The following is a 72,089-nucleotide window of genomic DNA, read 5'->3' on the forward strand; positions in this document are numbered from 1 at the left end:
AAACAATGAGAAGTGGTCTATGGAAAAGCTTGCAAAGGCTTACGTGAAAGAGATACTGAAAGCTCATGGTGTTCCCCTAACGATTGTGTCGGATCGTGATAGTCATTTCACGTCAAGGTTTTGGAGAAGTCTACAAGAGGAATTGGGTACAAAGTTGTGTTTAAGTACAACTTACGATCCGCAAACCGATGGTCAGAGCGAACAAACAATTCAAACATTGGAGGATATGCTGAGACCATGTACCCTGGAATTCCAAGGTAATTGGGATGAACATTTACCTTTGGTATAATTTTCCTACAATAATAGTTTTCACTCGAGCATCAAGATGGCACCTTATCAAGCTTTGTATGGAAAAAAGTGTCGAACGCCATAATGTTGGCTTGAAGCTGGGGAAAAATAGTTTATGGGAACCAAGATAGTTCATCAGACTTCTAAAAAGCTGAAAGTGATTAGGGAAAGGATGTTAGCAGCTCAGGATCATCAAAAGAGCTATGCTGAGTAGAAAAGACAACCGATAACATTCGAAGTTGGAGATTTGGTTTTACTTAAAGTCTCGACGTGGAAGGGACTTATAAGATTTGGTAAAAGGGGAAGGTTGAGTCCAAGGTGTATTGGACCGTTTAAAGTTCTTCAGAAGATTGGGAACCAAGCTTACAAGCTAGAACTACCAGAAGAACTTGATGGTATTCATAACACTTTCCATGTGTGTTATTTGAGGAAGTTCACAAGAGAAGTTCTTGACATAATTCCAATTTCTGAATTAAGGTTGGATGAAAGCAAGAGGTTAATCGAAGAACCAGAGGCAATCATTGACCGTAAGACTAAGAAGTTGCGACGCAAGATGGTCGAATTAGTTCATGTGCGATGGAAACATGAGAATGGGTCAAATCTCACCTTAGAAACAGAGAGTGACATGATGAGTCGCTACATGCATTTGTTTGCTGATGTATGATTCCGGTGACGGAATCATCCTAATGGGGAGAGAATTGTAATGCCCGTGTTTCTAGGCGAGACATTAATGATGATGTAATAGTCTAGGTGAACCTTTGTAACTTATTTTGAAATAATAAAGGTATTATTTGATTATAATGTGTTTATTGCTTAATTATTATGATTTAATGAGTTAAGGATAAAAAAAAGTGTCGAAAATCATGGTTATATAAACCTGATATCTATGAAGAAAGTTGTAGTGGTTGAAACAAGGATTCTAGAGATATAAAGAATACCAAAATCCGAGTTATAATGGAGAAGTAATGACTTGTCGAAGTTTTGTGACAGAACCAGCACGACGTTGTATGACGTAAAAAGTGAATTTACGATAAAGTGCTTTTTAGCCTTAGCAATCCAAATGAAAATCATAGTATTCGTTAAACCGAGAGCGTGCATAAAAAGAATATCAAAATCTGACTTCGTATGAGGAAGTTATGAATTTTCTAAGATTTGACATAGTAGTATGCAGCCCGAAACTCGAATTTTAGATTGAGTGATTTTTAGCCGAAACAAACTAACCGAGAATCAAATATCTTGTTGATTGTAGTTTAACGATAAAAAGACAGACGAAAACGGATATCGGATGAAGAAGTTATGAATTTTTAACGAACTTTTCATGTCCCGACCTGTTAAAAATATAAATTTAAAAATAAAGTCAAAACTAGCTGATAGAATCTAAACAAAATTTGTAGATCATAATCTCACCTACGTGTGAATATAAAGAACGTCCCAAACAGAGCTCGTATGCAAAAGTTACGAATATTTGAAGTTTGAAAATTCGGAGTACGCCCAGTGTACTCGTGTAAGTGTTCCGGAGTCCGTCACCCTCGCTACTCCTTCGCATGTGAGCCACGTGTCGTAACCTTGACGCGTCCGAGCTGATCCACTTCGTACGCCCAACGAAGAAGTGTGAGAGGTAGTACGCCATGCATACCTGAGTTGTATGCACCGCATACTAAGGTGCTTCGGTCTCCTATAAATAGGAACCGAAGCCAGCCTTATTATGTTACAAAAAATTTCTTCTTTCACCCTCTACTTTTCTTTTTGTTTCAAAAAGTAACCCTAAGCCTATTATATCGTCCTAGCATCGTAAGCAAGCCCCAGAGAGCCCGAAGATCCCGAGAAAAATAGTTTTCGAGTCGAAACTCTGTCCGCGTGAAGCCCGGTTTTTGAGAAATCACCCCAGTTTCATCAGAAAAGGATTATTTTAAGAAATGAGGTGCTACCCAATTTTCATTAAAACAAGTGATTGTGTAGTTACAGGTTTTAAAATGATTTAAATTGTATATGTATTTTTATCTACAGATATGTTGGGTGTAACATGGGTAGATGAAATAGTTGTTGTGTTTTAAAATGATGAGAGGCATCGATGTTGTTGTTGTTGTTGTTATGGTTGTTGTTGTTGTTGTAGTCATCTAGCGAAGTATAGATGACGACCACAGACCTTTCTAGACAGTCCAGTGGAACGCTAGTAGGCTCGCAACTGTTAGGTGTTGGTGAACTATATGTTCGCTGGTGTACTCCATCATCTTCATGGTTGCCTTACGGACATTTATGGCTGAGGAATCCCCTTATCAGTATTTTCCACCCCGATGATAATCCTTAGACTAGGTCCCTTGTGATAGGTGTTTAGGGACGTAAAGTGATGATAACAGGAATGAGTAATCAGGGTTATTATTGGTTGATGAAATTAATAAATTTGTTATTGGTCAATGAAATTAATAAATTTATTATTATTTGTGGGTTGAAAATCCTATATGCTCACCAGGCTCTCAAGCCTAATCCACTCAGCTTTTTATATTACAGGTAGTGGACTCAGAGCATAGTTTGAATGATAAAGAGAGATTTTTAGATTATAGGCCGGTAGTTGTAAATAACAATTGTAAGACTTATGATGTATTGTTTATGCTTTTGGTTTGTATCGGAGCATGACATCACGAGGTTCTTATATATAATGAAAATACATACTTCTTTAAGAAATCTTTTGATAAATTTTTATCATGTTTTGTTTTGGGGACAAATTCCGCAACATCTTTTAAAAGATTACTCTAATTTTATTTTAAAAGCATAAAATAAATCGGTCTTTTCTGGTCGAGAAATTTGGGGATGTCACAGGAATAGATAGAATGGTCGAAAATTATAGCATATGCAATCGATCTTATTCCCGAAGCGTATGTGATACGATACATAATGTCTTACATAAAGACATGATACTTTACCAGTCTCTTGTTATAATATTGATATATATATATATATATATATATATATATATATATATATATATAGAGAGAGAGAGAGAGAGAGAGAGAATTTCCTTATGTTGAACTTTTTCAACATAACATTCATGTATGTCCTTTGACTAAATTTGATTAAAATTTCTCGATCTAAGATTTTTTTATTTGAAATGAAGTATAAGTTTCTCTCCCTTAATTATAGCAAAACAACTTTTCAACCTCTGCAACTTTGCAAATTGAAACTTTTATTTTCTATAATTAATATTGATAACTTGCAACACTTAACATAATAATCATGCTCCCAGTAACATGATAATTATATCCTTACTAGCATAACACTTATACTCCTACTAGCTTTGACATGTATTCAGAAATCAGCTGGACTTTCTAGCAATCAATACTTACTGACTTCTTTACCAAAGTTAAGAGATATGAGATGCTTTGATAAGCTTTATCTAAGCTCATACACCTTTCATTAGAAAGCTCATATGTGTGTCTAACAATTTTATAACTTACAACAATAAGTCTTAAATGTTAAACTAATTGCCAAATCTCACAAATCGAACTATGAAGAGGGATGTTATAATCATAATCAAATTTGAGAATGCAATTTACACAATCGCTGTCTCCTTAAAGTCTTCCTAGTGAAAGCGTTTCCTCATAATCATTTTTATGAAACGAAGAGAAAGCTTACCACTTAGATTTTATGGTGTATACATTCCTATCCATGTGAATTTGTCATAACCAGTATCACAAGACAATGTTTGTGACAAATCCAAACTCCTATGGACTGAACTTGTTCAATCTTTATTTCTTGCTATTTGGCAGCACAAGGGTCTACCATGTCTTCCAAGTAGTTAAGCAGCTCACCCATACAGATCAATAAACTTTCATTGATTAAGTTGCTTTGCCTTTATGCAGTCAAATGAGAATTCATAAAACTTACATGCATAGTTAAGTGGAATGAGCAACGAAATAAGAATGTGTCAACACGATAGGTTACAAACCTCAAATCGTGTGCTAGTGTAAAACAATAAGTTTATTTTGGATTAATTCTTGAACCTTTTCAAAATCATTTAGACTCCCACTGACCTCTTGACATATAAGATTCTCTTGTCAAGAAACATTCCTTGACAAACAAATATTCAAGAGTTAGTGTGGATTCTCATCAAGAAAAACACTTCACATAATTGGTCTTAGTTGGTCTTTGTCATATCCAAGACATCATAAATTACCAATTTCAAACATGCAATAGTAAGAAACTTTTCTACTCCACATTTGATGAGTGTTATAAACCTTCTTAAGATGATGTCACTCAATTCACAATCTTGGAGTACGACTCTAAGACTCGATTTTAAAACAAAGTATGATTCACCTTTTGATTCAACCATTTCAACAATTGTCGATTCCTCTTCTTAGATATACTAATGCACTAAGGTGTCCTTAGAGGATCAATTGCAATAAAGTTTCATAATCACTAAATTAATCATAAAACACGATACTTAAGTACTCTCCCTTCTTTTCAGATTGGAGAAACTTTTATATTTCTGCCTAATTGATTCTTTCTATTCGTTCTGCTTTTACATTGAATCATTTTCAATGTTTCAGAATTACACTTAATCTTGTAAGCATAACCATATTTACTAAACCTTTAGCAAATCATGACGAATATTCTTATTGTTCTTTGTGGTGGACTTGACCAATGCACAACATTGTGTACTAGATCTCCTAGTCCTTCATTTGACTCACATACTTATGTGGATCAAGGAATTAGTCTTAATTTCTCAAACACAAAGGTTCTCATTCATCATACAATACCAGTTGCATGATTCCAAGTTTCTATCCAATTGGAACTTAGGTGATGAGAATCATTCCTTATTCGGTAAATTTTGACACTACCACAAATAACATAACTAAGAATCACATCCTTTTCAATATTGCTAATAATAGAAACATACAAACCTCAATTTTCATAAATTCCATTGCAAAGATATATAAATAAGAAAAAAAATAAAATTTATTTTATTTATAAAAACGTGGAAAAACTTGTCCTTACAACGCAATTACAAATGAAAACTATGTTACTAAATATTTCTAAGTAATCTATATTAACTCTTAAACAGAAACTTAAAAATCCGATCTTCGAACCATGCGATCGAAATCCATTTCTTCGTGAAAAGACTCAACTCACTCTTCCTTTAAGCTTCCTTTCATTTCTTCGATCCTACAAAGCATCAAGATGCAATCTTATCACATCATGTATTAAAAATCTAAAAATAGGAACTTAATAGAGTTAGATAGTGGATTTTACCTGAAGCAGAGTCATAAATCTTGACTCACGCATCCTTGCGATCATTCGGGTAAATATGACAGCTTCGCATCCAATGCCCATTCTCTTGGGAGTAGAAACAGATGGACTCTTTTGGAACAATACATGAGATAATCTTAGATTCCACCTTTCTCTTTATCATCTGGTCAAACAACTTGACCATGGCCAATCCTTTTCCATTGGGAATAGAAGACTTTCTGGACTTCCAATGTTGTCATCCTCAATGTCCATGGAAGTTTGGGAGGTTGATCCACAAGTCAAATTTTCTTTACCAGTACGCCAAATCATTGTTGATTCAACAACAATAAGCAAATATGTAAGATCGATAAGGATCACGCCATGGTCCATTATATAGTAATCTTTAATGAACTCACAATATGAGTCAGGAAGTGATTGAAGAACCAAGTCAACAACCAACTTCCTTGAGACATCGACACCCAACATTCCCAACTTGTCAATATGTGACTTCATCTCCAAGACGTACGCACATATAGACTTTCCATCTTCGGGTTTGCTTGCCAACACGGCTTGAGTGACTTTGAACTTTTCAAGTCTTCGAACATGTCGCTCAGGGAGAACTATTGGAGGAGGTAGAATAAATGAAGCATGATTTCCATTTCCATGATCCAATCGTGGAACATCATCTTCACGTGGAAAGCTTTTTCCAACAAATTCGGGAAGACCATAGTTGTTAGATTTTGACATCTACAAAAGGGAGAAGTTCAAGTTAGTTGATTTAAGTTCTTGATATAACACCCAAATGAAATATCAAGGCTAACACCCAACACAATATTCTACAATTCGGAAGAGGGATGCCTTCATCCAATTGCAGAATATTTGAAGGTAGGTAAATGACGATTTACCAATTTCCACCATGAAAAACAAAAAAGAAAATTAGGTTTTAAATGAATTGAAACTCCTAGATATTTTGCGATTCATTGAACTTTTCAATGGCATGTATAACTTTGATAATGCCCTTCAAGTTGTGACTAGGATACCAAGGATCACAACCAAGGTGTGAATAACCATGAAAATTAGCTTGGTACACTTGAAATCATTTATCACCTAATCAATGTGTCAGTTAACCATACATGCTCCATTGATCTATGAAAAACTACGAGCTACCCATTTCCATCCTTCATTGGTCCCATATTAGTGTGCCAGTTAACCATACACGCTCCATTAACGACCAACAAGGTGCAATGTGCAACTTCATAGGTTAGCATCAAATTCATATTTTTCCTAAAGTAACTAAGATTTGGGAATTTATAAAAGTGTTCAGTTACTTCGTACGTCATTATACATATAATGGAAGGTTGTGTCCTATCCTACCCGTTCGGCTAACGACCCTCCACTAGTCAAGGGTGCGGTGGGTAAGAGTGGATACCTAATGGCGGTCATTTTACAGGCCGCTTCCTTAAACACTTGTTATAGATCAGCTTCGTGAATGAGGCCTACTAACGGTAAGACTGGCCTTTTACTTATACATATATAATATATTACACTTTTAATTTTATATAGTATAAGGGTGTATTTTTTACATTTAAAATACTAAGTAGTTTAATCTATTAATAAATTAGACTTTTAATTTGATTAACCTTAAACCATTTACTTATGGATTTATTAATATCTCTTTTAATTAAACACTTAATTAATTTAATAAAACCATAAGGGTGTAATTTGAACTATTCAAAATACTAGGGTTTTAGAATTCAATATTTCAAAATTAAAAACTTTTTTTAAAAAAAATTTAAATTCAAAAACTTGAGGACAAATTTGAAACATTTTCAAAATATTAGGGTTTAACTATTTAAATTTCAAAAACTAAAACTTTTAAGTTCAAATTTAAACTATGAAACCTAAAGGATGTAATTTGAAACTTTTCAAAATTACTAGGTCAAATATTTGAATCATAATAATCCTATATTATCCATATTTAGCCAAATCCACCAATTTTGATAAGGATATCCATACCAATCTCAAAAAATCGAATTTTGGCAAGAAAAACGAGTTTTGGTAGTTATCCTAATCAAAATCTGACCAGGAAATTGAAAATCTCAACACCAGAACACTCAACTCGTCGAGTCCACTACGGAACTTGTCGAGTTCATGCAGTCAGACAACAAGTTTTTCAATTTGCCGATCTTTGGCAGTTCACTTTTACATCTATTCAATAAAAAACGACATAGGCTCTGATACCACTATTGGGTTTTAAGCATAACATCATTCCTATGGTGTACATGCAACCCTAATTGCTTTGATCTAGGTTTTTCTAACTTGAACATACAACATTGAATAGCAAAGCAAATAACCCTATGATTAGCATACATATTTCGAAATTGACATATGATTAGGGTTAAATACTTTACATCTCTTGTTATGTAGCAATAACAAGTTTAATCCTTCTTGATCTTGACTTCTGAAAGCCTAGTGACACAAGTGTTGCACCTCTAATGGAGTCACAAACACTCAATGCATGAAGATGACTTAGGAGAGAAGAAGAATTCAGCTAGGGCAACAAGCAACCCATGAACTCCTTCCTTAGAGCCCATGGACGAAATCTTACGGGTTTCCTCATAAATTCCATCCACTCCACTCTATGGAGTCCATCAGCCCAATTATGCAACTATCAATGATTTGCATAACAGCCCCCAATTATTTAATCAGTCTCTTTTGATCACCAAATTAGTTCCAAATTAATTTCCGATCAATACTAATTAAATAATATGATTTCCAAATAATATATTATTCTTGTAATATATTAATAAAACCATTTTGAGTATGAATTTATTATTCAAATAATAAATTCTACTTTCTCTCCTCATGTCATCCTATCAAGTTGCATGAGTGAAGGCAACCCAAAAGGACCATGCTCATAATAAAATCAAGTACATACCAAAAAATAGTTATGGGCTTAGAACCCAATCCAACAATTGTCTGGATACCACCATTTGTAGTGCAAAGTAGTGTACTGTAGTTTTATTTAAATAAAAATAAAGCCATTGAAGTAGTGTTAATCCCGTAAACATATGTTTTAGTTATACCGTTGTGAGTTTCATATAACCATGCTTGATATGACCTAGTGACCTCTACGTGTTCTTAGGCGTCTGAAATTTATGACATTTGTCACCCCAGGCTTGTCGGCCTAACTTTAGCTAGCAGTTCAGGTGTGGGATTGTCAGTCCCGTGTAGATCTATACATAAATCTCACGCTCTCCCTCCAAGAGACTCTAGTTATACTATATAGGATTTAGTTATGTACCCTGGTGGATACAATTGAAGTAGTGCCTCACAACCCTGTATTAACTAGTTTACGTGTAGTGTTGTAGTGTTTCCTTGTACTTGAATCTGTATGTATAACCTTGTAGTAATGTACTTGTAATGTAAAATAATTATACTTAAATAATTATTTAGTATTGTTACTTTGTATTAGTGAAGTAGTGTAGTGTTCCATAAACTATATCTACCATAGTTTATATGCTTGTTCCAGAATAATGTTCTTGAACTTAGTAAAATAGTGTAATGTATCCTAAACTATAGCTATTATAGTTTGTACGTATGTTCTTGTTCCGTGTATTGTACTTAGTAAAAGTAATGTAATGCTCTCAACTATACCAATTATAGTTAAACACTATGTTTTACTCTGTACTGAAAACTTTTGCAATTTAGTTGTATGAAGGGAAAACCACCCTTATGCTCGACATGGTACAAAAGGGTTAAAAATATATAGATATTTTTATGAAATGCAGTGCATTCTTTGTTTGAATCAATTGCAAAGGTTTTGAAACTGTTTGAAATCATTTGTATAAAAACACATAAATCTTCATGTTTTACTTGTATTCCCCCTTTAAAAATTTGAAAACAATAACATGTAGGGGTATGAACTCACCTCTAGTATGTGTTTGTGTAAGGATAGTGGTGCTGTAGAGATGATCCTCGGGCTGATGTATGCAGAATTAACAGTATCCTAATAATATTTAAACACATACTTGTATTTAAATTAGCAAAATCATTATTTAAAGTGTTAAAAAACACTTGTTTTGTGTTGAGAGTAGTTATCGAGAATTGTACAAGCGTTGAAGAGAGTTTTCGGTCCTAAAGGGGTTCTCGGTCCTGGGTGTTTTCAATCACTTGAAGATTTCAATGATGTTCTTGGTGAAAATATGAAGATTTGAAGGTTGTCACTTGAATGTATGAATGTTCTTGGATGATTCTTGGTAGCAAAATGAGAGCGTTTTCGAGTGAAATGGGTAAGAAATGATCAAGTTTTCGGATGAAAAACTTACACACGGTTGGGTTTTCGGCCGAAAAAGAGTCTTCGGCCGAAAAAGGGTTTTCTTGTGCAAGGGTTTTCGGTTCTGAGGGAAAATCTTGGTTTTTGTGTGTATTTCATTCCGAAAACTTATATAAACATATTTATATATTCTAACTTATTTTCTTACCTTTACGAACTTAACGACATGAATAAAATTCGAAATTTTATATTACGGATTTGACTTTTGTTGACTTGGAAAGTATCGGGTTGTCACAATTCCGGGACGTACTCATCCTAAGGGGGAGATAATTGTGACGCCCGCAGATTCGGGCTAGTCAAATTAGGGACAATAAGCGTCAAAAATAAATTTTTAATAGAAGATTATTTAGAATAAATAATCTTAACCAAGTTATAGAATATGTCACAAGGGTTCCATACATATAAAGAACATTGAAATCCGAGTTATAATAAAGAAGTTATGACTCGTCGAAGTTTTACGGCAAAACCAACACGACACCAGGAATCGTAAAAAGTGAGTTTGCGATAAAATATTTTTTAGCCTTAGCGATCTAAAAGAAAGTCGTAGTATACATTAAACCAAGAGTGTACATAAAAAGAACACCCAAATCTGACTTCGTATGAAGAAGTTATGATTTTTCCAAGTTTCGGCTCAACACTACACAGCCCGGAGTTTGAATAGTAGATCGAACGACTTTTAGCTGACACAAACTAAACAAGAATCGAAGGTCTCATTAATATTAGCTCAACGGTAAAAAGATAGACAAAAACAGAGGTCGGATGAAGAAGTTATGGATTTTTAACGGATTTTTCATGTCATGGTCTTTTAAAAATATAACTTTAAAAATAACATCAAAATTAGCAGACAGAGTCCATACGAAAGTCATAGATTACGATCTCACCTACACGTGGATATAAAGACGTTGAAAACGAAGATCGTATGTGAAAGTTACGGATTTTAGAAGATAATTAGTTTTTAGGTAATCTATGAGTGACACGTGACACAATCTGGGCCACACCTTCTTCCCCACGACTTGGAACAAGATGGCGTCATGTGGTAATGAATGCCCTGTGTTCAACTAGGGAACGTGTTGCATTCACGAACGCACTGCGTTCGACCCTCCGTCAAGCCTATAAATATAGCTCGTTTCTTCTCATTTTTCCACGCCAATTCACTGCAACTCTATCCCAAACACCCCCAAACCCTCAAGGTTTTTCCTAGCACCTATAAGGTGTTAGAAGCAAGCCCCGGAGCGCCAGAAGGCTCCGAGAAGAAGAGCTTTCGGCTCGGAAGTTCTGCCCCTGTAGAGCTCGGTTCCTAACCAAACCCCCTAGTAAGTGAGTTATGCTTACCCTACTTTAAGTATAACTTATGTTTAAGTTCACTATCGTTATTGTGAACCTATAAACAAGATTTATCAGTGATTCCAAGTCATTATATAGATTGGTCTACTTATGGGGATGATGTCTAGGCTGTGATTTAGAGAGGTGTTTAAAGTGAGATTTCCAAACAGTATACTTTGTATACCAAACAGACCCTACCTCCGATATGATCATACCTAGTTGTTCCTTACTTGATAGATCATGAAAGTAGACTTTGAGTTAATGATGAATCTAGACTAATAATTAGTCGCAATAAAGGTTAGAGTAAAACTTAGGGATAATAATGCTAGGTTTCGTCGAAGGAAAATAGAATAGTTAGAAGTGAAGCGTTGCCCGAGTTTGGAATCATCACTTTAACAAGTGAATATATAGTCCCTTTCATGAACATGATTTTAATACAAGTATTGATGGAAGTATTAAATATATGTTTACGTGTGAATTATTTGACGTTGCCTGAAACATGTGTTAAAGAACATACCTAATAATATATGATAATTTAGGATAAAGAGTAAACCTAAATTAATTATGAGGCGTATTGGGTAGTCTCTTCTTATGAGTACAAATGAGATATACACGAAGAATAGAACTTTAAAATATGTCATTGATCCGGGAGCATAGATTAGGCATGGTCATTTGTCCTTAGTCCGAGAGTATGGATAGGACATAGTTATTTGTCATTAATCCGCGAGTATGAATTTAGACATAGACAATTGTTCTTAGTCCAAGAGTATGGTTAGGACATAGTTATTTCTCATTAATTCGGGAGTATGGATTGAGTTATAGTCAATTGTCTCTAGTTCGAGATTATGAAATGGGCACACTTATTGATCCGAGAGCATGAATTAGACATGCTTGATCCGGGAGTATAGATTAAGTAAAAGGTAAATTTTAGATCCGACTATATGGAGAGTGTCGTTGAGAGGATTGATGGGGTAGGGTAAGAGTTGTTTATACATGGTGAAATTGTATACTTGTGAGTTCTAAAAAATATATATGATATAACATTGTAGGACTGAAATCTCTATGTACTCACCAGGTTTCCCAACCTAACCCACTCAGTTTATTTGTATCATAGGTGTCGATATGAAACTACATTACACTGAGAGATTGATCACTCGTATCAATGAATGTAATGTCTATTTATGTTTATGTTTCTGTATTAATGATGATATTCCAACGTTTTAAAAGGAATAAAATACATTTATTCGGAAATGCTTTGATAACGTACTTATCATACTTTTCTGGGAATAAATTCCGCAACATATTTCTTTAAAAGATACTCTGATTTTCAAAATAAAGCATAAACAAATTGGTCTTTTCTGACCGTAAAAATAGGGATGTCACATTATATGTGAACACTTCCAAAAAGTGCATTAGCTAGATGTTTACAGAAAAATAATTACCCAAATATGAACAAACCAAAAAGTTAATTACGTTGATAAGTCAATTTCTTTTCTTTTTTATTTTACCTTCTAGTTTTGATTTGGTATAAAATTTAAGCTAAATAGTAAATATTTTTAAAACCGCACCATTTTTGTAAATATCTTTTAAAATACACTACTTTGGTAAAAAAAACTTTGTATTTGACATGGAAAAAAACTCATTGTCGTTTTATAAAATTTTATTTTTTAAGATATTAAATATAAAAATTAAAATTTGCTAGGGACTAAAAGTATCATAAATGAAGACCAATAATATAAAAAACACACACTGTTTGATGAGTTAAAGCTTAGAATGTTGTTAATAGAGTTTCAGGTTTTGATTTGCATTTCAAGTTATGGTTTTTAATTAATCTTGTTCTCTATTTTTTTTCTGGTATCAATTTTCTTTTTCCTGCAAGCATTGTGTTGTGGTGGTGGAAAATTCGATGAAGAGACGGTGTGTTGTGGTGTTGGTTCGACGAAGTTGAATGACCGAAAAAAGGATGGTGAAGTCGTCAGTGTCACTAAAGATGGAAAAGACAAAAAAGTTGAGAATGATGTGAGATGGAATGGTGACTGATGGGATCCATATTAAATTTCTCAAATGTGGTTTCAGGTTTAGGATGAGTAGGTATAAATATGTGAGGTCTATTAACTATTTTAAATATATATAAAATAAATACATAAATAAGAAAATTAATTAAAAAATACATTAATAAGGACCCAATAGTGTTTTCAGGTAAGACATGACCAAACACGCAACAAAAATAAACAATAGGGACCGTCTGAGTTAAAAAAATAAGTTAATGACCAAACACGCAAATTACCCCAAACCATAGGGACTATTCGTGTAATTCACTCTTACTTTTTCATTTTGTTCATATTTTAGTAATTCTTTTTTTGTATATATATAAGTAACCAACTTGTTGATTCACATATAACCATTATGGTTTGATGTAACTTGCTACAGGCAATCATAATAATCATATTTGTACACTTTACAAAAAAAAATAATTATCTAAATAAATAAATATGAACAAACCAAAAATTAATCAACTTGATAACTTATTTTTTTTTTAAAGTTTTTTCAAAACCTATGTAGTGTGACTTCCATACATTTTAAAACACCAAATACAACACAAGTTATTTCATATAAAAAAGTAATTTTTTGAATGTCATTAAAAATGTCAAATAGTCAACTTTGTCATTGTAATTCTATTTTGTGTAAGGGATTGAACTTTCCCTTATTTACAAATTTTCTATAACATTTTTTTTATCTAATCAATCTAATGGTAATGAATGGAAACTTAAGATCGAATAACACGTTTGCCATTTCAAATCATATAGAAATAAAGAATCTCAAACCAATACATCACTTCATATAAAACCAAACTCCATTAAATTGCTCAATTAATTTGTTTTTGTCGAACTATGCATCTAGCTTTTATAACGAAAACTTAGGATCTAAATTTTTTCCTTTTATGAATAGTAGGTCCTAGACAAAATAGAGTCTTTATTTGTTTTCTTTAATTAAAAACAGAAAAAATTACTTTAAACAATGGATAAAGAAATAGAAGAAAAAAAGGGTAGTATGGTCAAATTCAAAAAGAAAAAAAAAATGAGTTTGAAATGGGTGAGTGGCATCATCGTAAATATCAGTGAAAACGACAAACAAAACCATTGGGTGGCCGTTCATGGAAATTCATCCCCACCCATTTTCTCTATCGTACCCTCTTCACTGCTTCACACACAGACACACTTCTTTCTTTTTCAGCATTCTCCTTCACCCCTCGTGTTTATAAATCCAAAATACACTGAAAATCAATCTAGAGAGAGAATCTTGAAAGAAAGAGAGAGAAAGAGATAAACACACTTCAAGCTTAGGAGGTGCGTAGGATAAGCAGAGTGACTGTGTGTGTTGCTTAATCATGGTGGATGTGAGTATCAGTGGGAGCTCGTAGTTGGGAAGACAAAAAGCTTTTTCTCTCTCGCTTCTGGGTTTGGTTTCTTTTCACAGCTTTTGAAAATGGCAGTCGCGTATTTTAGCAGAAGCCGGAAGAGAATAGGGCTTATTAATGGAGTTTTCCTGTTCATCTTCATCGTTTTGAGTCTGACCTCGCTATCTTGCGCTGCTCGACAACCACCAGCTTCCAGGCAGAAGCTTCAAGTTCATAAACACCTGAAACGCCTCAACAAACCCCCGGTTAAAACCATTGAGGTTAATTAACTTCAAATTATTCGTTTATTTTCTTCTAATTTCTTCTTCAAGCGTTTAGAAACACCTCATGTGTTCAATGTTCATACATTTTGCTTCTTTCACTTTACAAAAACCCCCGATTTGTATCGATTTTATAGCAATTATTGCGAATTAACAGTTGATTTGATTAATGATTATTGTTTGTATGATTTCTCAGAGTCCAGATGGCGATAAGATTGACTGTATACACATCTCTCATCAACCAGCTTTCGATCATCCATTCCTCAAAGACCACAAAATCCAGGTTCCTCTTTCACTCTAATGATTTCGATTTCATTACATCATTCACAAAACTTCTCATTATTAACTTCTCCTTTTCGATTTCGTTCAGACGAGGCCAAATTATCATCCAGAAGGGCTTTACGATTCAGAAAAGGTCAAAACAGAGTCGAAAGAAAGAGAAAACTCAATCCATCAACTATGGCATGTTAATGGCATGTGCCCTGAAGATACAATACCCATACGAAGAACAAAAGAAGACGATGTTCTTCGAGCTAGCTCTGTGAAAAGATATGGGAAGAAGAAGCAATCAAGCATTCCTTTACCTCGGAGCATCCCCAAATCTGCAGATCCTGATCTTGTTAATGAAAGTGGACATCAGGTAATTAAGTGCGAAATTATTGAACTTAAAAAAAAATTAAAAAAATATACACAATTTTCAATCTTTCTGACAAGAATTAAAAAACCCATGTTCGTTTTGTACCAAATTTCAATGGGTATGTTTTCTTTTTCAATTTGAATGTAACATAACCTTTTATGACTCAAGTTTAAATGCATTTTATTGACTTTTGAGTGTGTATCTTTTTGGATTTTAACTGATTTAAAATGTCGTTTTTTATTGTGTTCTTTATGACATGTGTAGCATGCAATAGCTTATGTTGAAGGAGACAAATTTTATGGAGCAAAAGCTACCATGAATGTTTGGGAACCAAAAATACAACAATCAAATGAATTTAGCTTATCGCAAATCTGGATTTTAGGTGGTTCTTTTGGTGAAGATCTCAATAGTATTGAAGCTGGTTGGCAGGTATAAATAAATAAATAAACAAAAAACAAATAAAAACGTTACAATCTTGTTGAATATGATGTTAAAAATGTTCGATTAATTTTCAGGTGAGTCCGGATCTTTATGGTGATAATAACACACGACTTTTCACTTATTGGACTGTAAGTAACGAATTTTTAAATCTAAAAAATATATTTTGATGAACTTAAATCGGAATTTATTTATTTATTATTTATTAATTTATTTTGGAATATTTAATTTTGTAGAGTGATGCGTATCAAGCGACTGGATGTTATAATCTACTATGTTCTGGATTTATTCAAATCAACAACAACATAGCAATGGGTGCAAGTATTTCTCCTGTTTCTGCGTATAGGAATTCACAATATGATATAAGTATCCTTGTCTGGAAGGTAAATTACAAAATTAACCCACTTACCTAAAAGCCCACTAATTAATTTTTAATTACTTTAAAGATAGCACTTACTCGATTTTACTTATTATTTAATTGGTAAAAATGGTCTTTATTCCTTACAAAGAAAAGGTGTCACTTTTTTTTATATATTTTTTCATTTTCTTGAACTGAAAAAACAAAGGTCTTTCAGAAGAATATAATCTTGGAACAAATGCTGTGTGAGCGAATCTTTTTGATTATCATCAAAATGACCCAAATTGGTGGTCCTATTTAACATTTTTTTTAATATGTCAATTGTGAAATTACTTTTTAGTCGCAACAAAAACAATTATTTTTTTAAACATCATTTCGTAACATATAAACAATGTCATGATGTAATTGCGAATATGATTTTTTTATTTATAAAATTTCTCTTTAACTTCTTTCTTGTGGTTAGGGACCATTTATAAAACAATTTTGTTAGTTGTAAAATTTATTAAATGTCACATCCATATCATATTTCATCATTTATAGAACAATTTTTTAATTTCTAAATTATTAAAATTGGTAAATTATCTTCTTAATAAATGGTTTATCTTCTTAAAAAAATGATTACGACCATTTATAAAACAATTTTGTAATTTATAACTAATAAAATAATGTTCAATTTATTAAATGTCACATCCATATCATATTCTGGTCAATCTTTTGATTATCTCCTTAATAAATGGGTATTAAATTAGTGTTCAATTTCAATTTATATGTAATTTGTACATTATTGAATTCGTAAATTATCATCTTAAAAAATGGTTACACGACCATTTATAAAACAATTTTGTAATTTGTAAACTATTAAATTGGTGGTCAATCTATTAAATGTGACATCATATCATATCATATTCTCACATTAATCGAAATTGTTTAAATTAATTAATCTACTAAAATAATCGATTTATGATAAAAATTTCAGGATCAAAAAGAGGGAAATTGGTGGATGCAATTTGGGAATGGATACGTATTGGGATACTGGCCATCGTTCTTGTTTTCATATCTCGCCGACAGTGCTTCCATGATTGAATGGGGAGGAGAGGTGGTGAATTCAGAGCCTGACGGGCAGCACACATCGACTCAAATGGGCAGCGGGCAGTTCCCCGAAGAAGGATTCGGGAAAGCAAGCTATTTCAGGAACATTCAAGTTGTTGATAAAGAAAATAATCTAAAAGCTCCTAAAGATATCGGCACTTTCACAGAGCAATCCAACTGTTATGATGTTCAAACTGGAAGCAATAGTGATTGGGGTCATTACTTTTACTATGGAGGCCCTGGTAAAAACCCAAATTGCCCTTAACCCTAAAAAAAGAAACCCTAATTCTGAAATCTACCTATGTTATATAATTTTCTTTTTTTGTTTTTCTTTTGGTTTTTTAGTTGGGTCAATTTGTAGGGTTTAGTTTGGTACATGTGATGACCTTTTTATGTGGTAGGTAGTTTTGGGTCTTTTTTGAAAAAAAATTATTTTGTGGGTTGAATTTGAAAAGTTCTCTTAATTCAAAGTGAATGAAGGGATGTGATGTGGCAATGGCAAAGTCTCTGAAAAGTATGAGTCTCTTGCTATAGTTTCTTTTTGGATTTTTGCTATTCTTGGAGGAGTTTGTTAATGATAAAGTTGTTTGGGCTTTTGGATTGAGTTGTATGAAAGTTGAGGGGTTGAAATTGGGAACTTTTGAAAAACTGGGGGGTATTTCGTTTCGTTCTGTGAACTTCAGGGATGACTGTTTACAAAATATGTGATGGATGTAAGCTGCACGTGAGTGCATGACACAAAACCTTTATTGTATGTGTGGCCTTTGTTGCATCAGCCTAAGTCAGAAATTGTTCAAAACCTACCCTAAAGTTTCAACTAGTGACACATCTCGCCCTATCTTTTGTCCTTCTCGTATGTATCTTTTTCAATCTATATGATTCCTCTCATGTGTTCATATGTTGTTTTTGACGATATTTCTTCACTTGTGGGTCCACGTGTATCATGTGTAATGATATGAATATACGGAAGGAGTTTCATGCTACCAAATATTGCCAATTATTAGACAAAATATTTAGCTAACAAACGGATGTGAATTAGTACTAAGAACCTAGTTTGGAAAATGAATCGAACAAATTCATCAAGCACAAATACCCAAATTATCTAGCGATGATGTATTGTAATAGAAGATGAGGATGTTTCATATTTAGACGAGAGAAGGTAAGGGCAGATACATATTCAAAAGAGAACTTGAATGAGACAATTACAAATGTGTATTAAACACTAAGAATCAAAGTTATATAAAATATGACAAATAACCTCCAAATCACACCTAATGGCACTCAAAATCACCCAAAATCGCTCCTCTTGAATGAACCCCGTCAATTTTATATGTATATGAAGACTCTAGGAGTAAAAACCAACCCGGTACACGGTCATGTCCCAAAATGAAAGGGAACTGGCATGGCTGTATAAGGTTCTGGATTGGATTGGACTGGACTCGACGTACTGGATCAATGAGATGACTGTTTCTACATTGCCAAGAACACTGGCTAGCCGTATAAGTTTTAGTGGAATCAAGCCCCTCAAGGAAGCAATTGTGTGGAACAAAGGCAATGGAACATTGGAACCTTACACAGAGGTGGACATAGGATTTCACAGTAGGGATTGCATGGCCATAAAAAAAAAATTTCGAAAATTTTTCCACTACGGCTGGAAAATTCAGGGATCTTACAGTTGTGTTGCCACTCTTGATCGATGTCCGATTTGAGACCACCATAATATTCGAACGAGCTCTAACTTGGGTCCAAACTGACTTGCATGATTTTAAGTTTTTCTTATAATCACTTAATTCATTACAAAGATGTCCTTACACATATATTTGTTTGCACAATATTTTAAACTTCTAGAAGGATTTTGAATGACTATATTTTTAAGAAATATATCCCTTTCGTTATTGCATTTATGTTTTTTCGGGAGACAGTAAGCATAAACAAAGCTTTCCCTTTTTATTTGTATTCATCTTGTAATCATGTTTTAGTTCTCTAATGCAATAAGAGATTATAAACAAAATATAACATGTTATGAGATATTAGTTTGTGAATCACCATTGGATTCTCCATTTCTCCCATAACTCTCCATCATTATTTAGCATTAGTAACAACCATTTCAATGTGTTTTATGAATGTAATAATACACCATCATAATGTGCATTCATATTATAGCTCATATTTCTTCTTATTTGGATAGTATAAATAGTGAGTCATATGTATTAGAAACTTGATGATTTCATCACAAGTATTGGAATAAAAGTTCTCTCTACTCTCATGTCTTTCTTTACTCTATAATTTATCTTGTTATTTGATCATATTTTATAACACGTTATCAGCATGACTCTACCATATAACTCTAAATCCTTATTGGTTTTGTCATTTTAAGGTATGTATTTTTTATAATTTTACATGTACAATGCTTACAACTTATTTTATGGAATTTCTTAACTAACAATTCCTTACATTACAAGTCTTTATTTTGATTTCTATTTTCATTATGGAAAACAATGCTAGAGAAAACTTTCTCTAGTTTTCATACTATTAACATGCTCCTGCAGTAGCAATATCATGAGAAATGTTTATAATAAATATGAATTAATCTCATGTCTTCTTGTGGCTAAACAAAACAATGAGTTATTGATGAAAAATTATCAATCAATCCCGACCGATTCTAGTACATTCCCTGAAGTGAATGCAACTCATATAATCATAATAGTCAAGAGTCTAACCGAGGTCGTGGAGGTTATCATAATTATCATAAAAATAACAAGATTACAAGTAACCACCAGAAGTGGAATGACCGATCATTAGTCTTGTACATGCCGCTTACCAAAGCATTTTGTTGATCGTTATCAAGATTCTCTAAAATATAAAGAAAAATATCGAAACAAATTTTATTCAAAGTGATATCCATGAAAATCAACCATAAATGACACATTTAGATGTTGTCGATTTTCTTGTCTACCCTGAAGGGACAAGTGGTGATATGGATGGTGATTGATCAGAATAAATGTGTAGTTTTGTTTCATGACATTTATTATGTTTTTATGTCATATTCGTTTCATGAGAAATGATGTCGTCACAATTTTTATGTCATATTCGTTTCATGAGAAATGACGCCGTCACAATCTTCCCAAATTAATAAAATATGAATTTATTTCTCTAAGCCGAATGTTTCTTATGTTTTATTTATTTATTGAAAAGAAATATGGATATTCGCAAAAGAAATAATGAAGATATATTTCTTACAGACAAAATGAAAAGTATTTTGCTTACTTATCAATTAGAGAAGCAAATGTTAATATAATAACAGGTAATGCAAAAATGATTGAAGGCTCCAGAAGAGCGAATATAATATTACAACAAGGGACACCAATTACAAATTAGCGATGCATTATTTTCGTCTAAATTAGCAAGAATGAAGGCTCCGAAAGAGCGAATATCATATTACCACAAGGGACAATAATTACAATTGGAGATGCATTATTTTCTTCAAAATCACCAAGAAATTTATTAAGTTTTAAGGATATTCGGTCCAACGGATATCATGTTGAAACAACCAATGATGGTGATAAAGAGTATCTCAATATTACAAAAATGATATCGGGTAAGAAAAGTCTTTTGGAAAAATTACCCGTATTGTCCTCCGGATTGTATTATACAAATATTAGAGTGATTGAATCTCATGCTATTGAAAATAAAAGGTATGATAACATCTACAAAGTTTGGCATGACCGGTTGGGCCATCCTGGATCAGTTATGATGCGCAAAATAATTGAAAGTTCAAGTGGACATTCCTTGAAAAACCAGAAGATTTTTCAAGCTAATGAATTGTCATGTGTTGCATGTTCTCAAGGAAAATTAATTTCCCGTCCATCATTGAATAAAGTTGGGTATGAAAGTCCTAGTTTTTTAGAAAGAATTCAAGGGGATATATGTGGACCAATTCATCCACCATGTGGACCATTTAGATATTGTATGGTCTTAATTGACGCGTCAACTAGATGGTCACACGTGTGCTTGTTATCTAGCCGTAATCTCGCTTTCGCAAGATTACTAGCACAAATAATCCGTCTAAGGGCACATTTTCCGATTACCCAATTAAGAAAATTTGACTTGACAATGCTGTAGAATTTACATCACAAGCTTTTAATGACTATTGCATGTTGATTAGGATAATTATTGAACATCCTGTTACATATGTTCATACACAAAATGGTTTAGTTGAGTCGTTAATCAAATGCCTTCAATTAATTGCAAGACCATTACTAATGCATTCTAAACTTCCTACATCGACATGGGGACATGCAATTTTACACGAGGCATCACTTATACGCATCAGGCCAACTAGTTATCATAAGTTCTCCCCTATTCAACTGGTTTGCGGCCATGTACCAAATATTTCCCATCTAAGGACGTTCGGATGTGCAATTTATGTACCTATTTTTCCACCTCACTGCACAAAAATGGGTCCTCAAAGAAGAATGGGAATTTATGTTGGATACGAATCTCCATCTATAGTAAAATATTTAGAACCATCAACTGGAGATTTATTTACAGCTAGATTTGACGATTGTCATTTTGATGAATCAGTTTTTCCAACATTAGGGGGAGAAATAAAGAAGCTGGAGAATAAAATCTCTTGGAATGAATTATCACTTTCAGTGTTAGATCCTCGTTCAAGTCAATGTGAACTTGAAGTGAAAAAGATAATTCATTTACAAAATGTAGCAAATCAATTGCCAGAAGCATTTACTGACCCTAAGTGGGTAACAAAGTCTCATGTACTAGCTATACTTACTCTAGTTAGAATTGATATCCCAGAAGGAAAAAATACAACTATAAATGAATCAAAGACACGCCTGAAGCGTGGAAGACCAACCGGTTCCAAAGATAAAAATCCTCGAAAACGAAAGGGAGCAAATATAATTGATGGTCCAAAAGAGAAAACATAATCTTTTGAAAAGATTAATGAAGCTCCAGAAGAGCCCAATGACATAACAAAAGAAACCGGGGTACCTGAAAATTACGAAAATGAAGAGATCTCAATAAATTATGTCATGACAGGAATAAGATGGAACCGAAATAAGATAGACATCGACGATAATTTTTCATATCATGTTGCGTGCGAGATTATGGAATAAAATGAGGATCTTGAACCTAAATCTATAGATGAATGTAGAAATAGAAAAGATTGGCCAAAATGGAAAGATGCAATCAACAAAGAGTTTAATTCTCTTACTCAACGAAAAGTTTTTGGACCTGTAGTCCGTACACCAAACGGAGTAAGACCAGTGGGACACAAATGGGTATTTGTGCGCAAAAGAAACGAGAAGAATGAAGTTGTGAGATATAAAGCAAGACTTGTGGCCCCAAAGGTCCGGAATTGATTATGAAAAAACATACTCTCCTATGATTGATGCAATTACATTCAGTTATCTAATAAGTCTGGCAACACATGAAAAATTGAAGATGCGTCTGATGGATGTAGTTACCGCCTATTTATATGGTTAACTTGAGAATGATATTTATATGAAAATCCCAGAAGGGTTTAAGGTGCCAGAAGCACAAACTCCTAATTCTCGTGAAGTATATTCGGTAAAATTAAATAAATCTTTGTATGGATTGAAACAATCTGGCCGTATGTGGTTCAATTATTTAAGTACATTTCTTTTAAAAGAGGGCTATAAAAATGATCCATTAAGCCCATGTGTATTCATAAAAAAATCCGGATCAGACTTTGTGATAATTGTTGTTTACGTAGATGATTTGAACATAATTGGAACTCCTGGAGAATTGGAAAATGCCACTTCTTGTTTGAAAGAAAATTTTGAAATGAAAGATCTTGGTAAAACGAAATTTTGTTTGGGTCTTCAAATTGAGCACACCAAAAATGGAGTTTTTGTACATCAATCTAGTTATCTAGAAAAAGTGCTTAAAAGGTTTTATTTTATATGGATAACTCACATCCATTGAGTACCCCGATGGTAGTAAGGCATTTAGATGCCAAAAAGGACCAGTTTCGGCCTTGTGAAAAACATGAAAAACTTCTTGGTCTCGAAGTACCATATCTTAGTGCTATTGGTGCACTAATGTATCTTGCTAATAATACGAGACCTAATATATCTTTTGCTGTAAACTTATTAGCAAGATATAGTTCTTGCCCAACAAGAAGACATTGGAATGGAGTCAAACACATTCTTCGATATCTTTGAGGTACAATGGATATGGGCTTATATTATTCAAATTCATCAAATGCGGAGTTAATTGGTTATGCAGATGCTGGATATTTGTCTGATCCATACAAAGCTCGATCCCAAACAGGTTATTTATTCACTTGTGGAGGTACCGCAATCTCTTGGCGTTCTATTAAACAAACTTTAGTTGCTTCTTCTTCTAACCATGCAGAGATTATATCAATTCATGAGGCAAGCCGTGAATGTATTTGGTTAAGAAATTTAACTCATCACATTCGTGAGAGTTGTGGTCTAACTTCTAACAGGGACGCTCCAACCATACTATATGAAGATAATGCGACTTGTATAGCCCAATTCAAGGAAGGGTTTATCAAAGGAGACAGAACCAAACATATATCACCAAAGTTTTTTTTACTCAGGATCTTCAAAAAGAGCGTGGCATCAACATCCAGAAAATTCAATCAAGTAACAACTTGGCAGATTTGTTCACTAAAGCGCTCCGTACATCCAAATTTAAAAACATGGTACAAAATATTGGAATGCGACACTTTAAGGAAATCAAGTGATGTGATGATCAGGGGGAGTTGGAAACACATTGTACTCTTTTCCTTAGCTATGTTTTTCCCACTGAATTTTCTTAGCAAGGTTTTTAACGAGGCAATTGTTCCAAATATCTATTATTAATCATGTACTCTTTTTCCTTAACAAATGGTTTTTCCCATGAGGTTTTACCTATTAAGGTTTTAACGAGGCATGATACAATCGTCATTCAAGGGGGAGTGTTATGAGATATTAGTTTGTGAATGACCATTGGATTCTCCATTTCTCCCATAACTCTCCATCATTATTTAGCATTAGTAACAACCATTTCAATGTGTTTTATGAATGTAATAATACGCCATCATAATGTGCATTCATATTATAGCTCATATTTCTTCTTATTTGGATAGTATAAATAGTGAGCCATATGTATTAGAAACTTGATGATTTCATTACAAGTATTGGAATAAAAGTTCTCTCTACTCTCATGTCTTTCTTTACTCTATAATTTATCTTGTTATTTAATCATATTTTATAACATAACATGTTTTCTCTATTGATTGTGATTTTAACTTACAAATTACAATCCAAAGATAACTCCTATATATAAGTATGATGTGATAACCCTAAGATAAAGATAAATATAGAAAGTACAAGATAAGGAAATATAATCACAATCCTTTATGAAGTCTAAGATCACCCAAACGTTAAGATGGGACACTAGAGGCCAACTTAAGTTTGAAAATGGGAGGGTGAATTAGTGCTAGAATTTTGGAACGAAGGTTTTGGCTTTGTATGGTGATCTTAAAAGATGTGGATAAATGGTAGACAGAGATGGTAGATGTCTATACGATATGTGGGCAATGACAGGCATTGCTAAACGGTAGATTATGGGTAATTGGCATAAATGTAGACCATATACACAAAGAGTAAACATAAATAATAAACATATCAATATGAGGTAGGCTGTAGACATTGACAAATAGTAGATGGTTGTGGAAGTTACGATATTTTTTCCTTCCGTTGTCCGGTGCACAAAAATATTTTTGGTGGTCTAAAAAGCTAATTTTGGAACAACTTCAATGTGAAGTATGGAGTGACCCATAAATCAAAAAATAATGTATTATATGTTTCTGGTAACTATGGATATGTAAATTCCAATGAAAAAATGAAAAGTTTTTTTAAGTTTTATGGAGGAGGTTATGATGTTTTTGTCACATGTTGTCCATTATACAAAAAAGTGCGTTTTTCTGAAAAAAATACTTTTTAACCTAATTCAACAGGAAGTATGGAACGATATAGGAATTAAAAAAAAAATCATGTATTATATATGTTTGGAAATCTCTAGATATGTAGTTTCTAATGAAAAAAACGGTAAGTCTTTCGGAATTTTATGGAGGAATTTATGACGTTTTTACCACAAGTTGTTCAGCCAATAAAAAAAATATTTGATGGTCTAAAAAAATATTTGTATGTATATAGGATGCGAGTTGTATGTGTGACTCTTGTATGTGTTTGTATGTACATCGGGCGGGGTCTAATGAATGTGTTAGGCGGGGCCCACCACATGTTACTGACATATCTGTATCGAGTGGGGTCCGATGCCAGACAAGACTCGATGTAGACGGGGCCCATTGTATGTATGGTATGTTGTATTTAGGGAACTCACTAAGCTTTGTGTTTATGATTTATATTTAAATGTTTTTCAGGTACTTTCGGTTCAAAAGCGAAATGTCCCACATGATCGCATCGCATCCATCTGTGTTCAACATTTTATGATTTTGGGATTGTACTTTGATAACTATTTTTCCACATTGTCACACTTTGATGGTTTAAAATGAATGATTGATGGTTTTGATTAACTTAAAAATAATTTTTTTTACTTAATATTATTGGGATGTTACAAATTTGGTTGGTACAACTAAAATTGTCATTAAAAAAGAATAGTAGAAATCATGGAAATGTACCAGAAATTAGGGAAATCTTCATTTAGAGGCCTAAAGTGTGGAATTTGATGGTTAACCGACTTTTTAGGAGCTGTGACTCTTAAGAGATTTTCGATGATGTATCGTAGGACTCAAAATTCCTTATGGATCAAAAGTTACATCCATCTTATGTTGGGCTTCTTTTTGCCACATTTGTCATTCTCTCACATCTTCATAAACACCTCTACCCACTCGATACACATCAACTTCTTACAATGTATGGCATGTATGTTGTTTCCGATAAGTATTATGTCATAAATTCAAGACCAAAATGGCATTGTCGTCCAACTAACATGCTTTCAAACGCAATGCTTATTTGGTGATTGATAATAAGACCAAACTCTTATTTTTCATCAAGATGCAGATTCTAGCTCTGAGATGCTTTTTATACCGTATATCAATTTGTTATGCTTGCAAACCTTATGAAGGTGCTTTAGATTAATAAAACCATCAGTCTATGGCATAATTCAAATCTAGGACAATTAAGAGTCAACTCCCACCCCTCCTTTTTCCAAATTAATTCTCGAAGTAAATCGACCCAAAAAGAATTCTCCAACTAAAGATGTTAGCTTTACGAAAAAAAAATCATTCCATTAAATTGCTTGAGTTCCAACTCCTAAAGTCTCGTATCAATATATCTCCTTGACGAAGCTACCATGAAATCTATCACATATTCTAAATCCCGATCTACATTTCCAGTTGATATATATGATAAGATAAATAATATCCCATAGGGCTTCATAATGAGTGATTTCCAACCCTCTTGGATCTTGATGAAGAAATCCATCCTTCACGAAAGAATTTCTATTATCTTCTAGATAATGTAATAACACGAAACGTATTTGAAGTGGAAGGTCACCAAACCAAATCTCCTTCCAAAAGCTAGTAGTAAATTCGTTACCCATTTTCTAAGGGAAAAAGAAGTAATATCAATTTATTTGTCATGTAAATGATGAAGGGAATTAATAATATTTCTGAAAACTTACACGTTTGCATGTAAGCCACCATCCAATACATGCTTCCATTTGACCCATCAAATTATATTTTCTGGCAACTCACCTCCCTAAAAATTCATTATCATAAATTCTATAAAACTTTGAAAATACTTTATGGGGTTTTAAAATTGATAGGAAATAAATACCAAAGATTTCCAAGAACTGATAGATAGTTATTTTTAAGAACAGCTAGTCGGGTGCTAATACTCTTCCATTCTTACACTTGATACGTTTTGCCTCCTATAGAAGAACCAAGATATATGAAAGGAAGTTTAGTTGGACAACACTCCATAATGGAAGCCAAATTTTTATACCTCGTAAATGAAACACCAACTCCAATCAAATTACTTTTTTGCAAGTTAGTTTTAAAAGCAGAAACGAGGTAAAACAATTTAAATGATAAATCTATCATTATTTTAAGATAATTCTATAATAAATATAACATCATCTACAAAAATTAGATGAGATATAACAAACCCATTGTTACCCAATAGCTCTTCATATAATTTCCAATGACTTCTTCGAGCACAATGTGCCTCTTCGAGCAAAATATGAAGTCTTTTCATAGCAATGATGAATAAAAGAAGGTGGGTTTCCTTGACGAAGACCTATATCAATTTTAAATTCCGAAGTGGGACTCCCATTATCCAAGGCCAAATCTGTAGATGAATTAAAAAAATGAGATCCATCCCCACAATTTTAATCCAAGTCCTATTGATCGTCGAATGTCATCCAAATAGCTTCGACCTACATAATCATTACATGTGTTTGTTTGGAGTGATTGGTTCGATCGATAGGATCAAATAAATCCAAACTGCTTTTGATTTTCAAAACATGGATATGAATAGTCTAAACTAAATTCAAATCCAATATGAACCAATCAAACTAAAATTCGGTAGGATCAGGCTTTTACAATTCAATATTCAACATCGTAGATATTGTAAAAATTAAAAAATTTGTTGGTATTCAAAAGCCGCCACTCAATGAACCAGATGCCGACCTTAATGAGGGGTTGGTGTTGGATACTTAGTTCCTTGAACTTGTGTTTAAGCTACCTATCACACAGTCAAAAGCATCCCTTATAGCTGTCATATGACTTTCTCTCAGACTTTGAAAGCAGCCGTTTCCAATGTGGCTGCTCATCCTAGATCCGTTGAAGCATGGGTTACACTGTTTAGGTGTTCAGGCCCAAGAATAGGCAAGAAAGTAGGTCTAGGAACAGGAAGTCCTTGCAACATCATAACATCCTAAGCGCATTAGCTACTTGGGGTATAGAAGACGGTATAGCCAAACTTGTTAAAAAATTGGTTGACATCGCAAGGCTAGAGCAACAAGACAAAAAAAAAAAAAACAAGAGTACATTCAGGAGGATAGAACATGGGGCAACACCAACATCAGACAATGTCTTTGTAAGGTTGCAGATGGGCATTTCAGAGCAACGATGAAAGTGTTATGTTCCCCAGGGGTTGCTCCATACGGAGATCCTACCACGAAGGCATTGGAGGATAAGCATCCACACAAGTCACCACCTTCTGTGCCGAGTACAATATGTTCAGTACCTTCATCTGACGTCCGTTTTCGTCTATCTTTCTTCCGTTGCACTACTATGGACGAGATCTTCAATTCTTATTTAGATTGTTTCGGTTAGAAATCACTCGATCTCAAATCCAAACTTCGGGCTGCATACTGCTAAGCTGAAACTTAGAAAAAATCATAACTTCCTCATACGAAGTCAGATTTGGACGTTCTTTTTAGGCACACTCTCGGTTTAACGAACTCTACGACTTTCGTTTAGATCAATAAGGCTCAATATCGCTCTATCGTAAATTCACTATTTAGGTACACTCTCGGTTTAACGAACTCTACAACTTTCGTTTAGATCACTAAGGCTAAATATCGCTCTATCGTAAATTCACTATTTACATCACGCAGTGTCGTACCGGTTCTGTAGCGAAACTTCGACAGGTCATAACTTCTTCGTTATAACCTGGATTTCGGCATTCTTTATACATTCAGAAACCTTGTCACGACCACTACGTCTTCATGCATCGATATTGGTTTTATCTAACATTTTATTTTTACACTTATTTTTACTCTTAATTCAATTAAGCCACACAATTAAGCATAAAACATATAATACTCAAATAATACATTCTTATTGTTTCAAAATGCGTTACAAAAATTTAACCTAGACTATTACATCATCATTAATGCCTAGCCTAGAGACACAGGCGTTACACTAGAGCAATAGAGTTGTAACCTAGAGTGGGTTTTACGTGTTTATTCAATGCCCGAATGCTGCTTGCTTCGTGCTTTGTGGAACTCCCGATGATGGGAGTCGGCTACCAAGTAAATGTGAGGATATTTAGGAGGCAGATGACTGGCATCATAGGATTTTCTTAGCAGCTGATGGCGGAGAAGTGTGAGAACCTAGGAAGAGCCTAGGGAGTAACCTTAGTCATATAAGTATGCAGACACAGGAGAGCATTTCGTTGAGGAGCGAGCATGTGTGACCGGATTGGTGGTCGAGAAGGTTGTGCAGCTACTTAGAAACTCTGGGATGGTCCATGTAGAAAGTATGGGTAGATGTGGCAAGTAGTATGGGTTTGTACTACCGAAAGTAGAGGACCCATACTCGAAATAGGGGTATTCTGGAGGTTCTAAGTAGCAGATTAAGAAGTGATGTCATGGTTCGAGTACCATGCTAAGTAGCAGATTGAGAAGGGATGTCATGGTTCGAGTACCATGCTAAGTAGCAGATTGAAAGGTGATGTCATGGTTCGAGTACTATGGTTGGTAGCAGATTGAGAGGTGATATAGTGGTTTGAGTACCATGATTCGTAGTAGATAATGCTTGTGTTTTTCCAATTATTTTGTCGCAATTGATTAGGTGGAGATCGGATGCGATAAAGTATGAGGTCAAAGGGCCATGTTGAACGAGTTTCCACGAAGCATCCCTTCTGAGCTTGGGCGTAAACCCTAAGGGTTAGCATCGATGGTGATCTTCCACCAGAGTATTTGGGTAGTATGTCTGCCGTGAGGTAACGATATAGCATGAGCATGTTGTCAGTGGGGACTGAGATAGTCAAGGACAAGGATGCACTCTATTTGAGTATAGTAGGGCATGTATTAGCTGCAGTGTCAGATGATCAAGAGGAGTATATCGGGGAAGTGGCTCTTATTATCTATGATGGGTATCGAGTGTGGTAATGAGGTCTCCGCTCTTATGATAACTCACGTAATGGAACGTTGGTTGAGGAGTCGAGGAGGAGGGTATGATAGTTCATTAGTTCCAGACTGAGAGTCAGGGTTACTATTGGACAGTCGAGATGTTAGGTAATGGGATGGTATGAGATTCTGAATGACTAGAGGCAGTCATGATGAGAAGTTTCTGAGGTTTCATCTAAGATTCGAGGTAATTGGAGTTGCTTGATCTCCAGCGTGGAGATCATCGAGCGTTGCACACCACCTTCCAAGGGTAGGTGCGATGTTACTGGTAGAAACAGTATGTGGGATAGACTGTTAATGCGCCAATCAGTGTTGGGTCGAAGCCTAAGTGAGGGAGAACCATGTATTTTATTGAAGGGATGAAAGATATGTTCAAGAGCGATTGGAGAACTGGATATAGAGACCTACGGAATGGATTCATGAGACCAGGGTTATTGGTGGTCGAGACGAGGTGCAGTGCAAGGTAATGCATGTTGTGTGTGTTTAGGAAAGGATAAGTGTGTCCACGGCAGGCGGCTATTGGTCAAAGACCTTGTGCTGGTTAGGAATTATTCAAGGATATATTGGTGAATTCGAGGGGGTTGACCCGTAAGGTTAGTTCGGTGATTAAGAATTTCTGGTACAATGTATGGGCTGGTATTTTTAGTTGGGAAGGGCAGAAGTTGATTAGGCAACCAACTTCCAGGTCGTTATGGGTATGCTTGCATGAGTTCTGAGCATTATAGGAAGGAGTTTCGGATTATCATCAACATTTTCTGAGCCGTTGACGATTTCTCCGTGTTACAAATTGAGAATTGTAATACTTCGAAATTTCGGGTTGTGTGACAGGAAGATTGGTGGTGAAAGGAATCCTGTAGGGATGTGTTGTGTATCAAAGTATGATGTCGTAAATAGGAGATCAGTGGCTGAGGCAAGACATCGTGAGGATCTGTGATGGTGTACTGAGGCATCCGAGTTTAATGCCTTGAATTTCGGATTATTTTGGGTCTTGAGTTTGAGACATCAAGTGGTGTATCAAGTATCTATGGTTCCAGTGGGAGGCCTTTGGCTAATGGCAGCAAGTGAGATTAAACTAATTCAAATACAAAATGGATTGTCAGCGAGAGGTTGGTGTGATGCTACGGGGAGCCATAGTACTCACTAGTCAGCGAGAGGTTGTTGTGATGCTACGGGGAACCGTAGTACTTACTAGTCAGTGAGAGGTTGATGTGATGCTGTGGGGAGCTGTAGTACTCACTAGTCAACGAGAGGTTGTTGTGATGCTACGGGGGGGGGGGGGGGGCGTAGTACTCACTAGTCAACGAGAGATTGTTGTGATGAAGTACTCTTTGATTAGAGCATGAAGTAGAAGAGTTTTAGGCTTGGGTAGCCCTAATATTTGAGTTGTTGGGAGCCTGTTGGTCGAACCAGTGGAGAGACTGGGGTCTCCATAATTGTGGGGAGTCGTTATAGTCTGAATTGTGTTGTGGTTGTTGCAACCAAAGGGAAGTGGAGAAGTGGTATACGCGCGAGTTGCGGTTCATGAGTCATGAGTTGAGTGATTCATTGGGACGAGCGGTTCCAACTCTGGGTCATACTAAACTCTCGAGTTTCTGGTGGTGCGATGGGTAGGTAAGATGAGATTCTGGATTCTGAGGTAGGTTCCATATTGAGGGGTATTGTTTGTCATCTGATGTCCTAGACCTGTGTAGGTCGGTACTCGGGTACGGGAGGTACCGCAAGATGCATGGAACTATGTGCAGTAGACTATAGAGGTCGGGTTTGAGTCAATATTCAATTGGGATTGTCGTATTCGTTTGGAGCGAAAATAACTTTGTTACTTGTGTGTCACATTGGACCGAGATAGTGTTGTGGGAAGGAAGGCGGCGAGACGTGTTGGGCATGTAGTGGGTAACCTTTTGAGGTCCAACTATGAGGCCGAGAGTAGACCAGGTACTAAATGTTAAAAATAGATATCTGGGGGAAAGTGAAGGATTACAATTTTTAGATGTTTAAGGACTTCTGAGCGAGCATGGTCATTTTTGTTCTTGTGTCGGAGAACAGGGTGTTGAAAGTTTATTGTTTAGATGAGTTCGGATGGTAGTTCGGTGGATGAGACCTGGTGGGAGGTGAACCTTTTAATTCCTTAGGGCGTGATTCATATCGTTTTGTACATTTGGTATGAGTAATCGGTATCCGATTTTTGGATTTTGTTTTAAGAGAATCAGAGGAGCAGTGAATTGTCAGGGTTTGATGATTCGAGGAGCGAATAAAATGGTGATAGCTTGAGTGGCCAGTCTGGCATCGCACCAGGCCATTAGAGTTCCAAATTTTTGGAAGGTCAGAAAGGGGTATCTTAGCAGCAGAAGGGTTAGTTCTGTTCCGGACATGGGAATTTCTGTGTGGATTCAGGTGTCCACGGAAAAAGATATCGGTGTGGTATGAGATCCTTCCGGTAGTGCCTTTCAGGTTGTTAGATTTAATCTTTGTATATTTAAGGAGAGATTTCGAGAGCGAAATCTAATTCTAGTGGGGGAGAATTGTAACATCATGAATTTTCGAGGTATAAAATTTCTATATGCATGTATGAGTTAACTTGGGTGAGTCGACGAGTCGGTGCCTCAACTCGTCGTGTAGGGTTGCGAGTTGGTGATGTGTTAAATGGATGGGCTCGACGAATCGGGTGTTTGACTTGATGAGTCAGCGCTGCGGAGGAAAACCCTAATTGTTTGGGTTTATGACCTATTTAAAGGCTCTTATGGCCTTCATTTGCGGCCACACTTTACCTTGAGAGACCTTATTTGATCCAGAGAGCATAGAGAGAAGGAGGGGGCTAATTTCATCATCTTGGTGCATTCTTGCAAGGAAGAAGTAGGGTGTTCAAGCAAGATCGACTTGAGGGGCTCTAATATACTGCTATTCTATTCAAGACAATTGTTTAAGGTATAAATCTATACCTATTTTTGTATGGTTAGTAGATCTCATGAATTTAGGGTTTCTTAATCCTCTTTTAAGTTGAGTTATGAAGTATGTGAAGTCCCTTTGAGGCTTAGACATCATATCTGGACCTTGAGAGGTCCAGAGAGTCCCATGATCCCGGCTTTATGCAGTCACATAAGAGTATTGAGCCTAAAACATCATTAAGAGGGTCATTTTGTCAAATAGAGCTAGATATGTGATGCATGAGCATAAAGGTTGAACCTTGACGTGACTTTTGGATGGTAGGAGGTTGGATCTATAAGCTAGATTCACAAATCTGACCTCAGGTGGCTGAATGAGAAATCCAATGGAGCCAACTTGCCGAGGCCATGGGATGACTCAACGAGTCGTAGCGGGTGTGACCTAGTTGCCTGGACCCAGTGTTAACTCATCGAGTTGGGAGTCAACTGAGTGAGATGAGTGACCCCTAGGAAGAACGTGGAGAATATGAGTGGACTCGTCGAGCCATAGGCGTGTACTCGGCAAGTCAGGTCAATCTTGGTTGTTGGCTTGGTCTGGCTTTTTGTTAACTTCCTGGGTGAGTCAATAAAGGGCAGGAGGGGCCAAGGAGGGGTAAAATAGACTTTTACCCATCCCGAGGGTAAAAAGGGGAAAATAGTACTTAAGGAGTAAGTGAGTAATAAGGCGAATAATGATCGAGATGCTTGTTTAATGTGTAGGCGGAGGTTAGTCCATGGTTTTCGAGTGCTGTCTATTACCTACTAGCCATCAGGTGAGTCTTCTCACTTTACCTTACCAAGAGTGGAGGTTATGTGTGACCGGAAGGTCTTATGTGCTTACACGAGTTATGTGATATTATGCATTTTGTCTATGTGATATTATGTATTTTGTTTATGTGAGATATGTTCTTATCTATGAGATATTATGCATTTTGTCTATGGATTATTAACTGATTAAACTCGGTGCCTCAACTCGTTGAGTAGGGCCGCGAGATGGTGACGTGTTAAATGGATGGACTCGATGACTCGGGTATCTAACTTGTCGAGTCAGCACTGCAGAGGAAAACCCTAATTGTTTGGGTTTATGACCTATTTAAAGGCTCTGATGGCCTTCGTTTGCGGTAACATTCTACCTTGAGAGGACCTATTTGATCGAGAGATCATAGAGAGAAGGAGGGGGATAATTACATCATCTTGGTGCATTCTTGCAAGGAAGAAGGAGGGTGTTCCAGCAAGATCAACTTGAGGGGATCTAATCTGCTGCTATTCCATTCAAGACTGTTGTTTAAGGTATAAATCTATACCTATTTTCGTATGGTTAGTAGATCTCATGAATTTAGGGGTTCTTCACCCTCTTTTAAGTTGAGTTATGAAATATGTGAATTCCCTTTGAGGGTTAGACATCAGATCTAGACCTTAAAAGGTCCAGAGAGTCGCATGATCCCAACTTTATGCAGTCACATAAGAGTATTGAGCCTAAAACATGATTAAGAGGGTCATTTTGTCAAATAGAGCTAGATATGTGATGCATGAGAAAAAACAGCTGGACCTTTACATGACTTTTGGATGCTAGGAGGTTGGATCTATAAGCTAAAGTCACAAATATGACCTCAGGTGGCTGAATGAGAAATCCGATGGGGCCACCTCGCTGAGTCCATGGGATGACTCGACGAGGCATAGCGGGTGTGACCTAGTTGCCTGGACCAAGTTTTAACTCATCGAGTTGGGAGTCAAATCAGTGAGCTGAGTGAACCCTAGGAAGAATGTGAAGAATACGAGAGGACTCGATGAGTCACAGGTGTGCACTCGGTGAGTCAGGTCAATCTTGGCTATTGACTCGGTCTGGCTTTCTGTTGGCTTCCTGGTAGAGTCAATAGGGTGCAGGAGGGACCAAGGAGGGGTAAAATAGACTTTTACCCATCCCGAGGGTAAAAAGGGGAAAAGAGGACTTAAGCTGTAAATGACTAATAAGGAGAATAATGATTGAGATGCTTGTCTAATGTGTAGGCGGAGGTTAGTCCATGGTTTTCGAGTGCTGTCTATTACCTACTAGCCATCAGGTGAGTCTTCTCACTTTACCTTACCTAGAGTGGTGGTTATGTGTGACCGGAAGGTCTTATGTGCCTACACGAGTTATGTGATATTATGCATTTTGTCTATGTGATATTATGTATTTTGTTTATGTGAGATATGTTCTTATCTATGAGATATAAATGTGTTATGTCATGAGTTGCTTGGATAGGCCGGAAGGTCGACAGGGTTGGATTGGAAAGTCAATAGAGTAGGACCGGAAGGTCAACAGAGCAGGACCAGAAGCTTACCAGGGCAGGGCTGGAAGGTCTAAAAGAGTTGTGGAGTTGGAAGGTGCACTGAGACGCATTGACTGGAAGGTCTAGTGGAGCTATAGCCTCGAGTGGCTAATTATATGTGCATGGTATTTTAGGGAACTCACTAAGCTTCATGCTTACCGTGTTATGTGTTATGTGTTTCAGGTTTTCTCCGGATCCGGGGACGGCGTCGGATTGATTGTACACACCAGAGAAAAAATTATGTTTCGAGGATCCTAAATTATTAACTGATTAAACTCGGAGCTATGTTATGTAACTAAATGAATGATGTTTTCTGAAATGTGTTATGAAGATTACATGATTAAAAATGAAAATTTTGTTTTGAAAATTCACGTCGTTACAACCACAAAGCGTGTGTGGACTTTTTTGGAGAGCATGCAGTTCATTGTAAAGAACTCCTACGGTTAAAATGCAGGCACAATATGGTTAGGGTTTCTTCACCCTCTTTTAAGTAGAGTTATGAAGTATGTGAAGTCCCTTTGAGGCTTAGACATAAGCTGTGGACCTTGAGAGGTCCAGAGAGTCTCATGATCCCAACTTTATGCAGTCACACAAGAGTATTGAGCCTAAAACATGATTAAGAGGGTCATTTTGTCAAATAGAGTTAGATATGTGATGCATGAGAAAAAAGGTTGGACCTTTACGTGACTTTTGGATGCTAGGAGGTTGGATCTATAAGCTAGAGTCACAAATCTGACCTTAGGTGGCTGAATAAGAAATTCGATGGTGCCAACTCGCTGAGTCCATGGGATGACTCGACGAGGCGTAGCGGGTGTGACCTAGTAGCCTGGACCCAGTGTTAACTTATCGAGTTGGGAGTCAACTGAGTGAGATGAGTGACCCCTAGGAAGAACGTAGAGAATACGAGTGGACTCGTCGAGCCATAGGTGTGTACTCGGCGAGTCAGGTCTATCTTGGCTGTTGGCTTGGTCTGGCTTTTTGTTAACTTCCTGGCTGAGTCAATAAAGGGCAGGAGGGGCCAAGGAGGGGTAAAATAGACTTTTACCCATCCCGAGGGTAAAAAGGAGAAAAGAGGACTTAAGGAGTAAATGAGTAATAAGGTGAAAAATGATCGAGATGCTTGTCTAATGTGTAGGCGGAGGCTAGTCTAGGGTTTTCGAGTGCTGTCTATTACCTACTAGCCATCAGGTGAGTCTTCTCACTTTACCTTACCTAGAGTGGAAGTTATGTGTGACCGGAAGGTCTTATGTGCCTACACGAGTTATGTGATATTATGCATTTTGTCTATGTGATAGTATGTAATTTGTTTATGTGAGATATGTTCTTATCTATGAGATATAAATGTGTTATGTCTTGAGTTGCTTGGTCGGGCCGGAAGGTCGACATGGTTGGACTGGAAGGTCAACAGAGTAGGACCGGAAGGTCAACAGAGCAGGACCGGAAGGTCATCAGGGTAGGGCTGGAAGGTCTACCAGAGTTGTGGAGTCGGAAGGTGCACTGAGACGCATTGACCGGAAGGTCTAGTGGAGCTATAGCCTCGAGTGGCTAATTATATGTGCGTGGTATTTTAGGGGACTCACTAAGCTTCGTGCTTACCGTGTTATGTGTTATGTGTTTTAGGTTTTCTCCGGATCGTAGGACGGCGTCGGCTTGATTGTACACACGAGAGAAATAATTATGTTTCAAGGATCCTGGATTATTAACTGATTAAACTCGGAGCTATGTTATGTAACTAAATGAATGATGTTTTCTGAAATGTGTTATGAAGATTACATGATTAAAAATGAAAATTTTGTTTTGAAAATTCACGTCGTTACAACCACAAAGCGTGTGTGGACTCTTTTGGAGAGCATGCATTTCATTGTAAAGAACTCCTACGGTTCAAATGCAGGCACAATATGGTTAGGGTTGTTTTGGTCAACATATTTAGGCGTGCCAAGGTTTCCACCAAAAAATAGGCTCCTGTGAATTTCCTGACTGGCCCAACAGAAGGAAGGTTAACCCTTAGACCGAATGATGTTTTGATTTTTGGATGGGTTGGTGGGAAACATTCATGTATGGAACTTACAAGGATAACCCCTCTCATAGGCTTGAGAGTCGGAGGTTTCACGATAGGACAAGCTGCATTAAAAGCTGCCACATACAAGGTCATCAAACATGAGAAAGCATGCATGGAAAATCAACATGTGTTCATACCATTTACATTTGATACATTTGGTTTCCTTGTGTCGGATGCAATGAATCTTCTTAGTAGAGTGCAAAGGATCATGCATAACAAAGTTAGATCCTCAACATCTATGTATGAAGTCTTCCCAGATAACGAGATATGTCTGATGTACCGTTGTAACATCCTGATTTACGAGGTATAACATTTCTATATGAAAGTATGAGTTTACTTGGGTGACTCGACGAGTTGGTGCCTTAGCTTGTCGAGTAGGGTCGCGAGTTAGTGACTTATTAAATGGATGGACTCGACGAGTTGGTTATCTAACTCGCCGAGTCAGCGTTGCGGAGGAAAACCCTAATTGTTTAGGTTCGTCACCTATTTAAAGGCTCTTACGCCCTTCATTTGTGGCCACACTTTACCTTGAGAGACCCTATTTGATCCAGAGAGCATAGAGAGAAAGAGGGGGCTAATTTCATCATCTTGGTGCATTCTTGCACGGAAGAAGGAGGGTGTTCACGCAAGATCGACTTGAGGGGCTCTAATCTATTGCTATTCCATTCAAGACTATTGTTTAAGGTATAAATCTATACCTATTTTCGTATGGTAAGTAGATCTCTTGAATTTAGGGTTTCTTCACCCTCTTTTAAGTAGAGTTATGAAGTATGTGAAGTCCCTTTGAGGCTTAGACATAAGATCTGGACCTTGAGAGGTCCAGAGAGTCTCATGATCCCAACTTTATGCAGTCACATAAGAGTATTGAGCCTAAAACATGATTAAGAGGGTCATTTTGTCAAATAGAGCTAGATATGTGATGCATGAGAAAAAACAGCTGGACCTTTACATGACTTTTGGATGCTAGGAGGTTGGATCTATAAGCTAAAGTCACAAATATGACCTCAGGTGGCTGAATGAGAAATCCGATGGGGCCACCTCGCTGAGTCCATGGGATGACTCGACGAGGCATAGCGGGTGTGACCTAGTAGCCTGGACCCAGTGTTAACTCATCGAGTTGGGAGTCAACTGAGTGAGATGAGTGACCCCTAGGAAGAACGTGGAGAATATGAGTGGACTCGTCGAGCCATAGGCGTGTACTCGGCAAGTCAGGTCAATCTTGGTTGTTGGCTTGGTCTGGCTTTTTGTTAACTTCCTGGGTGAGTCAATAAAGGGCAGGAGGGGCCAAGGAGGGGTAAAATAGACTTTTACCCATCCTGAGGGTAAAAAGGAGAAAAGAGGACTTAAGGAGTAAATGAGTAATAAGGTGAATAATGATCGAGATGCTTGTCTAATGTGTAGGCGGAGGCTAATCTAGGGTTTTCGAGTGCTGTCTATTACCTACTAACCATCAGGTGCATCTTCTCACTTTACCTTACCTAGAGTGGATGTTATGTGTGACTGGAAGGTCTTATGTGCCTACACGAGTTATGTGATATTATGCATTTTGTCTATGTGATATTATGTAATTTGTTTATGTGAGATATGTTCTTATCTATGAGATATAAATGTGTTATGTCTTGAGTTGCTTGGTTGGGCCGGAAGGTCGACAGGGTTGGACTGGAAGGTCAACAGAGTAGGACCGGAAGGTCAACAGAGTAGGACCGGAAGGTCATCAAGGTAGGGCTGGAAGGTCTACCAGAGTTGTGGAGTCGGAAGGTGCACTGAGACGCATTGACCGGAAGGTCTAGTGGAGCTATAGCCTCGAGTGGCTAATTATATGTGCGTGGTATTTTTGGGAACTCACTAAGCTTCGTACTTACCGTGTTATGTGTTATGGGTTTCAGGTTTTCTCCAGATCGTAGGACGGCATCAGCTTGATTGTACACACCAGAGAAAGAATTATGTTTCAAGGATCCTGGATTATTAACTGATTAAACTCGGAGCTATGTTATGTAACTAAATGAATGATGTTTCCTGAAATTTGTTATGAAGATTACATGATTAAAAGTGAAAATTTTGTTTTGAAAATTCACGTCGTTACAACTGCAAAGCATGTGTGGACTCTTTTGGAGAGCATGAAGTTCATTGCAAAGAACTCCTAGGGTTCAAATACTGGAACAATATGGTTAGGGATGTTTTGGCCAACATATTTAGGTTTGTCGGGGTTTCCACCAAAAAAGAGGCTCCTGTGAATTTCCTGACTGACCTAACAGTAGGAAGGTCCACCCTTAGATCGGCTGATGTTTTGATTTTTGGCTAGATTGGTGGGAAACATTCATGTATGGACCTTACAAGGGTATCCCCTCTCGTAGGCTTGAGAGTCGGAGGTTTCACGGCATAACAGTTTGCATAAAAAGCTGCCACATGCAAGGTCATCAACACATGAGAAAGCATGCATGGAAAATCAACACATGTTCATACCATTTACATTTGATACATTTGGTTTCCTTGCATCGGATGCAATGAAGATTCCTAGTAGAGTGCTACAGATCATGCATAACAATATTATATCCTCTAGATCTATGTATGTAGTCTTCCCAGACGATGAGATATGTCCGATGTAATGCTGTAACATCCTGATTTACGAGGTATAACATTTCTATATGCAAGTATGACTTTACTTGGGTGACTCTACGAGTTGATGCCTCAACTCATCGAGTAGGGTCGCGAGGTTGTACCGTGTTAAATGGATGGACTCGACGAGTTGAGTATCTAACTCGCCGAGTCAGCGTTGCGGAGGAAAACCCTAATTTTTCAGGTTTGTGACCTATTTAAAGGCTCTTGTGGCGTTCATTTGCGACCACACTTTACCTTGAGAGACCCTATTTGATCCAGATAGCATAGAGAGAAGGAGGGGGATAATTTCATCATCTTGGTGCATTCTTGCAAGGAAGAAGGAGGGTGTTCAAGGAAGATCGAATTGAGGGGCTCGAATCTGCTGCTCTTGCATTCAAGGTTGTTGTTTAAGGTATAAATCTATACCTATTTTCGTATGGTTAGTAGATCTCATGAATTTAGGGTTTCTTCATCCTCTTTTAACTTGAGTTATGAAGTATGTGAAGTCCTTTTGAGGCTTAGACATCATATCTCGACCTTGAGAGGTCCAGAGAGTCCCATGATCCCAGCTTTATGCAGTCACACAAGAGTATTGAGCCTAAAACATCATTAAGAGGGTCATTTTGTCAAATAGAGCTAGATATGTGATGCATGAGAATAAAGGTTGGACCTTTACGTGACTTTTGGATGCTAGGAGGTTGGATCTATAAGCTAGAGTCACAAATCTGATCTTAGGTGGCTGAATGAGAAATATGATAGGGCCAACTAACTGAGTCCATGGGATGACTCGACGAGTTGTAGTGGGTGTGACCTAGTAGCCTGGACCCAATGTTAACTCATCGAGTTAGGAGTCAACTCAGTGAGCTGAGTGAACCCTAGGAAGAACGTGGAGAATACGAGTGGACTTGGCGAGTCATAGGTGTGCACTCGGCGAGTCAGGTCAGTCTTGGCTGTTGGCTCGGTCTGGCTTTCTGTTGGCTTCCTGGGTGAGTCAATAAGGGGCAGGAGGGACCAAGGAGGGGTATAATAGAATTTTACTCATCCCGAGGGTAAAAAGGCGAAAGTGGACTTAAGGAGTAAATGACTAATAAGGTGAATAATGATCGAGATGCTTGTCTAATGTGTAAGCGGAGGCTATTCTATGGTTTTCGAGTGTTGTCTATTATCTACTAGCCATCAGGTGAGTCTTCTCACTTTACCTTACCTAGAGTGGTAGTTATGTGTGACCGGAAGGTCTTATGTGCCTACACGAGTTATGTGATATTATCCATTTTGTTTATGTGATATTATGTATTTTGTTTATGTGAGATATGCACTTATCTATGAGCTATAAATGTGTTATGTCATGAGTTGCTTGGTCGGGCCGGAAGGTCGAAAGGGTTGGACTGGAAGGTCAACAGAGTAGGACCAGAAGGTCAACAGAGCAAGACCGGAAGGTCATCAGGGTAGCGCTGGAAGGTCTACCATTAGTTATGGAGTCAGAAGGTGCACTGAGACGCATTGACCGGAAGGTCTAGTGGAGTTATAGCCTCGAGTGGCTAAATATATGTGCGTGGTATTTTGGGGAACTCACTAAGCTTCGGGTTTACCGTGTTATGTGTTATATGTTTCAGGTTTTCTCTAGATCGCGGGACGGCATCGGCTTGATTGTACACCCCAGAGAAAGAATTATGTTTCGAGAATCCTAGATTATTAACTAATTAAACTCGGAGCTATGTTGTGTAACTAAATGAATGATGTTTTTTTAATGTGTTATGAATATTAAATGATTAAAAATGGAAATTTTGTTTTGAAAATTCACATCGTTACAACTGCAAAGCATGTGTGGACTCTTTTGGAGAGCATGCAACTACATTGTAAAGAACTCCTACGGTTCAAATGCAGGTACAATATGGTTAGGTTTGTTTTGTTCGACATCTTTAGGTGTTCCGAGGTTTCCACCAAAAAAGAGGCTCCTGTGAATTTCCTGACTGGCCCAACAAAAGGAAGGTCAACCCTTAGACCGACTGATGTTTTGATTTTTGGATGGGTTGGTGGGAAACATGCATGTATGGACCTTACAAGGGTATCCCCTCTCGTAGGGTTGAGAGTCGGAGGTTTCACGATAGGACAGGCTGCATTAAAAGCTGCCACATGCAAGGTCATCAAACATGAGAAAGCATGCATGGAAAATCAACACGTGTTCATACGATTTACATTTGATACATTTGGTTTCCTAGCGTAGGATGCAGTGAAGCTTCTTAGTAGAGTGCAACTGATCATGCATAACAATGATATATCCTCTAGATCTATGTATTTGGTCTTCAAGAGAATTGGCTTTACCATACAAAAATGTATAGCGACTCAACTTGTTGCTTGTTTCCCTTCTCATTCGTTGTACGATGATAACTAGGATGTATCGTTTATTATATATATTATTGGTTACATGAAAAAAAAATATTAGCTAACTCCATAGAAAAAGTAAAAGAAAATTATTTAATAAAAGTTATTAACAACTATTAATAAAAATATATTATAATATAATATGATGTATCATAGATATCATGTCTTTTATTGATTGGGACTTTCTAATCTATTAAGAAACAAATTTGTAAATTAATAAAATATTGAAGTTACATACTAAAAGTATAAACATAATTAAATAGATGGTAAATTGTTATTCATTTTTTGAACTATTATTTTCGTATTTTATAAATAAAAACTAATCAGAAATCCAAAATAATAATTCGACAATCCAAATATCTAAAATGACTAAATTTCCGAAATGATCCATAAGTTTTAGCGAATATTGAAATTTTTGTCCAAGTTTTTGATTTTGTATCAACGTCGTCCCTATGGTGTCTAATTTTTCTAATTTTTGTCCAACCCACTATACTATTTAAATTGAACCGTTAAAGGGAAACACAGGTTTTCCAAATGAGAGAATTTTCATCCATATTTTTTTCTCTCTCCATGGGGTTGTATATCCTATACGTTATGCGGTTCTTCTTTAAACACCCAATAAGTCAAAGTTTTATTCCTGTCATTTTGCTATATTAAACAAGATGGTATTTTGTGCCTGGGCCTTCTTGCAATAATCATCACTTCCTAGCTAACAAAGAATTTAGGTCGAATGGTCAAGTCTTGACCCAATCCTTGATCGAAGTGCCCTTTGATAGGGTGATTAGACCCACCCATGTATCGTAGATCGAAGGAGATCAATCAAGGGTTGTTAATTTCTATGAACAAGGTTCAAGATTCACTATATTGGTTATATTCAAAGCTAGGAAACAAAAAATGATGCTAATTTTGAGTTGGATTTTGTTCTTCATGTAATTTGTCTTTCACATATAAATAGCTTGCATTATGATATTTTTTGGATGGTGAATTTTTGTTGAAATGCATAAAAATAATATAATGTTTTGGTGACATGTTATTGAAATGAAATATAGTTTATTATACAATCTTGTTGGATTTCTAATTCAATGAAAATTAAAGAACAATAGTAAAAAAAGAATGCAATGTTGTAAGCATTGACTATACAATTATAGTCAAAAGTGAAAGACAAAAAGAATCTATGTAATTAGAGTACATGGTTACAATGACCAATGTAATACATGTAGTTTTAATATAGTGAATAACTTACTAAAGGAATGGACAACTATATTATATACAATCAATCTAAACTCATAGAACAAAGGAAAGTAATTTTAAACAAAAAAAATCGCCATTTCTTTGGATATAGAGTCAACAAAAGCTCATTACATGGTTTTTAGTTAAATAAAATATAAATTATATTGCATTCTATTTAAGCCTTAATAATATTCAACAAAACCATAACAAAAGTTACCATCGGTGGTCATAAACCATAACAAAAGATATCAATGTTCAACATATACCATATCATCCAAAACCATACATCATAAAACATGTCCCTTTCCTATTGAATAATAACAACTTAAAACACATGTCCCAAACTCATTGAAAACACCTATACTAACACACCTACCAGAACCGATCGCACCAAGACCCCTAAAGCTCTTCACCAACAACCCTTAAACTATTAAACCAACTACAAATACCGCTAAAACTTAAACACCTAGAACCAACACCCCATGAATCTCGATCCCTAATACAATCAAACCCTTAGGTCTCTAATTTATAACTAGCACCCCTTAGACCCCCCCTACAATCAACACTATAACACTCAAATCAAGGCATTTTACATTTTGACCCTTGGAATGAAAGTTGTTAGCAAAATTGGTCCCTTACGACGTTTAATGAAAATTTTAGAGGTTGTGTAGTATACTAGGGTGTACGTGGTTAGGGGTTAAACACTAATTTTTAGGTTTTGTACCTTATTTAAATAACCTTATACCCCAAGTTCCTCTTATTTCCAGTTTTATTGCCCCTTTAAGCCTCATTTCGAAACCTTAACTCATTTTAGAGATATTTGATCCTTGTATATGTGTTTGGTGGGTGTTTGGTGAATCTTGAAGAAGAAGAAGCTTAGTGAAGGAGTCAGGATTAGTAAATTAAAATCCTAATTATGGTTTATGACATAATTATTAATTAACTTTGTATTTGTTTGCTTAGCGTGGGGATTCTCCAGTTAAGTAGCCCGATCATCTATCTGTTTAGCAGTGGATGGAGGTGAGTTTGCTCACTATACTATAGGACTCTAGGATCGTATGTGCTTACAGTCTTTGTAAATATGGCTTTATGTATGTATGTCTGTGTTCCTATTTGCTATATATACGTTGGGTGAAATAGACTCGGGGGTGAAATACACCCATATGGTTGAAAAATACTGATTGAGTTGAAATAAACTCGGGGGTGAAATAAACCTCTCAGAGAAATAGACCAAGTACAATCCCGTGCTGACATATGAGTTGAAATACACTATGGGGTGAAATAGATATGCGGGTGAAATAGACCCAAAATGGCCTTGAGTTGATATATATGTTTAGTGTGTTGTATTTTGGGAACTCACTAAGCTTTGTGCTTACGGTTTTCAGTTTGTGTTTCAGGTACTTCCGGTTCGAAAGGGAAGGAATCAGGATGATCACATCGCACACACCATGATTTTCCGCATTATTTGACATTGATGTACTTCTGGATGATTGTTGAGATACTTTGATCTCTATCTTTTTTTATTTTTATGAACATGTTGGTTAATAGTTTTATTAATAAAAAAATGAAACTTTTGGTTATAAATTTTGGGACGTTACAAGCACCCCTTGGATTCGTAGTGCTTCAGCTCTCACTAAGACCTCCTTGTCCTATATATATATATATATATATATATATATATATATATATATATATATATATATATATATATATATATATATATATATATATATATATGAGATGATATCATATATCACATTTATTATGCATACATCAAACAATACAACAATACAATATGAAATATATAGTTTTATTTATTAAAAAGAGTAGATTATATATATATATATATATATATATATATATATATATATATATGAGATGACATCATAGATCACATTTATTATGCATACATCAAACAATACAACAGTACAATATGAAATATATAGTTTTATTTATTAACAAGAGTAGAAATATATATATATATATATATATATATATATATATATATATATATATATATATATATATATATAAGATGACATCATAGATCACATTTATTATGCATACATCAAACAATACAACAATACAATATGAAATATATAGTTTTATTTATTAAAAAGAATAGATTACATATCCCCTAGTATACGGCACATGAATTATGAAAGTACGAAATAATCCCAGTAGGCAAACTAGAAAGTACTCTAATACAATATATAAACTATAATGCTATGATAGTTCTAAGAATATGTCTTCCCGTTGCTTAGTTTCCTGAGAATGCATGCTTTTTGAAAGAGTATCAACTTAAAGTTGGTGAGTTCACAGTTTGTAATATATGAATCAAAATGTACTTTTATACTAAAAGTATGTTTGTTAAGTATACTAGATAGTTACCTAGCCTATAAATAATTGTGTTTTATATTTACTGTGAGTTCTTATAACCAAGCTCTTGACTGATATGCCCCTCCCAACGTTTCAGTAGATGTCGTAGTAGTATAGACAATTATCACCTGGCATGACTCGACCATCAATGTTGTAGCTAGCAACCACACGTGGGGGTGTCAAGCTATATAGATCTATACATAACATTATCACTGTTTAAGATTAATGATTATAAGTTAGGGGTCTTCCTAAGTAAAGGATACTTAGGTGATGAATGTGTCTCACATAAATGATTGATGTTATATCAATTTGTAAACCCTAACTTTAAATGTCAAAGTTTCACCGTATATATTTATTATAGCACAACCGTACTATATTTATTATAGGAACAAAGGTTCTACAATATATCCCTATTATATTTTTTTAGTGAACAAAAACCCTAGAATATAACCTTACTATATTTTTTTAGTGACCAGAAGTTTGACAATGTTTATTTGTTTGTATAAAATACGAGTAAAGAAAAGTATTATAACTGTTTATGCATCCCCCCGAAAAATAGTAAAACGATTTAAAATTGGGGGTCATAAATATACTTCGTAGATAGCGTAGCTTTGATCCAAACTTATCAATAAAATCAAAAAAAATAGACGGTCAACGCTTAGCCCGCACGATAAATATTTTTTTGAACAAACTAATAGTGGCTCATTAAATTTTGGCCAGAAAAATCTATGGTGGATGGTGGCGATGATCGGCGGTGCACAATGGCGATTAAGCGGCTGTTGACGTCGCTTTGGTGGTCGGAGGCTACTGGTCGATGGAGCAAGGAAAATCAAAGCAATGTCGGTGGCTGGTCGGAGCAACAAAGGTAGTAGGCAACTGTTCTAACGGTTCTCGATTTTTCGGCGCAACAGAGTTTAGTGACAGACGGTAGAAGGCTATAGTTGGCTAGTGGGTTTTGCATCGGCAACCGAGAGGGACATGGAGAGAGATATGTGTGAGGAAGAGATGGGAGAGAAAGAGAGGTGTAAGTAGAGAGGGTTGAGGGGTTGTTTATATATGACCCAAAAATCCGATTTACCGACTCACAATGAAATCGATCGAATGGTAGGGAGAGAGATATGCAACATGTATTTTGTGAAATTTTAGTTGCATAAATTCTGAAAACTAATTCAAATACAATATAATTTTCTGACTCTGTAATGTGAAATCTAGTACCTAAATAATAGCGTAGCTAATCCAACAAATCGTTTGGATGTTCGTTTTCGGTATAAACTTTGTTTACAATTATGATTTTTCACTCTACCAAAAGGATCAATATGTCGTGAAACGAGAAAGTTAGGTTTTGAATCAAATACCACATCAAGACCTCGTTCGCAATCTATAAATATCATTTCGTGATGAATCCCACAACTAACCTAACGAATTATCTGAATGTCTTTTAGCGGAAAAGACCAATCTTGTGCTAGTTGATCTTATCCACAACACAATATGAATTTTTTAGGTAAAAAACGTTTGGAATTTGATAAATTCCTAAATTGAAAATTTAAAGGAAAGTTGTTTGGAGATAAAAATTCATTCTCTAAGGCATCTCACAACTCATTTGAAGTTTCGTTATTATGACAATAGGTTGCGTGTTGTTCTTACAGATTGACATAAATTTTGTATACAAACTCCGTTTTCGATGTTCCTTATGTCAATGGTTTTGTATTTACATGAACTATATGTTAGATATATTGAGTATGTAAAAAAAAGTTTAATACGTATATCTCCTTTAATCATATGTACTAACCCAATCACTTTATGTGTATCGAACTTGTTTGTTCGTCAATGATTTGTTTCATTCAAAGACTTAACTGATAATTTAGATGTAATTCATGGAATAAAAATTTACAAACATCATAATGATTTGATGAGAATGCATTAGGTCTATTACAATAGTGATTAGGTGATATTGTTTGACTAAAGTTGCCCTAATTTCCACATATACTACCTATTTGTGATGCTTAGGAGCAGTAATGGATGTTGGGAAATTAGAATTTAGCCATATATGTCTCCTGTTTATTGGTTCAATCTTGAATTTCTACATTGCCTTCAATTTTTGTAACCAATATTATGAATCCACCCAATGCTCAAGACTTTTCACAAATGGGTCATTTTCTATCATGTCAGATATCACTGAAACAACATGCTTACATGACATTTTAGTAAATTATCATTTCCTACAAGTACACGAATTGTCACTAATATTGACTACACACTGATCATTCCAAGTCCCATAGACCCGATATTTCCTATTTCCTACAAATATGCTTCTTTATTGTCCAACTTCAATGTTAATCTCCTAATTTTTATATGGATGGGGGCGTTAATGGTCTTTCTAACTTATCAATGGAATTTTGGATAGTGGAAAATCTTTTCATCAAATAAACTCTTATATATTCCAAGCATATGATAATAGGCTTGTTTGAGTTAAAAAAACTCAAATAGATTGTGAAGTAGTGTTATAGATCTTGCACTTCCTATGCAAGTCAACATTACAAAATCATTTACATTATGTATTTGGATAATTTATATTCACAAAGATTCATATTAAGGAACTAATACACATGAAATGAATTATGTCTTAGTGAGTGTGTGGAATTTTTATAACCATTCATGTGCTTCTATATTGTATAATTTGAGGTCCTCCATCGCTTTTTGGATATGAATTGCATTTAAATGTATAACACACTTCCAAAGATTTTCTTTTTAAATTTTACACTCCAATGGAAGTTTATAGTATCATGAATATGTCTTTAAGTAGAACCTATGTTTTGTATAAGGGAAAACTTTGTTAATTATTGGTATCACATCATGTTTCAAGAAGAAAACATTGTTAGCTTACTATATGTGTACTAGTTTAACATTATTATATTACCTTTTCCATGTTAGTTATGAAAGTGAAGTTGAGATTGATATGTAAGAGAAGATCTTCATCCGCATACTCCAAAAAACAAGTCTAAGAGTTTGTTATCTCAGCTTTTACTACTAAGTAGGCTACTGGGTAGATTTGATTGTTAGAACCAAACTCTATAGTTGTCGTGATCAGGCCACTGTGCGAACCCTCTTGACAATTGTAGTTCCATAGGAAAACCATCTTTTTTTTTGAATTTCCAGTTGTACCCTCTAAAGTATTACTACAACCAATCAAATGAATACTTGCTTCGAGGTTAGGAATCACACCTCTGCAAGTTACTCTAACTTTTTTATATCATTTTTACTACATGTAGGGCCATAGTAGTTAGTAATAAATGTTGTTTGACTAAGTCATTATCTCCTCTTTTATCCTTGAATGTTTGACAAACGAAAAAGAATTATCATGTACCTAACAATGAGAACAATACGTAGGTTCCTTCATCTTCTTAAGCATTTTTTTTCCTTGGATATTCTCCATCCCTACCAGAGTCGGAGATTTCATTTTCTATCACCCTCAATTCAGGATTATCATCATATACTTGATCATTTCCACGAGTTGGTGGAAGCCATTCCACCTCCATGGCTACCACAAAATCGAACTCCCTCATGTCTACTTCAACATCATCAACTAGGGGTGAGCAAGACTACCTGAATACTCAATTAGAACCCTACTGAACTAACACCATTTATATTAATATGGGATGGTACTCAATACTATAAAGTCATGAAATTTGGGATTCAATACTGTCGGTACAAATGCTAGTATAAAAAACCGGTACCATACAATATACTGGTACCAATAATGTTTATTTGGTTCAGTTTTATGTATCGAGTTTCCACCCATTTTGGTACTTGGAATTCTTGAGTCTGAATGGGCCTGAAAGTAATTTTGTCCCATGCTCATCCCTATCATGAATTAACTCATTTTCATCTATAATGATGTCCTCATCATTGTTATCTAAATCTAAAGGCCAATCTTCTTAATCAATTTGTTTCTCAATGAAACAAAGTTAATCCACTTTTTATTGTACATGAACAACATACATAATCTCCATGTTGAATTTGTTTCTCAATGAAACAAAGTTAATCTACTTTTTATTGAACATGAACAACATACATAACCTCCATGTTGACTTTGTAATCATTTTCAAAGCTATCCTTTTAATTTTCATCCTGAAACATATCAGCTGGTTCAAAGTAATATAATACATCTGGACAATTGCCATAATCCATTTCCTGCAAAATGGATCTATATTGGGCTCTTTGGAATTGGGTTATTTTAAAACGAGCCCCTCTATAATGGGCTGGTGTGAAGTTGGATCAACCACAATGGGTTCTCTCATAATATAATATTGTGAGTTGTTTAAAGTTCTCCTATCAGCTACATAGGGAACAATAAGCATATATATTTCAATAAGATTCTATACACTTACATTCTAATGCAAAATCATGTTTGCTTACCATGTTTTATATTCTTAACATATTGTGGTGACCATTGAACTTGTACTTACTCTAGAGCAAATTTTCTTGGTGACTTTAAATATCTATAAGCAAGTTAAGTAAACACATAAATTTCTTTGTTATGAGCAGTGTACCTTGATAATAAAATGATATTTGATCGTTACTTGTAGGAGTAAACAACAACCCAATATCAGGCATGAAAAAGTAGTAATATATAATTTTAGCCTTATGTGCTCCATTACCTAGTTCTTGTACCATAGAATCTAATTCATCTATAGAAAACTCATCTATATCAGTAAAATCAACACAACTAGTCCTATCATTTGCATATCTCTTCCTTGGACCAGTTTTGTAAAAGTCGGCCTAGTCTATATCGGACTGTTACTAAGTAGGATTAGAGAGCTAATTCGCCAAACAAATTGGACTAGATAAAACTCGGTCAAAGTCATTCCAAATCGATCATAAATTGGTCTTAGCAAGGCAAACACAATTAAAACGTAAAAAGAAGTCAAATTTAATAAAAATTTGGAATACGTATTTTATCTTATACCCTAATTTCAATCTTTTAGCGTTTACAACATACAAATCCATCTATATTAGTTTATTTTTTCGAGTTTTTCTTAACAACTTTTAATTTGCTAATTGAGAGCTTATAACTATTAATTTTATTTTTGATTTAGTCCGGTATCTGTTGTTGTCAGTCACCAAATTGTAAATTGCTTTTTTAGATTTTAACTGCTAATTTAGAACTTATAACTATTAAAATTAAATGCATTATAAATTTGGGTCTCCGACTAGTCACTACTCCCTAATTGAACGACCTATTAGTGCATAGTCATTTTTGCAACGTTGACCAGCAATGTATGTAAACTTCCCCCATCACATATTGTTTTGTAATTGATAGTCTATAAACTATACTTCAAAATCTATTCATCAGACAATGGCCCCAAAAAACTTGATGACATAAAAGATATAGACATGAAAATAAAAATCTAGTTTTACATTTATAATTCCTAACAAACCAACCTGACTATCTACACCAAGTAGTGGACCCGATCGGTAATATCTTAACTTAGGTAAGTAAGGGTGCCGAACATATGTGTAACAAAAGTGTACTAACATATCAATATCTTATTATTAGTCAGTATTAAAAGAAAGCATATAAAGTGGAATTATTGTCACTCAAATAAACTAGAAAACAAATAAGAAAATTAATAATTAAACAAACATAACAACTAATCTTATCAACCATGGATAACAACAAAGATAACATAATTTGAAGGTAATCATATTTGTATGCAATCCATCACAGATCAATTAATTAATACCCTTTAAATGATATTTCTAAGTTATCTACTGATTTCTAAATTGATTAGCTCAATGCTAATATCATTAATCCTATGATTCTAAGTTGTTTATCAACAAGCATAACTACCTAGACCTAGTCTATTATTTCGTTTTACGTAATGACACAATATGTATGAATAGTTCCAGGGTAAACGGAGACCTCTCAAATTGTCCAAGTTATTGGATCAATCACAATATCAATCTCAACTCTATTATGTTTAACCTATGGTATCTCTCCACTAGTCACCATTACCTATGCTCTTGACTCAATTTTCCATCTTGGAAAAGTTTATAAACTTTGTGATTCAAGATACATAATCAGAATCTAATCTCAGCTACATAAATATAACAAAAGCATTATCAATACTCATTGATCCTTAATTAAGCATTTAATAATAAATTGAATAACTCTTAATACCAAATATTAATTAATCAAACAACCTAAGGTTTCACAAATAATAAGTAATCATAAACGGTTTAATCCCAAATATCAACAAGAAGAAATATGAGATCAAAAATTTTACTAATTATAGACAGAAAAGTAAACAAACTGATAACCTAATGATTTCTTCTCTTGATCTTCATAATTTTGCATCTATATCATCCTCCCGGCTGATATATCCTTCTAAACTCTCAAAACAACCTCCTTGGCGTTTTTTATGCCTCTATGGTTTTTGGAAATTGCACTACTGATATCTTTCATATGATGAACAAATTTGGGGTTCTATATATAATTTTTTTCGACAGATGTAATTCACTACACAAAAAACATTTCTAATCTAGATTTAAATTTGGAAAATATCTTTAGAATCTTCAGGTTTATTGCATTGACTTCCAACACTTTTTTGGACATGATACAAGCCGAATTAGGGAAAAGGCCCTCACACATGAGTTATAGGAAATTTTGTTTAGTTTCTAGACTATATTTAAACTCATTCATTGGAGTTATGATCCGTACGATATTGGCTAAGCACTGCATAAAGTCCATCAACAAATTTATAATTCAGCAAGTCTTTTCGTGTTTTGCTCAAACTCATGAATTTAGCTCCATATTAGCCCATTTTTTTTTTTCATTTTCATATTCATGGACCTTTCCTACAAAATATAAATATAAAGAAATTAAGTACCTTTTGTCAAATTTTAATCATAAAAATACCCATAAAATGTCTACAAACACATCTATAATTTAACACATATCACATATATGCATGGTTAAAAGGTTGTTGTACCCTTCTGAAATTTTGTAAAAGAAAACAATGAATAAGAAAATGGTGTACATCAAGCTCTCTAATCGTAAATAAAAAACTATATTCTCTTACCATAAACAACTGTTGGATCTATTATAATTGTATTTCCACGAGTGTTCCACATTGAATGTGACATTCTGTTAAAACTTATCTCACTTATTTCTTTTTAAAAGGGAAATTGACAATGTATCACAACGAACTTTTTGCTTGGTCCCAGATTGATCACTAACATTTTTTTGTGCAATAGACCCTTAATGTATTATTTTACATGTTAGATAAGGTAATTAAGCAATTTCATTTCGGTTTCCCTGTCGCGTTTAGTCTAGGTGTCATTTTTGTTTTTTTTTTTTCAAAAAAAAAAAAATTAAAGTAATAAAAACGTGGGGTTTCCTTTCTTTTTTTTAATAAAAATCCCCTGTAAAGGCGATCTCCTTCTCCATTCCCAGTACTAACCCTATTCGGCAACTCCTTTACCATCAATCGCCGACGCCTTTCTTATCAACCTTCTCTGATAAATCTTTCATGAACCATCTTTGACACCTTTCATTGCAACCATCTATGGCGTGTTTGTGTTTGATTATAGTCTTTTGATCACCACTGTAGCTCTCTCGCTCCACTTAAATCGAGTTCTCCTTTCCATCGACACATATTCATGAGAAGGAAGGGGATCCACCTTTGTCGGATTTGGTCCGTGAAAGAAAACGGTGGAGGTTGGGGAAGAACTTTTTCTTGTAAGTACAAACGATCTATTTCATAGCTTAAAAAGATCTAAAATTAAATTGTGCGAAGTGCATTCACAAAACAAATTCATCGAGTATTGAAGATAACAAGTAGTTATAGAAAGTGAAGTGTGTGAATTTCGAGAATCCTGGTGTTTGGTATCATCGATCTTCTCTCGACTCCACGGATTCTGTGTAACATCCCAAAATTCAAGATGAAAATTTCATTTTTGAATTAATAATTTTTAAAACATTTTACGTGCATGCATGAGACTTTTGAGCCAAAAAGGCAGTAAAATGGCTCTTTTGTTGCATGTGGCCTTCCTTGGGTGCAAAAGCAACCCAAATCCGCCTTGTGACTCTTCCCAAGTGCTAGAACCGAAGTCTTGACCCCCAACCATGTTTGCAAATCATGGTTGGTCACCTCATATCGATTAAAAGCACTAAATCTTCCCCAAAAAGGGATCTAACAAACAAGGAAGCAAGGTACATACTTTATACCTTTTAAAGACAACAAATGATGAACCAAACTCGAATCCTTCAGCCTCCTCTTGATCCTTCTATGCTCTTCCTTCTTCCTTGAGGTCAAAACCCACAAAAATCACTCAAAAGCCTTAGTTCTTGCACCAAAACACTTAGGGTTTGCTATGGACAGTCTTTGGGAGCAATAAGGACGAGTGGTGGGTTAGAAAGATGATTAAATAGGTTGCAAACCCTCAGATTGGAGTTTTGTCCAGTTAGAGCCTACTCGTCGAGTCTGGCCGCCGACTTGACGAGTCCATCAGTTAAGTCCCGTGTCCAAACCCACTCCTACTCGACGAGTTGGGCCTTCAACTCGCCGAGTCCCAGGCCAAAAATGCAAAATACAACAAAATAAATTACATACCAGGAACCGAGTGCTACATTATGATAATCCCCTTAGTATTCAATTCATCTAATGTTCTTTAGCTGTTTTTTTTTTTTTTTTTTTTTTTTTTTTTTTTTTTTTTGATGTTTTGAACTTCATCTTTTTTTAGATAAAGGGCATCAGAGATGGTTCATTTGATGTACTTTTTCTTCTTTTTTTTGGAAGTTCTGAACGTCATCTATATCTTCATCTTTTTCTGGATTTCGTGTGTTCAGGATAGGTCTTTGCAAGATTTTTCCTCTTAGTCTATCCTATTATAAAAGTTGTTGACTTTTGAAACGACCTAAAAATTATAAGGTAAAAATTTCATTTTTAGTTTAACCATAAACACCAATTATAACTTTCTAAACATTCAAAAGTATATCATAAAAGAACAGGTATCAGAGTAAAATCTCAAAATCATCATGTTGCGGAAACATGGGTGGATGTGCTGCGATCAAGCCGGACCCTTCTCTTTCGAACCGAAAGTACCTGAAAACGTAACCATAAAAACCATAAGTACAAAGATTAGTGAGTTCCCTAAAAACCACATACCATACATATAATGAGCATTTCCTTATAATCATCAGGCCCCTACCTTGCATCGGGCTCTGCCTGGAACAGATCTATCTATATCATGAAATGATCCCCGCCCAATCATATTTGTCAGGCCCTGCCTGGCATTAGGCCCTACCCGGTATATATACAAACATATAACATATATGCAAGAATAATAATATATGCAACATACAATGAACTGATCAAGCCCCGCCTGGCATTGGACCCCGCCCAATATACATATCACACACAATACATGCAAGAGCTACACATGCAATTAGCATCCTAAATGTAATAAATCATGGTCGACATTGGTGCCTTCGACTTGCCACACGCGGTGAGGAAAATCACCTCAATCTGCTAAAGAATGAGATAAATGCTCGGGCTGCTGAACCAGAAAATCCCCGTGCTAACCAACAAATAAAATCCTAATTAATCATTAGGCCATAAACCATATACGGGAATCAAATTCATTAGTCACAATAACTAGGTTAAAAGACCATTTTACCCTCCCCTTACTTTGCCCAACAACTGTGGCCCAAGCCCAATGAAATTAAAGCCTAATAGTGGCCCAAAACCTAGAGGACACCCAAAGCTCCATATGGGCCCAAATACAAGGATGCCCACAACCTAACAATGGTCCAAAGTCAGAAAGACTAGTGGTCCAACAAGGCCTAAAACCCTAATAGTCCAAATATGACCCACATAACAAAAGTCAACGAAAATAAACAGCTGTTGAGTATGCCCAACGTACTCAGACTTACGCCCGATGTATGCCTCATTTGGGTAGTACATGTTGCATACGAGCTGGGTACGCCCATCGTACTCCACAACAAGCCCAACCCACCATTAAATGTTTAAATGGTTAAGCCACTAAGCCTACTTCTCAGATTTGATCCTAAATAATGTCTTAACATGTAAAGTTGGCAAATGTACTCCTTTTCATGACTTAGTGGTACCCAATACTTGTTTTTATGCATTTATACCATAATATGAATACCAGTTCTTGCATGGTGCATCAAAATTCCTCAAGATGACATTTTTATGACTTAATGATCTCAACAAAGACCAAATATGAGGCTTAAAGGTTATGGAGTAAGTTTTACTCACAAGCTCCAAGGAAATCAACTCTTCTCCAAAGTGTTGTTCTTCTTCCAAAAGCACCAAGAATCCACTAAAATCACTCAAATGCTCAAGATTCTTTCAATTGAGGGCTAGGGTTTCGATTTAAGGGTTTAATGGGATGGAGGTTAAAGACAATAGGGTTTGTACATAAGTTAAGACCTTTAAATAGGGTCTAAAACCCTAAATTAGGGTTTACACCTAACTCGAGTATGCCCTGTGAACTCCTGGTATGCCCAACATACTCAAAAGGGCACCTACGATCCTCCCGCCTAGCACGCACATCGTACTAGAGTTAGCCTAAAAACCACCAAACTTCCGAAGTCCATAAAATTTTCGTTCTAAGTCCGATTTTAACGATCCTTATATCTTCGAAAAGCTAATGAGAAGCTCTATACTTCTATCAACTCACTCTTGCCTTAAAACTTTTGAACTTTAATCCAAAATTCATAAATTTTCCATACTATCATTTTACGGTTATACCATTAGGCTCCAAAACACAAATTGAACCCTCGGATCACCTAATCTACATTATCCACACACAAAGGAGGTCTAAATCTCTCCTTCTCTAAGGCCCAAAGCCTTATGATAACTAATCTTCGGGGTACATCCCCGAATTAAGAAATGATTCGAAACAGGGTGTTACATTTTTATTGTTTCGACTTTATGTTATCTTTAGTGTGTAACGTCCATATTTTGGTGATAGAGGATGAAACTGGAGAAGGAAAAGAGAATATGTTAAGGGAGACGTCGGGAGAGACTTGGAGTCCAGATAACTTAGATGGGAAGACGAATGAACAATCATCTTCCTTGAAAGCAACAACTTTCCTTGTTGATCCACAACCTGAAACCAATTGGCATATATTTATGGATGGTTCTCTAGTAATCTGTTTTTGTATTCGATGAATCTAATGTTCTTTTTCTGGATTTTATTGAATGTCTGATCTTCATCTCCTTCTTCATTTGTTTATGGATGTAGTATTTATTTTGGTGTGTTCATTATGAGTTGGAGGAAGATGAATGGTGGTAGTGCTGGGAGATGGATAGTGGGTGGGGTGTAAAAGGGTGGTGGGAGGTGGACGATGGTGGTGCCGGTGGTAGGAGGTGGATGGTGGTGGTGGTGGGAATTGGTTTATAGGAAGATGGAATGTGCTTTGATTAAAATGTAATATGATTTAATAAGAATAATAGAAAAAGATTATAAAAAAATATTTAAAATATTCATGTGGATGTCATATCAGTGCCACATAGGCAAATGTTGGTGACTCAAATGTAACATGACACACCTCGTATGCTTAGTAACCGAACAACCCCTTCATTTGTTTCATAATGGCATAATTGAAAAGTAATTTGAAAGTTGAGAGACTAATTACGCCAAAAAAAAAAAAGACTTAATCCGAGACAAAACCAAAACTTCATTGTGCTACAGTGTCAATTACCTTTTTTAAAATGTTGATCATCTTGGAAACATGAACTAGTTAAATCGCCTAAGTTAATTAAAGAGATACCAAGACTTCTTGATTTTTGTTAATTGTCAATTTAACGGTATATGAGATTGTAATGGCGACAATTTACAAACGAAAATACCCTCATGTACAAAACATGTACCGCCCTTTAACGGTTCAATTTAGATGGCTAGACTAACATGGAAAAAATTAGAAACCACATGGAGTAATGATCAACCTATAAATCATATACCAATATAATGTAAATTGTCCAAAATTATAATATAATCATCCTATAGTAATGATCAACCTATAAATCATATACCTTTTCGAAATCAACTTAGAAAACATAAGCTTCATTTTATTATCTATGTCTTTAATTTGAAGGAATAAATGATAATTGTTAATGTATAGTTTGGAATTTTGGCAAGCCGAGTAGCTATAAAGGAAGTGAGAGAAAACTAACACCATATATCGATATGGTAAGTATTTGGAGTAGGCTTAGGATCACATAAAAAAACACCACTCCCACATAGTATGGATACATTTAGCTATTCTGTGTTTCTATGTATATGGGCTCAACACTTTAGTTTTTTTGTAGAACGGTGAAGATTTTATTAGAAACAAACAACATTAAGCAAGGGGTTTTGAAGCCAATCCACCCGGTAATTAGGGTTTTATTACTCTAAGTATTACTAGTTAGGAATTTCAATTTAATCACTTTTGAAACAATACCCGTTCCCGAGCTTAACTTAACGACATAAAAGAAAGGAAATAGATGAAAATGAGAATAAAACGTAAAAGAAATTGGGGGGGTTTTTGAGTTTCATTAAAGGAAATGAAATAATCAATTTCCCTCTTAATTTTTCTTCTGATTGAAGGATTTGGAAAAAAAGAACAAAATAATTATATTTTTTTTCTAATTATCTCCAACTTGGGAACACACAAAAAAAAACATTTTCATTTTATTTCTCTTCTTTTCTCTCGCTCATTTACTTTCTCTTCTTTTTTTGGCTCATTTACTTTCTCTTCTTTTTTTTTCTTTGCTTAAACTCAGAAACAAGACATTGGTAATAGAAGATTTTTTTGGTTCTTGCCCGTAAATGAAGGCCATAACGATCGAACCACATTCAATCATTGTATCATTTTATTGCTTTCTATTGCTTTATTGCGTGACAATAATAAAAATGTTTCCAAATTAACCCATCAAAATCAATTTGTTTTAACCTAAGACTTTACTTATTTGAATTATTATATAAAATATTCGACCTATTTATTTTGTCATTCATAGTTCCTACTTACTTAGTTGCAATTAAAATTGGAATCCGAAACTAGATATGTTAGCTTGGTTTTATATGTTATGGCCTCGTGGACCTTATCTTTCTTGCGATTATATCATTTTTCATAATTCTCTGCAGTCTCATTCACATTAAATATTTACTCGTATATCTATTCAATACCATGATGCAAATGAAATGGAACTCATGGACTAAAAGTTATAAATGGTCATCTCACATCGTCAAACCGCATAATCATCGCAGTCATTATAGCTTCAATTTCCTTTTGCTATAAATTTTAGCTTTTGGATGGAATAGTAATGATGGTAAACCGTTTTTCGGGTAATAAAAAGGTTTACATATGCAATTATCATCGCTTAAAGTACAATTTATTGCATGATAACAACCTTAATTTGAAACCAGTGATGGAAGAAAAAGGTATGTGAGAATTATGGGGATGAGATTACTTTTTTGTTTGTCCATGAAATACTGATTAATGCAATCCATAACTTCTGGTCCCATGGGATATGGGATCCAAGGCTATCTGTCATTGGACCCACTCATTTTGATTCATATAACTCCAAACAAAATTATTTAACAATTTATTTATATCTAAAATATGATTGATAAAACTCGGTGAGCTAGAATAAGTTGTTATTTGGTAATAGGAAGCTGAAATTTGTGGTTTGTTTATGTATAATAAGTTGTTATTTGGTAATAGGAAGCTGAAATTTGTGGTTTGTTTATGTATACAAATGTTTGGTGAAAATAACTGTAAAATTTTTAAAATATAAAATTATATGAAAGCTAAATTTCAAAAGCTTCTAAAAGTGATTCGGAAGTAACTTTTGTATTGTGTAACTCTTGTAAGCAAAAATTTAGAATTTTAACATTTTATAAGCCAAGTTCAAAAAAGATAAGCAAGAAAAAACATGTTTTGCTAATAGACTTATACGGTGTTTGAATGTATGAGTATAATAAACGGTTAATGATCTATTACAAAAGATTGAGTTGCTAAAACAACAATGTCTTAGAAATCGGTTTTTTGGTTGACCCGGTATCGTGTGCAAGTCATGGATCAACTAGTTCAATTGTTTGGTCAATCAGGTAGGGATGAGCATGGTACGGTCCGATGCGGTTTTTGTATAAAACCACAACCACAACCGCAAATTGCGGTTTTTTAAAAGCAAAAACCGAAAATTGCGGTTTTGATTCGGTTCGGTTTTGTGGTTATTTTGGTGCGGTTTCGGTTTTTAACAACAAAATGAGGTGTTGCGGTTTTCGGTTAAAAAGGTGCGGTTTTTCATGTTCAAAACATGAAATTTAGTGGACTTTCATTTATTTCAAGATTTTCATCCCAAATAAATCATAATTTTGGTTCATATTTATTCTTTTAAGTTGCATTTTGTTGTATTATATTAAATTCATTTCATTCAAATAATTAACAATATGTCTAACATTTACTAACCACCATTTACCCACCAAAAACTAAACAATAAAAATCTTAAGATGATAAAATTGATAATTTATTTTATTAATTAAATGTAAGTATTATAAATATTTAAATAATATATTAAGTTAAGTGGTTTGCGGTTATTTCGGTTAATTTGAGGTGGTTATTAAACATAAAACCGAACAGTTTTTAGTTTTTCAAAATTAAAAACCACACCAACAGTTTTTGTTTCGATTATGAGTTATTCGGCTTTGGTTTATGCAGCTATTTCGGTTTTTTAGGGTATCGGTTCGGTTTCTGCTCACCCCTACAATCTGATTTTCGAAATTTTCATTATATATATATATATATATATATATATATATATATATATATATATATATATATATATATATATATATATATATATTTCTTCATTGATTTGCATTACAAAAATCATAGGTCAAGTTTAAGTACACAAAAACAAAAATATTATACACAAGATGCCTTGCTTATCATCTACCTATTATAATATGCATTCTAATAAATGAAACATAAAAATACAATTGGTTTTTGTTTAAAATGCTTCTTTGATACGTGATAGTTTTCCTATTATTTCTACCATTTCTTTATTTTGATAGCAAATCAACTTCATTCAAATTAAAAAAATACAAAATCATATTTTAATAATATTTTCGAAATATATTCAATGTGTTATGTTTGATTTAGTTAACAAATTAATTTAGAATTACTAAAAGTCCACAATGTGTGTGTGTGTATATATATATATATATATATATATATATATATATATATATATATATATATATATATATATATATATATATATATATATATATATATATATATATAGACACTAGCCGTTTATCCGCGTTAAACGACGGGTGTGACAATGGTAGTTGAATGCTGAAAGATGAATTAAACCATAGAAATATATTCTTTGATACGTGATATTTTTCCTATTATTTCTACAATTTCTTTATTTTGGTAGCAAATCAACTTCAATTCAAATTATAAAAATACAAAATCATATTTTAATAATATTTTCGAAATATATTCAATGTGTTATGTTTGATTTAGTTAACAAATTAATTTAGAATTACTAAAAGTCCACAATGTGTGTGTGTGTGTGTATATATATATATACACACACACACACACTAGCCGTTTGCCCGCGCTAAGCGACGGGTGTAACAATGGTGGTTGTATGCTGAAAGATGAATTAAACCATAGAAATGGAAACGTCAGCGATATATCCAAGATTTGTGAACAATAATTGCGAGATTTGGGGAAATACGGAGATAATGAATAAACCGGGTCAAAATAGCCTAAGAATAGGGATAAGAGATTTGACATTTTCAACTGTTGACCATATGTACTCTACTCTTTTTGTAATGCATAAATTGATTGTACAGATGCATTGTATGTTTGTATGACTTAAAATTCAGCATTTGACCAAAAATGCTTTATAAGGTAATTAAGATATATATATATATATATATATATATATATATATATATATATATATATATATATATATATATAAAGGTTGTAAAAAGCGTTCGACGTTATCTAGTTGGTGGACTGGAGTTAAAGAGATTAATCAGCTAGACGGACATTAATCGTGGACCATGAATTGCTAATTTATTCAATTTTAAAAAATTAAATATGACTAATATCAAAGTTCTTAAATACCACTAGTATCATAATACAATAGGCTAATTTGATTAGCACAACGCTAATTATACTACAAATAGTTTCATTGAGATTGAACTTCTTAAAAGTTTTAAAATTTTATCGTTTTATATTATTTCACTCATTATTTATGCAGAGATTAATCGCTAGAACTCTTCAGTCGTTCGAGTAGCGCCTACAGAGTAATCAGAGATTAATTGAGATTTTTACAACAATAATATATATATATATATATATATATATATATATATATATATATATATATATATATATATATATATATATATATATATTACACATGTCAACTATAGTTTGAAGGTCGTTTGGATGGTTATAATCTATCTATTAGGCTGGTGGATGTGGGGCCACACTTACCATATCCACGTAGATGTCATGTCATTTTTACCGAAACTTGCCATTTGCTAGGTGCTGGTTGTCATACTTGCCATGCTAAATTTATATTATCTTTAATTAATTTAGAAAATAAATATTGCAAATATTATTTTTTGAACTTAAATTCCATTAAAACGAACATAGAAATTCACAAAAAAAAAAATCACACTAGAAATTAAAAAAATAACATCACACTAAAAATTAAAAAAAAAAACATAAACATTAAAAATATCACTAGAATACTAGAAATTCAGAAGCATCACACTAGAAATTCAAACATCAACCCATTTGGGGTTTCAACACGGTAAATCTCAAGAACATTTTGTCGCAAAATATTTTTGTTTTCACCATTTCCGGCATCATGCATCAGCCTACGAAACACAATAGTAAACCGAGTTGCGAGTGTATGTGCGTTTCTCTATTTGGCGTAGAGTAGATCTTTTCTTCGTGGTTGAAGCGCTTGGTGGTTGTATATTTCTGTGACTATATTCCAAAAAGTAGTCGAAGGGTAGTCACTATGGTGTAGATCTTCTGCTATATCAATCCATAAATAAGCGACTAAGATCTCTTTTATGGTCGACCAAACAATAGTTTTTTTTTTGTGATGAATTGTAGAAAAAGAATGGAAAAATAAGAAAGCTAAGAGAATATAATTAAGAAGATTTGAATAGGGTGAAGAGTGAATAAGGATGATGATATTTATAGTTAAAGATTAAGGATTTAAAATTTGAAATTTTGAAAAAAAAAAGTTATATTTTTGAAATTAGGTATTTCTTGGAAGGAGGGTAATTTTTGGAAAAAAGGTTTAAATAATAAATGGGTTAAAAGAAAAGAAAAAAAAAACTCTCGCATCTATTCGTCCTCACCGAGTTGCCGAGCCGAGCTCGACATACCGGTCCGATGTTCGCTGAAGTAACCGAACGGAAACCAAATGCCACATCCACCAGCCTTTTGAAATATACACCTCCAAAGTATACTAATTCATTTATTTTCTATATACAATTAATAAATAATATAAACGCATGTAGCGGATACGTGAGAAACATTGATCATGCTTTGGTTTATTAACAAGTCAATTTATTTGATTACAAATGGATCATATGGACCTGTAATTGTTGGTTTTGAAAATTAATGTTACGGATAGTTAATTAACTTACGTCTACCTTTAACATCAGTCTTTTTAAAGCATTTTTTTGTCTACTTTTTCATATCAACCCGATTAATATAGTTCTATTTTTTTTTTTGTTGAATTCAGAATAATTTAGGTCAAATAGTTTCAAATCAGTTATCATAATTTCAAATCGTATTCATAAATTTATATCGATTACAAAATCTTCTCCAACTTGGGCCAATAGAATAAGTGTATATACTTTGGGCCCTTATAAACTAGGGCTCAAAGGGTACTGTAGTATAGTAAAGACGGGTCCTTTTACTTTTAAAATCGAACACTTGAAATATCAATTAATTTTGGTTTGAGCATAGAATAAAAAGAATTCAAGAAAAGAGTATTTGAAAACTCTTGCATTTTATTAATACAAAGTGGTAAGCGAGAATGGAATATCGATCTTGTACATTTACAAATGTAGATTTCCCCAACATTCATCCTTGAAATTTAGGGACTTTGATCTCATACTTTGAATTCAAAGTTGATAACTTAGGTCCATAATGATAGCTTATTAGAACTTATGTGGAGATTGGAAAACTTTTCGGAAAAGGACATAATTAGAAATTCCAGCTCCTAACATACAGCTGCCCAAATATTTCTACAATGGGAAGTGAGAGTGGTTTACAAGGTTAAGTCAACAAGAAGCACTTTTCATGTTTACTAGATTTCATGTCGTAAAGTGATGAAAACTTAGAGTTATTAAGTACCCATCTGGTTTTTGAAAAAGCAAAAAAATTCAAACAATAACATAAAGCATTAGATTTCATGTAGTAAAGTGAAGAAAACTTAGAGTTATTAAGTACCCAAATGGTTTTTGAAAAAGGCAAAAATTCAAACATTAACTTAAAGCAACATATCATGAATGTATCTTATTGTGCTTAGAGACAATATAATGTTTTAGAGAAGCAAAGAATAGTATGGATCAAAAAAGAGACGAAGTAGACTTACAAGTTCATGACCAGTTAGAGGGAGATTGTTAGATCATGAAAAGTTATATAACACTAACTCTAAAGTTAGAAGCCATTGTTAAGTCGTTTAAAGAGTCGACCAAATATCTCTAAAGATTTATGATGATATATAACATTGAGGCCTTTTTATTGAATACATTTGGAATGCAACTTTGAAGAGTCTCTGAAGAGGCCTCTTTGTGAAACCAACACTTAGAAGGTTTTCTAGTTTTTGTTGTGTACCTACTTAATGCAAGTGTGATATACTTATCGGAGAATATGTTTACCAAATTAACATGCATATCATATAAAAAGGAGATTCTAAATGAGTTAGATGCACCTTACATATCTATTTTTAGATACTTTGTAATTTTTGTCTAAAATATCAATTGTTTTTCAAATGATTTGTGTGTTATTTTATAATTCTAATCTAATTTGGCATCTGCATATTGATCATAGAATAATATAAGTGATTATCTCTAACCACTAACATAGTATATTGTTGTAGTTCTGGTCATGGCAACTTCGTTACAATGTCTTGACAATCATCATATCATAAGGTTTAATTCTAACAATCTCTTTCTCTTTTAAAATATTAAAACCTAACAATAAAGGTTACAAAAGAAATTGTTTCTATGTATGAATCGTATAAGACACAAGATTTCTTCAGTACTAGCAAAACTGATAAATTAGAGATACAATGTACATATACACATCAACTCATTTATATACTTGGAAGTATAAGGATAATCTTGGTACTTATTAGGTTCATCAACAATTTATTGATTTAACTACATATAGTTAACCTGCTTTAGCTCATATCTTCTTTTTAACTACATATAGTTAACCTGCTTTAGCTCATATCTTCTTTTTTCTAGTTGCACTAGATAAACAAATGAATTCCCTTAGACATATCATTCTTCTTACACTCAAATCTTTAATCAAACAAACAAGAAATAAGGGCATTTGTAATGTATCTAGCTCTATAAAAGGATGTTTAGCCATCGTCATCATGATAAAATATCCCATGTATAGGTTTAGTGATGAGCACGTCTTAATTGTTCTACTCCTATTGGCATCTTGATATTTATCACACGATTTCTAGATTGAAGTAAAACAATAGTTTTAGTTGCTAGTTCTATTCTTTGTCTATGCAATCTTCTTATAGGACCCTTAACAACTATGTTTATTTCTTATTAAGGAATGATGTCCATCTTCATTACCTTGACTATTAGATTAGTCTAAACTATTCTTAGTTTATTGTATAACAACTCTCTGTACCCATCAACCTATTAACATTAATTTCATCCACAATAGTTTGTGTGTTAAATTTCTTTTCTCTTATACTTGAAATATTATGAAGCGTTTGGCTTAACACATCAGACTTTTATAATCTTCTTTGGAAGGTCCCTCTTAGTGTAAACATTAGAGTATCCTTGCATATTTATTCCTTTATTTATTTTAGCTATCATTTTTATTCTCTTTGTTACCTTAATTTTATGGAGTGATTTGTTACTACTCAGTAATAGTTGTTCCAATAAGACAAGGTCCCAAGCAAAGAAAAATGAAGCATCACGTATTTTGCTATAGAGGAGAACCTTGTTACTCTCTTGGGGAAACTATTTTTCCTCCTACATCTTAATATTATGCTCTTGTTTTTTTAGACATAGTATAATATGTTAGTATGTGTTTCGTTTATAGAGGATTTGTTATAAGTAAATTAGTTAACATAGATAGTTTGATAAATTCTAAAGTTATTGGAGCTTATTTATATAACACAAAGTTGATGTGAATATCATCACCATTTGCGGATGGCTCCCATATTTTTTTTTTTTATCTCCATTGATATGCATGGATAGTGGTAATAGGAACAATTTAATGGGTTGATTATTAAGGAGGTAGAAGTATATGTTTATTACCCCTGTTAATCAAATAATTCTTCATCCCCTTCAAAAGAAAACTACCTTTGACAATTCTCCTATTTTGGCATCATCAATATCATGCTAAGTAGAATGTATATGAAGCTATTAGAGCTTTTGGTGCTACTTAAGGTATATCATGTATAGATAGCACATATGTTGAATCAGAAGGTTTATAGACGGTTGATAACATATGGAATATGAGAGAGATAAGATTCGTAATTACATGGGTTAGATCTAATGGTTGTAATAATATTACGGTAGGTATATAAGGCTAAGAAAAATGGTATGTAAGGTTGTAGAAATTCATGCAGATATGCAACTAGACTTGTTATACATTCAAATATGATTTAATTTATGGGATGATAAGGTTGTGGGAATATGATTATTGATTAAATAGATAGAGATTCTAAGTGGTTAGTGGGTAAGGATGGAGAACTTTATGTAATCAAGAAATATTCTTGAAAGTTTAATTGGTTGTACATATGAGGGTATTGGTTTTAGTGAGTAGAGTTTTAAGAGAGGTGACAAAGTTATTAATCTTGGAAAACAAGGGAAATGGGCTTATTATCTTTCAAAAACATTCTTAATTTCATTTTAAAGATAAGTAAGGCCATCAAAGATGTCTAAAGAGTATAGATTGGGAATGTATTCATTTAGTTGGGTGACTATAGTGCCAAATTGGTTTGTTGTTGTACGAGCGAACAACATAGTGAGAAGATGCATGATAACTTGGTTTCTAAGCAGCTCTATTGGGGCATAAAGTTTTGTAAAAGACTAACTTGAGTGTTTAAGATGATCATATTAAATTATAAGTTGTCAACCTTGATGGAAATAGTCCCAACGGAGGTACCGACCTTGCTTGATAATGTAGTTATGGTAGAATGAAATAATTTCAACCTATGTAGTAGTAGAAGTATCTTAAACATAGGTTCATGGTGAATAGTTTTTACCTCGATCAACATATGTGAAGTGAGGGAAAGCAAAGTGGATGCATTTATAATATGTATGGTTTGGTTGTAGTATGATATCTTGGTTACATTGAAACCAGAGTGGGGATTTGAATCTCTAGTTAATATGAACCAAAGGCATTGGTATTTTATTAAAATTACAGTCCTCATTGGACGTTATAAGCTTTACTCTTAGTGAGTACGTCACTTTAAATTTTTGATATTATGTCTTAAAATATAATGTTCAAGTGGAGAGGTAAATAGCGATATGGAATTAACTTGGATTATTATAGTTTAGTATTGGGTTGGGATATGTATTTCAATGAGTAATCCGTGTTTATAGGGTGCTTATATACGGGGAGTCACCTATGAATGGGATTATCATGCTAGGATGATATCATATAGATTACATTGGGTTGTATCCACGATATGTTCACATACATCAAAAGGGAGGCGAAGGGCAAATATGGAGCTATGAATAGGTCATTGTGACCATGTTTAGGTTTTATATGTTTTGTTTAACCCCCAGAAACAATAAGATTATTGGTGGGTAGATAAGAGGATGAATAATATGTGTTAGGTTGTGATGATGTGTTGGGTTCTTTGACAAATGGCAGATAGCCCTTCTGCACACACTATTTTGGAATTTGAGAAGTTGTAATAGAATTTATTAGAGTGATGATCATGGGATAACATGGACATTTTGAGACCAATATATACAATTTGTAGGATCAAGAGTGAAAACATTAGCCATTTGTAGATGTAGGAACAATAAATGAGATCGAAAGATTCTATAATGATGGAGTGAATCAAAGACAAGAACAATAAAGATCAAACGTGTGCCGAATGCTTGACAAAATTGCAAAAATGGTCTCTGTGGAATGTATTTTTTGGGGTTTTAGTCCAAACCCTGACTTTTTTAGATTAGTTCTCCTTTTGAGCTAGTTTTGTTGCGGATTTGGTCACTCGATAAACTGAAATGACTTTAATTCCCCTCATGTATTTATTTTTGATTTTTCTTTCATTTTTTTATTTATTGTATATTTATCTATTTTAAAAAATAATAAGTAAAGAGATGGCTCTTTCTCTCTCTCCCTCTCTCTCTCTCTCTCTCTCTCTCTCTCTCTCTCTCTCTCTTTCTCTCTCTTTCTCTCTCTCTCTCTCTCTCTCTCTCTCTCTCTCTCTCTCTCTCTCTCAATTTGGGAGTCACATGTTCACCACCCATTTTCACTCTAGGCTCTGGTCACCGATCTCTTTCTCCCTCTCTTTCTAAAGCTCTCTAAAGACCGGTCAAGGTAGATCACCAGAGACATGGGAAGAGGGCCCTTCCGGATGATGAATCGGAGGACAACCCAAAAAAATACAAACAAGATGAGGAACCGGACATATTCCTAGTTTACTCACCTAGATTGTAACAGGATATGGCAGTGGCAATGATAACCCCTTCACCCCAAAAAATTAGTCGGTGCACTCTTTGAATCTCTGATCGACAATTATTTCCCTTATAATCAATTCACTGTCACTTATTGCCTCTCAAAGCTTTTATGGATGAGTGATTATGTAACACCCAAAATTTCAATCCAATTTAAAACTTTTCAAAAACATTTAAAACCAATAGCTATTATATTACAAATGTGTTTTCAAAATATCTGTATCAGATTTTTCCCAAAAACAAAACAAAACATGAGGAGCTATTCGATCATGCCTTCACCTTGCCGCGATCCCCTGTTACCTGAAACAATAAACTAAAACTGTAAGCCTGAGAGCTTTGTGACTTTCCCCCAAATTACCGATACACTACACATAACATATATACAAATAACAGCATATACTGGGTCCACAGCTTTTCAGACTGGAATACCCCCTGGGCCCATAGTGTGTGTCTGGATTGTCTTATGGGCCTACAGCATATACTTGTCAACAAAACTGTTTTAAATGATTTTCAAACGCATTTTTCTATGTTAAATTGTTATTAAACTATTTTGAAACTGTATTTAAACTACTTTTCTTTTAAACTATATCTACACCAATATATTTATATAAGTAAGACTTGAAGGACTTAGGACCGATAACTCGCCTTATTTCCTGTTCTTGTTTGATTGTGGTCTTATGGTATACTATTATCCATCCGATTGTCGTTGAATTCTTAGTTATATATCGTATATATTTGTGTTAGATATGAAAGTCTTCACCTTATTTAATACCTTTGTAGATCAAAGGCATGCAATCCCACACTCTATTTAACTATAATAGGTATAGTTAAGACTACTGCTCATTACCTCTATTACTATGATACTCCCTATAATCTGTTGGTAAAATGAAAAAAATAAAAAAATATTTTAGCTAAGTTTGTTCTTTAAAGACTTACATTACTATTTACAAAGGAATTGGTTAAAACAAAACAAACAAAACATCCAATTATCTATGTCATGCAAGTCAAATCCCTAAACCCAAAACTCCAACACAAATCTTTATACAGTAAACCGTATATCGTAAACCCTAGCTCCTAAATCCTAAACCCTATACCTTTAAACTTAATCCAAACACCCTAACCACTAAACCCTAAACCCTAAACTTTAAACCTTGAAACATTAACCTTAAACCGTAAACCCTAAACACTGAACCTTGAATCTTAAACCATAAACCCTAAATACTAAATACTAACCCCTAACCACTAAACACTAAACCCTAAACTTTAAACCTTGAAACTTTAACCGTAAATCGTAAACCCTATCCCCTAAACCACTAAACACAAAACCTTTAAACTTAAACCAAACACCCTAACCACTAAACACTTGTAACATCCAGATTTCCAGATATTATATTTTATCATTTATTTTTGGGTCTAAGAGAGAGACTGGACGAGCATTGCATGTGGGTCAAGATCCAACCTCTACGTGGTTATTGGTCTTGGGAAGGTTAGATCTATGGATTAGAGGAACAGATCTGACCTCATGAGGTAAGATGAATGTTTCCATGGGAGCAACTCGCCGAGTCCATAGGTAGACTCGATGAGTCGAGTCGGGGTTGCCCTGTGATTCGTTACCGAGTCACCCGACGAGTGGAAAGGGAACTCGTCGTGTCAAGTGAGGTTTTGAGGATTTCCGAGGACCAGTGTGGACTCGACGAGTCGCCCAAGTGCACTCGACGAGTCTGGTCAAAGTTTGACCATTAACTGGAGTTGACTTTGTTGACTTTTAGGGTTTGGTCAATGATTGGTCTTATTTTAGAGGATATTCTTTAATGCATCACACGGATTGAGTTGTATTTTAGAGAAGACAATTATGTATTGTTATTTTCTTATTTAAATAAACTAAATTTTATAATTTAAAAAAGATCGAGTAATTTTTTTTTTTGATTTTTACACTCAATTAATGTATAATCTATTGGTAAAATGAAAAAAAAAATGAAAAAAATATTTTAGCTAAGTCTGTTCTTTAAAGACTTACATCACGATTCACAAAGGAATTGGTTAAAACAAAACAAACAAAACATCCAGTTATCTAAGTCATGCAAGTCAAATCCCTAAACCCAAAACTCCAACACAAATCTATATACAATAAACCGTATATCATAGACCCTAGCCCATAAACCCTAAACACTAAACCTTTAAACTTAAACCGAACACCCTAACCACTAAACACTAAACCCTAAACTTTAAACCTTGAAACTTTAACCTTAAACTATAAACCCTAAACACTAAACCTTGAACCTTAAACCATAAACCCTAAATACTAAATACTAACCCCTGACCACTAAACACTAAACCCTAAACTTTAAATCTTGAAACTTTAACCGTAAAATGTAAACCCTATCCCGTAAACCCTTAACACTAAACCTTTAAACTTAAACCAAACGCCCTAACCACTAAACACTTGTAACTTCCGGATTTCCATGTATTATATTTTGTCATTTATTTTTGGGTCTAAGAGAGAGACTCGACGAGCGTTGCATGTGGGTCAAGATCCAACCTTTACGTGATTATTGGTCTTGGGAAGGTTAGATCTATGGATTAGAGGAATAGATCTGACCTCAGGAGGTCAGATGAATGTTGTCATGGGAGCAACTCGACGAGTCGAGTCGGGGTTGCCCCGTGATTCGTTACCGAGTCACCCGACGAGTGGAAAGGGAACTCATCGTGTCAAGTGAGGTTTTGAGGATTTCAGAGGACCAGTGTGGACTCGATGAGTCGCCCAAGTGCACTCAACGAGTCTGGTCAAAGTTTGACCGTTGACTGGAGTTGACTTTGTTGACTTTTAGGGTTTGGTCAATGATTGGTCTTATGAGCCATTAGAGAGGTAGAATGGTCTTTTACCCTTCTTAGAGAACTTATAGAGAGGGGTTAGCCTAGCCTTTAGAAGTTGTATTA

At 34.7% G+C, this 72,089-nt stretch overlaps 1 protein-coding gene and 1 long non-coding RNA gene across 3 annotated transcripts; one reads left to right on the forward strand and one right to left on the reverse strand.

The window, feature by feature from the left end:
• The first annotated feature begins 14,334 nt into the window (after window positions 1-14,334).
• Window positions 14,335-17,974, forward strand: LOC145031354 (protein neprosin-like). Its single transcript, XM_078979896.1, has 7 exons — window positions 14,335-14,848; window positions 15,045-15,131; window positions 15,219-15,488; window positions 15,750-15,914; window positions 16,001-16,054; window positions 16,160-16,306; window positions 17,258-17,974. Exons 1-7 carry the CDS (start codon window positions 14,657-14,659, stop codon window positions 17,633-17,635), a joined length of 1,293 nt encoding a protein of 430 aa, XP_078836022.1. The 5' UTR covers window positions 14,335-14,656; the 3' UTR covers window positions 17,636-17,974.
• An 8,141-nt stretch (window positions 17,975-26,115) lies between these two features.
• Window positions 26,116-27,641, reverse strand: LOC145029002 (uncharacterized). Of its 2 annotated transcripts, none has more exons than XR_013676312.1 (4): window positions 27,566-27,641; window positions 27,225-27,318; window positions 27,070-27,146; window positions 26,116-26,991 (listed from the first exon to the last, which is right to left on the reverse strand). It is a non-coding gene; the product is annotated as an uncharacterized LOC145029002 (long non-coding RNA). The 2 variants fall into 2 exon arrangements; XR_013676313.1 differs by having other exon boundaries at window positions 27,556-27,635.
• Window positions 27,642-72,089: the final 44,448 nt, after the last annotated feature.

Source organism: Lactuca saligna, chromosome 2, assembly GCF_052625555.1.
Source record: "Lactuca saligna cultivar CGN05327 chromosome 2, ASM5262555v1, whole genome shotgun sequence".
Lineage (NCBI taxonomy): Eukaryota > Viridiplantae > Streptophyta > Magnoliopsida > Asterales > Asteraceae > Lactuca > Lactuca saligna.

What these genes read in the sequence shown, in the direction of transcription:
- LOC145031354 (XM_078979896.1), top strand. Translation starts at nt 14,657, where the DNA reads ATGGCAGTCGCGTATTTTAGCAGAAGCCGGAAGAGAATAGGGCTTATT. An exon ending in TCAAAGACCACAAAATCCAG is followed by an intron (nt 15,132 to 15,218) that starts GTTCCTCTTTCA and finishes GATTTCGTTCAG; the next exon opens with ACGAGGCCAAATTATCATCC. An exon ending in GTATTGAAGCTGGTTGGCAG is followed by an intron (nt 15,915 to 16,000) that starts GTATAAATAAAT and finishes ATTAATTTTCAG; the next exon opens with GTGAGTCCGGATCTTTATGG.